Raw genomic sequence first — 71,733 nt, 5'->3', positions numbered from 1 at the left:
TGACCCTCCCCTGCTCACGCTCTCTCTCTCTCTCTCCTAGAAATAAATAAAAATATTAAAAAAAAAAAAGCTCAAGTCTCTCTTGGCCCTAATTACCCCCTCTAGTTCTACTAATATCTTGCCCCAAATAAGGGGCTGTTCTCTTTCTTCCTCATTAATAAAGGTGTGATGACAAATCACCCTGCATTCAGACAATTAAGGCCAAGGGACTAGCTTTGTAGAAGCACGGGGTGGGAAGGGTGTCTGCTGGCTCCCTCGAGGTGAGGTGGGGCCAGAGGCACCCAGGGAAGGCAGAGGAGAAAGAGCAGGGACTGGCCGACTGGGCAGGAGAATATATCCTCTGGCTCTCACAGAGCTGTGTTCCTTCAAGGCTGAGACCAAAGGGGTCTCAGCCTGGATTTGGGGGCTGAGAGTTTCCAAAGGATTGGCTTTGTTTGTACCGGCTATGGTGAGGTTCCAGAGGCTGCCTCCCATGCCAAGCGCACAGAATCAGGCCAGTGGAAAGTCCATAGAGAGAGAGAGATTGGTGAACATCCATCCTGGGTGTAAAGCTGAGGGGCCAGTTGTGGGGGGGAACTGGCCTTGGCTTCAGGCTCAAGAGAGGGCACTCTGGAAAATTTGCTGTTTGGTGTCCTCACTCATTATGGTCTCTTCAGACTTAAAGACTTTGGCTTTGTCTGGAACCGTGTCCGTGTCAACAAGTGACCTCAAATGTTCTACAACAAGTCATTGGAAGGTCAAAGTAGATGCAAATAAAACCAAGGCCCCCCAGGCTGCCTGGTGAGAGAGAACAGAAGTGGAGTACAGGGAACCACAGTACAGGAGTCCGTATGAGTGGGAGACTCTGTGGACACGTTCACTGTGAAGTCTTGGCACACTGAACACACCCCAATACCCAGTACCACCCCCTCACGATTCATTAAAAGTGTTTACTTGTTCCGGGCACGTGGGTTGGCTTAGTTCTTTAAGCACCCAACTTCCGCTCAGGTCATGATTGCCTGGTTTGTGAGTTTTAGCCCCATGTCGGGCTCTGTGCTGACAGCTCAGAGCCTGGAGCCTGCTTCAGATTCTGTGTCTCCCTTTCTCTGTTCCTCTTCCACTCGTGCTCTCTCAAAGATAAATAAACATAAATTTTTTTAATTAAAAGAAATAAAACTCATAGTGTTGATGGACACACAACTCTATGAATAGACTAAAACCACATGATTGTATCCTATAAATAGCTAGGTTATGTAGTATGTAAATTATATCCCAGTAAAGCTGTTATTTTTTTTAATGCCACACTTCACACTCAGTTTTTTTTTAATTTTAGAAAACACATCTGCTTTTGATTTTAAAAAAAAGACATGGTATTTATTTTTCATAGGTAATATGTTGGGAACTGTTATACATAATTCCATTAATGCATGTGTTTTTAACATTTTTCTGTTTTAGTTAATATAGAAAATGTTAATAGAATAACCCACCTGAACAAAAGTTCTCAGGGGATCTTTGACACATTTTAAGGATAAAAAGGCCTCTTTGCGACCAAACTTTGAGACCTGCTGATCTAAGAAGAAAGTTTACAAAAAAAGAAAGCCGTGGTTTCTCCCTAGTGGTGAGAATTTACATGATGATTCTCTTCTCCTTATATTGTCAGTTAATCCAGCAGGGGCCATCCACACACACCTGGTATGATCTGGCTGATAGGGGTCCCCCCACACCCCCAGACCACACTCTAGCGGCACCTTCTCACGTGGTTGTGTTAGTTTAGTCAGCAAAAGCCATCCTGAATACAAACATTTGCTTTCGTCTCTACCATTGCTTTAATTTCTCTTTCAGTCCAGTTCTGGGCATGATTTCTCAGAATCCTTTTAAGATAAATCGTGACATCAGCAACACGCAGTGCCCTACAAACCAACAGAGTGTGGAGACCTACGGGGTGCGGGGCAAACAGGCAGCCGACTTGCCGTCTGGGGCGCAGGGGTACCTCTCCACGGTGGGACCCCAAGCGTTCGGCCCCCAGGGGGACCCAGCAGCCCGGTGGCACCTGGACCGGTCATCCGTACAGTGCGTTTCTTTATTGTGGTTTATGCTTAGAAGATGCACTGGGCCAACACCAAAGAATCAAGCCAGCTAGGGTCACAGGGCTTGAAAAGTAAAAGCTGTCCCCTGAGCTTCCGAGGGAAGTTCACCTGCCTAACTGGGGTTTCCTCCCGAGCGCGCCTGGTGTGCACTGTGCACAACTCCCGGCCTGACCTCAGAACCCTTCCCGACTTGGATCACAGGACACGGTTCTTCAGACTTTGGAAGAGTGGTCTCGTGGGCAGGCTAGGAGGCTACAGGGTTGCCCTCAGAACCTTCTAGGCCCCAAGACGCGATCTCCCCGCTCCTGCTGGAGTTGCAGCGCGCCCCCTGGCGGTACCGCGGCGCCACAGCTCCTTCCAGGGTCGTCGTCCGGCTTGGTCTCTGTCTGGCAGAGCCGTTTCCGAGGGAAGGCGGTGACTCAGAGCCCGGTTCCTAGGAAGTTCCTTTGTAACTGCTTCAGACACAGCCCAGCGCCCTCTCCCGCGCGGACCTGTTTGCTGGGCTGATTCGAGGCCCCAGAGGCGAGCTTTCGGCCCATCGGGACGCCCGCTGCTCTCCCGTCCCAGCCCCTGCAGGCGCCACCCCCGCGGGGACTGTTAGACTTTCCTCTCTCCCACGAACGCTCTTGGTCTTCTAAGTCTCTGCTCTTGCAAAACCTTTTCCAACTCTGCAGGGTCCTGTCCTGGCTCATCCGCCTCCCCGCTCGCCTCTCTGTCCCACCTTCTTGTGTCTCCGACCACAGGCGGCACTGTGGGCCCGGAGGTGGCGGCAGTGGAGGGTCCCCTGGAAGGCGCTGGTCTCTGCTTCAGCGAAGGGGGAAGCCCCGGGCGAGGAGGCTAGGCCGGCTGCACGCCACCCCAGGGCGGGGCCCGGCTAGGGGGTCGTGGGAAGCTTGTAAGAAGGCTGAGACTTGACCATGACCTGATGGAATGTTTGCTAATCCCCACTACTGCTGGATTTTGTCCCACGGGGGAGTTAAACAGCGAAGCAGAGGCACCGGGTGGGAGACTCTCAGCTGCTCCCCGTGGAGGGTCCCGGCTTGCCCTTGAGGGGCCGTGGGGACAGCCTTGTGGAAATCCTGGAGGTGGAATCAGTGGGACTTGCTTGGAGCAAACGGGAGGTGTGAGGGGTCAAGAGACCCTCTAGAGCTTGGTCCTGACTTCCTGAGATTAAGAGGAATGGGAAGGGAGCAGCTGTGTTTTTTTTTTAATGTTTTTTTTTTATGTATTTCTAGGAGAGAGAGACAGTGTGAGCAGGGGAGGGTCAGAGAGAGAGGGAGTCACAGACTGAAACAGGCTCCAGGCTCTGAGCTGGCAGTCAGCACAGAGCCCGACACGGGGCTCGAACCCACGAACCGCGAGATCATGACCTAAGCGAAAGTCGGACGCTTAACCGACTAAGCCACCCAGGCGCCCCGGGAGCAGCTGTATTTTTAAAAAGGGGGTGGGGTGGGGGATAAGACGTTGGCTGTGCTGTGTTGATTGTAAACAATTGCATCATTGAGTGAAAAATTAAGTACAGGATAGCAAATGCAACAGACTTCTATTCATATCAAATGATATATATATTCATACAATCACTGTTTGCAAATGCCTCTGATTGATTTTACCTGGTGGTGGAGCCAGGGGAATTCCAACCCCAGCACCGTCCAAAGCCAAGGCCCCAAACCAAGGTTGGTTTCAGGTCTGGAAGAGTAACTAGGTAACCATAGTTCCACTGCTATCTCTCCAGAGACCTCAAAGATATCCCATTTCTCAGATGGCCCGAATTGGCATCTCAAAGTGAGCTCTCTGTAAGCTTGCAGGCTAACAAGGATGTGCTTTCAAATTCATGCCTGAGTTTGCTGCACCCAACATGGAAGCACCCAAATACATAAGACAGTTAATAACTAACACGAAAGAACTAATCAATAATACTACAATTATAGTAGGTGACTTTAAGCCCCACTTTCATCCATGGACACAGCTTCTTTTTTTTTTTTTTTTTTTACAAATAGTTTATTGTCAAATTAGTTTCCACATAACACCCACTGCTCATCCCCACAAGTGCCCTCCTCCATGCCCATCCTCCCCTCCCCCCCACATCCATCAGTCCTCAGTTTTTGTCAGCATTCAAGAGTCTCTCATGGTTTGCCTCTCTCCCTTTCCCCCACCATTTCCGCCCTTCTTCTCCCCCTTGTTCCTCCGTCAAGTTCCTCCTAATCCTCCTATACGTGCAAACTTATGATATTTGTCCTTCTCTGCCTGACTTATTTCGCTCAGCATAACACCCTCAAGGTCCATCCATGTTGCCACACATGGCCAGATTTCATTCTTTCTCATTGCCATGTAGTATTCCATGGACACAGCTTCTAAGCAGAAAACCAACAAGGAAACAATGGGCTTGAATGCCACAGAGGACCAGATGGATCTAACAGATATATTCAGAAAATTCCATCCTAAAGCAGCAGAATGCACATTCTTCTCCAGTGCACATGGAATGTTCTCCAGACCAGATCACACATTAGACCACAAAACAGGCCTCAGCAAATTAAAAGGGTCGAAGCCATACCAATTATCTTTTCTAACCACAACACGACAAAACGAGAAGACGACCACAAGAAAAAATTGGAAACAACACAAATACACGGAGGTTAGAGAACACCTTACTAAAGAATGAATGGGTCAATGGGAGAATCAAAAAGAAATTTGAAAGTCCATGAAAACACTGCAGTCCAAAGCCTTTGGGATGCAGCCAAAGGCAGTTCAAAAAGGGAAGTTTACAGCAATACAGGCCTAGCTCAAGAAGCAAGAAAAATCTCAAACAAAAGAACAACAAATGAACCCCAAAAGCCAGGAGAAGAAAGGAAATAATAAAGATTAGAGTAGAAGTAAATGATATAAGAACTAAAAAAACTATAGAGCAGATCAATGAAACCGGGAGCTGGTTCTCTGAAACACATCAATGAAGAGGGCCGCCTGGTGGCTCAGGTCATGATCGCACGGTTCATGAGTTCAATCCCTGCATCAGGCTTGCTGATGTCAGCTCAGAGTCCATTTCAGATCCTCTGACCCCTCTCTCTCCGCCCCTCCCCCACTCGTGCTCGCTCCTCCTCTCTCTCTCTCTGTCTCAAAAATAAATAGACATTTTAAAAAATAGGGGCACCTGGGTAGCTCAGTCAAACACCCAGCTCTTCATTTAGGCTCAGGTCATGATCTCATGGTTTGTGGGTTTGAGCCCTACATTGTGACTCTGTCAGCACAGAGCCTGCCTAGGATTCTCTCTTTCTCTCTCCCTCTCTCTCTGCCCCTCCCCTGCTCACACTCTGCCCCTCCCTGTTCATACTCTTTCCCTCTCTCTCTCTCTCTCTCAATAAATAAATAAATAAACTTAAAAAAAAAGAATATTCAATAGGAAAAAGACAGTCTATTCAACAAATAGTGCTGGGAAAACTGGACAGCTACATGCAAAAGAATAAACCTGGAACACTTTCTTACACCATATACAAAAATAAATTCAAAATGGATTATAGACCTAAGTGTGAGACCTGAAACTGTAAAAATCCTAGAATAGCACAGAGGCAGTAATTTCTCTAGCATCGCTGATGGCAACATTTTTCTACGTGTGTCTTGTGAGGGAAGGGAAACGGAAGCAAAAATAAACTATTGGGACCACATCAAAATAAAAACTTCTGCAGAGCAAAGGAAACAATCAGCAAAACTGAACGACAACCTATTGAATGAGAGAAGCTGTTTTCAAATGACATATCTGACAAAAGATTGAATCCAAAATATATAAAGAACTTATACAAGTCAACACCAAAAAAACCCAAATTACCCAATTTAAAAGTGGGCAGAAAACATGAACAGACACGCCTCCAAAGAAGACATCCAGAGGTCTGACAGACACGTGAAAAGATCCTTATCATCACTCATCATCAGGGAAGTGCAATCAAAAGTATAATGAGATATCACCTCACACATGTCAAAATAGCTAAAATTAAAAAAAGAAACACTGGAAAGAAGTGTTGGTGAGGATGTGGAGAAAAAAGAAACTTCTTGCACTGTTGGTGGGAACGCAAACAGGTACAGCCATTCTGGAAAACAGCATGGAGATTCCTCAAAAAGTTAAAAATAGAACTACCCTGCAACCCAGCAATTGTACTGCTGGTTATTTACCCAAAGAACACTTGAACACTAATTCAGAGGGAGACATGGACTGTTGTGCCCGAATCACGAGTCCCCAGAGACCACCAAGGAGCCGACACCGATGCAAGTACATAAGGGTCTTTATTACAAGCTCGAGCAGGGGCTCACCCATCTCCCGGCGCAGCGGCAGCAGGGTGAAGCCCCCAACAATAGCGAGCAGGGTTTTTATGGGGTCAGGGACGGGGGTGTTACAGTGCACACGTTGTACGTATAGCATCATCACATAAGCACCAATCATAATTGTACAGTATCCATGGTAACAGTTTTCACCATTCAGTACCTGTGAGGTGTTCGTTACTTTTGGCAGGACCCGATCATGACCTTTGAGAATCCTTTGAAAATGACCAATTATGAGGTGAGTTCAAAGGGCCCACATGGGGTTTTAGGCAAGCGGTGGGTGATAAGCTAGTTTGTACAAAGTAACTATCTATAATCCTCAGTCCCTGACTCAGACCACAGGAATGTTTTTAACTTCTTTTGATTGGCTGAGCTGAGGGTGGTCCAAGGGTGGCTTCAGCCTTGAGCAATCTGAGGCTTTTCCTGGAACTGAGGCTACGTGCAGCCCGAGGTTGTTCTTAATGGAGGCCTTAATCTCAAAATGACGTTACTTGCGCTCCCCAGACCCCTGTGTTTATAGCAGCAGTATTTACAATAGCCAAGATGTGGAAGCAGCCCAAGTGTCCATCAACTGACGAATGGTTAAGGAAGATGTGGTGTATATGCAATGGAATGTCATTCATCTGTTAAAAAGAATAAAAACTTGCCATTTGCAGCAACATGGTTGGAGCTAGAGGATATAATGCTGAGTGAAATAAGTCAGAGAAAGACAAATACCATATGATTTCACTCCTATGTGGAATTTAAGAAGCAAAACAAAGGAGCAAAGGGAAAAAGAGAGAAAGCAAGAAACAGACTCATTATCTACAAAGAACTGATGGTTATCAGAAGGGAGGTGGGTGGGGTCTTGGGCAAAATAGCTGGTGGGGGTTAAGGAGAGCACTTGTGATGAGCGCCGGGTGATTAAAAGAAGACCTTAGGGGCGCCTGGGTGGCTCAGTCGGTTAAGCATCCAACTTGAGTTCAGGCCATGATCTCACGGTTTGTGAGTTTGAGCCCTGCGTTGGGCTCTGTGCTGACAGCTCAGAGCCTGGAGCCTGCTTCAGATTCGGTGTCTCCCTCTCTGTCTGCCCCTCTCTGGCTCATGCTCAGTCTCTCAAAAAATTTTTAAAAATTAAAATAAATAAATTTAAAATAAAAACTTTTTAAAAATCCAGGCCTGAATTCTCTAAGCCTCAGTACACCCAGGTCCACCACCAGCTGCCAGATGTTTTCCAAGAAGAAACAGAAAATCTGGGTTTGAATTATCTTCACATCTGCAGAGTTTAGTGCCAAACACAGAGAAACCTGAACCATCGCCACCTGTAAACTGGTGTCTAATTGGCCAGCAGGGGGCAGACATGTCCCAGCCAGTGGGACAGCACCAGGGGTGGCTCCTGGGTTTAGCTCTTAAAGTGCCAGGTTGCACAATAGAAGCATCAAAGCATCACATCTTCATGGAGGGAACGACTGGCTCAAGTTGTTCTCTGTGGCCTTGGCCATTTTCTTGACTGTTGTCTTTACTGAACAATAGTTACCACCATTTATAGAGGACTGATTATGTACCAAGCTCTGGCCTCAGTATTTCTATCTGAGTTAGAGACAGTTGCTGTACCCATTGGTAGAGGAAGAGAGATTCAGAGAGGGGTATAACTTCTCCAAGGTCACAGCCTATCCCTGGTGAAATTGGAATCCTAAGGCATGGCTGTCAGTGCTCTTGAACCTTTCACTATTATTAATCTGGTTATTAATCTGGTTACAAATACTTTCGTCTGATTTGTGAACACTTAATCCGGTTTTAGCACTGACTGGTGCAGGCAGCCACAGGCCTTGGGCTCATTCAGTCCCACCCTCCACCTTCCCAATTGCCTGGAAAGGACTAGATATGTCTTGGGGGTTACGTGATGGAATACACGTGGAGTGCAGAGGACACCTGCTTTGCATCCAGGCTCCAGATGAATAATGCACTCCCAACCCCCAGCCAACGTCTACACCCTCATCCCCGCACCTCTGAATATGTTAGTTTACATTCATAAAGGACTTTGCAGATGTGACTAAGGATTTGAGATGGGAGAGGATTATCCTGGATCACCCAGGGCCCCATATAATGACAAGGGTCCTCCTGACAGTGAATCAGAGAGGGAAAAAGATGTCTCATTGCTGCTCTGGAAATAGAGAGAAGGGCCATGAGTTGAAGCATGTAAGTGTCCCTTCGAAGCAGGAAAAGGCAAGGAACCTGGTTACTCCTAGAGCTTCCAGACCAACCCACAGTGGACTTCTCACCGCCAGAACCGTAGGAGAATAAGCTTTCAGCCCTAAGTGTGTGGTGTTTGTTACAGCAGCAGTAGGAAACCCGCACACCATCTTCTGGGCTCTTAACAAACCTGCTAAGCTCCTTCCCAACATGGAGCCACACATATGCTATTCCTGCAGCCTGAGCCGCCCCTCTTCCCTCCCCACCTGCACATGGCGAGTCTCCTCAGTGTTCTGGCCTCGGCTGAAATGTCCCTTCCTCAGGGAAGGCTTCCCTGATACAGCATGTCCCCATGCCCCCAGTAGTGCTCTTAGGGCTCCCCTTCACTTCAGCATCCCTGCCCCCACGGACCCCTCTGATAACCTCCTGGTCCCCAAGGTCCCAAGTTCCATACACCTGTCCCCAGCTTGTCTCTGTCCTGTCCTGTATTTGTTTGAGATCCTTCTCCTCTGCCTGATGGGAGGCTCTGTGCTGTTGGCACCAGCTCTACCATGTGTCAAAGGATGTTGACAGAGTGAATGAGTGGCTGATGGAGGGGTGAGGAAGGCCAGCTGGGTGCCAGGCCACAGCGGTCACCTGGAAGCTCTTCTCCTAACACAACATCCTTTATTCCCCTTCCTCTTCTGGCCCATCACTCATTCAACAAACATGACTCAACACCTCGCGTGTAGTGCCAGGCTGTGACTTCAGGAAGCTCCGAGTCCCGTAGGGAAGACAAGGTCATCGAACAGACTCTTGGAGAAGTGAGTGACGGCGCTGAAGTGCGCTGAGGTCGATCTGGAGAAGCCTCGACCCAGCAGGTGTCCTTGGAAGGGACGGCCCAAACCCAGTCTTTCTCTACTTTGAGTCACGTTATTTGTGGTACAGAATTGCGGCCAACCATGCACACGTGCCCCTGAGCCAAGCACAGGGCAGACGGACACGCCCATCTGGTCTCAAGGGTTTCTGCTGCCATTTCTTTGAAAAGACAGCTTTGCACAAGGGCTAAGCTGCTCTGTGACCAGTCTGCCTGGGACTCATTCCCTGTGCAACTTCAGACCAGGCAGTTAATCTTTATTGTCTGTTCCCTCTCTGTAAACAGAAATGACATTTATAATCCCTACTGGGGCCATGTATCATAGATGTGGTGGTGACAAGGCAATGGGATCATTTCATGAGGCTCAGATCCTGGGCCTTCAACCCAGAATAAATATTAACGCGGTTTTCTTTCCCCAGCTTTTTTTTTTTTTCCTTGATTATTTGCTAGAATGTGGTAGCAAGTGCCAAAACTGTAAGGGAAAGCATCACCAAAAATACTTCTACACATCCCTTTTTCTCCAAAGCAGAGAAAACAACTGTTTGTCATAGCAGATGTGAGATGGAGCAGCAGAGCCTCAGAATTGCACTGATACACCACCACAGACAGACGGTTCTAAAGGATGGAGGACCAGGGAGGTGACTCCCTCTGTCATGCTGGCAGGATGATTCTAGGCGGGCTCACTTATCTCTGAGTCAGCAGTGAGAGGGGGGCCTGGGTGGCTCCATCAGTTAAGCTTCTGACTCTTGATTTCATCTCAGGTCATGATTTCACGGTTTGTGGGTTCGAGCCCTGGGTCAGGCTCTATGCTCAGAGCCTGCTTGGGATTCTTCCTCTCTTTCTCTCTCTGCCTCTCCTTCCCTCTCTCACTCTCATTGTCAAAAACAAATAACTTAAAAAAAAAAAAAAGGAAGGGGGAGAAGCCAAGATCTGGGAAGAATAGGGGTCTTTGGGCATCAAATGGGTTGGCGTCTGGATGGAGGTCCGCCCTGGGGACAGGAGTTTGGGAAGGCAGCTACATGGAGACTCAAAGTGGGGAACCGGACTGGGTCATATGAGTGGGGTACAGCGTGGGTCCAGAGAGGAGCCCCCAAAGAGACAACAGTTCATTCGTCCATCCAGCCAAGGACGATTCAGCACCAGCTATATGCGGAGCACTGAGCCTACAGTAATGAAGGCAGATAATCAGGGTGGAGCCCTAAGGCAGGGAAGGCCCTGCACAGAAAACAGGCTGTAACCATCCAACCTCGTCAGCCAGAGAGGATGGAGGAAGGCCGGCCACTCTGGACTCCACACCAGGTGGCTGAACGTGCCTCCGAGGACTTCATCCTGGGCAGGGACAGCACCGAGTCCCTGAGCCAAGACAGCACCCTGTCCTTCTGTTAGGGGGTTCATTCTTATTCTAAAACACTCACTGAAAAATTCCCCTTCTCCAGGGCACCTGGGTAGCTCAGTTAAGCATCCGACTTCGGCTCAGGTCATGATCTTGCAGTTCATAAGTTCCAGCCCCATGTCGAGCTCTGTGCTGATAGCTGGGAGCCTGGAGTCTGCTTCAGATTCTGTGTGTGTGTGTCTCTCTCTCTTTCTGCCCCCTCTCCTCGTTCACATGTGCTCCCCCTCTCTCTCAAATACAAATAAACAAAAAAATTCCCCATCCTCAAACTCTGGAATAGATTTGAGAGCTTGGAGGTGGAGGGGAGATGCTGTGTGTCTTCCCTTCCTCGGAGCCCCTGTGGAGGCGACAACGTGGTGGACCCCCCCCCCCACCACCGCAGACGGCCGGCTCCTACAGGGTGCCTGCCCTCCCCATAACCACATTCGACGCTTCCATGGAGTTCTTCAACGGGTCTCGTGGTCAATCCCCTTCTCCATGGACCCGACGCTCTTGGAAGGTATGTACCAGGCGGTGAAAACCTGCAGGAATCATGTTCCCTCTCTGGGCCTCAGTTTCCCCTCACGTGAAAGGAGGGCGAGGAACTTAAGAGTCTTTCTAACATTCTGCAGAATTCCATTGTGTCAAAGAGCTTTAATTCTGGGATGGCAACAAAGGAGCCTGAGGGTTTGGAGGACGAGTGGGGACTATAAAACACTGACCATGATTCTAAGGGCCCCTCAGCTGGGCCGGATTTAACACTCTGGGTGCATCTGCAGCCGCCTGCGGCCTGGCGGGTCCAATGGTACTTTGGGGCTCCGGTTGGTTCCGCCTGCATAGCCCGTGGCGTGGCAGTTCTCAGAAGCGCGGCACAGGGTGCAGGCGAGGGGGAGGGACGGGGATGGCATGCTCCCGCCGGGACATAGCACACAGCGGTGGTCTGGGTAGGACGAAGTGTAAATGCTCTCCCTCGGGGCAGCCTTGGGTGCGAGCCACGTCCGCTTCAGCTGTTCATAGAGCCCATAGTTTGTAGGGGGAGCTGCAAGAGAAATCGGGGTCTAGCGTGGACTGGCCAGGGCACAGTGCAGCGGGGGGCCCGGGGGGCTTCCCAGACCGAGGCTGAGGGGGTTCCGGAGGGAAGAAGGGCTTGCGGGAGGCCAACCCCCTGTGTCCTGGGGAGGGACCAGGCTCTGGTACATGGGCCTTGGAAAGGTCAGCCTGTGACTGGTTAAGGAACTGCCCCACCCCAGCAGAGGAGCGAGCAGCGCAGGCTGTGAAGACTGATGTCAAGGGCAAACTCTTGCCAAAGTCGCAGACCGGCATGCAGCCCACCATCTGACCTAGGCCCCTTTGCATCGAAGGGTGGGATTACCAAACACAGGGTGCAAAGAAAAAGGGTAGCTTGAAATGTAAATCAGATCAAGGCCCTCTCTTGCAAAAATCACTTCAAAGTCCATTTCCTCTGGAAGGACCCAACCCACACTCCTCATTGTGGCCTCTGAGCCCTTATGTGGTCTTCCTGTACTCCTGCTTTGGAGATTTTTCACTTGCTATTCCCTCCCCTGGAATGCACGCCCTCCCAATTCCTGTATGGCTCCCTCCTTCTCCACTCAGCTCTCTCTCCCTCAACATTCCGCCCAAAGGAAATTCACAAATACCTGCCTCATTTTCTGTTCCTTACCCATGAGTTTTCTTCAGGTCACATATCCCTGTGCTAAATTACCTAATTTCCTAGACCTTAAGTTATCTTATGCATGCATGGTGTCTTATCTGAGACCCATTGGAATGCTGACTCCCCAAGGGCAGGAATTTCTCTGCTGTTTGTCACTCCTGTGTCCTCAGGTGCTGCCACGGGGCAGGGCCCCTGGGAAGTAACAGTCACGTTTAGCACAGTTGCCTGCTCTCAATGTGCAGCGATGCTGTTCCTGACACGTGTGCTCAGGTAAACATGCTGCCGTGGTGTGCACAGGTGAGGGCTCCATCACTCAGCCAAAGTCACCTCTGTGTCAAGGGGCAAGGGCAGGCAGTAGCCCAGGGTGGGGGGAGGAATGGGATTCCCCCTCTCTCAGGTCATTCTGATGCCCTCCATGCAGGTCTTTCAGCCGGCAACCGGCACACCTCAACCCTACGCGGCTGTGGACCCCTCACAGCCCACCCAGGGGGAAATCCTGAATTATACAAATACCAAGAAGGGGGAAGTCCGCTTTCTCCGGGAGCCACAGCAACTTGTGTCCACTCCAGGTGCGACGTGGGGGCAGGCCAGGGTTGTAATTATGCCGGCTGTAATGGTCGTCGTATGTGCTAATCAGATGGCGGTGTGAGGGCTCCTGGTGGTGTGTGATCAGGTGTTTGTACGGGAGGCCCTGGAGGGACAGACACAGTGGGTGAGTCACTGGTCAGAGCAAGGCATCCACGTGGCAGTGGATGGAGGCAGAGACTGCTGCCACCGAGGCACATGGTGCTGACAGTGAGGAGACCTCCACGGGCTGGCCGTGAGGGTTTGCAGCCTGAGCCCTCAGGGCCACCAAATGGGAGACGCAGTTGTCAGGCCCGCCTGGACCCAGCTCACCTTCACACACACATTCCGTCTTGGCTGCAGTCCGTTCTCCGTCTGAGGGCCCCCAACCCATGCCAAGTCAATTCATCCCTCGAATGGGCGGTGGGGTCACATTAAAATGAAAGTCAGGACATCCAGCTGCATGGGAAGAGTCAGAACCATCTCAGGGCTGCCCTTGTCATCTGAAATTCCACCCTCTGATTTGTCTCAAGTCTCATACATCCAAGTGCCAATTTCCATGGCAAAAGAAAGACATTGACTACAGAGCCTGACACATGCACTTTGGTATTTCCATCCGTTACTATGGGAAGAGTCAGAGGATGCCCCATAAATTGCCTTCTCCTGCAAAGGCTTTATGGCTCCCTCAGCTGGAAACTTGGGGAGTGATTTCTTTGGTGGGGGTTATTTACAAGAGTAAGAAAGCCATGTGCTCCTTATTGTGGGATGTATGCCTGCCTCCGTCCTTTTCCTAAGAAAATCCTCTTGGTCCCGCAAGGGAATTTTGGAGGACTGGGCTGATTTACAGGGGATGATAATGTGGATTTCCATGCCTGTTCTCTTGTCTGGACCAGACAGGGAGGTCTGTGTCTGCTATGGTCTGGAAAATACCAACTGCAAGTAATATTTCAAGTGGTGGTTCCATAAATAAGTCAGATCACAATACCGAAGGGAGATGAGGGGACAGGCACAGACATTAAGCAAGGGTTCCCAAGATCTGTGTCACTGGGTGCCCAGAGTACATTTCCAGTGCCAGGGAAGGCAAACTGGAGGGGTTCCCATGAGCCAAGGGAAGGGCTGGGCAGGCATCATGGCAGGGAAAGGAGAAAAGCTCCTCTTGGTTTGGGGTGCGGCCGGGCTGTCTGGATTACACGCCTAGGATTTTTGATTTGATCAGGTATGGTCAGGTGACAGAGACAACGGCCTTTGAAAGAAGCGATTCTGAAAGGCACATCACACCACATGGGGCCACATAGGGAAACGCCCACGGCCACAGAAGGAGAAGAGAAAGAGCGTGGCCCAGGTTGTCCATGTGGTTTCCAAGTATCCAAGGGAACGAACAGGTGAGGCAGGATAGGCAAGTTTGAGTTGAGGATTATAGAGTGAATGATTTCAGTAGGCTCTGGGCTGTAGGGGTGCCTGCTGTTGGTGGTGCCTGGCCCTGGCGTGATTTGGGGCAAAGGGATACTAGCTTGGCATAGAGTGTTAGATAGAGGTGTTTGGGGTACGGGCTCTGGGCTTGGTTGCTCTGTATCCTGAAGGCTTGTTTACAGGCAGGCTGTGTACTATCTCTAAGAATTAACTAGCCCTGGGAGGGCAGTCTCTCCAGGATCAGCAAAGGCCCCTAAGATGTCACACCATCTAAAAAAAAAAAAAACAAACATAGGAGGCGCCTGGGTGGCTCAGTTCGTTAAGTAACATCCCACTCTTGGTTTGGGCTCAGGTCATGATCTCACGATATGTGAGTTCCAGCCCCGCATCAAGCTCTGCACTGACAATGCAGATTGTCTGCTCGGGATTCTCTCTCTCTTCCTCTCTGCCCTTCCCATACTCGCTCTCTCTCTCTCAAAAATAAATAAACTTTTAAAAAATAATAAAATAAAATACAGAACGTAGAAAATTTGGTGAATATATCTGTCTAGGGGCAAAGCTCAGGAAGGGGGTCTTCCCTGGGGGAGGCTAACCCCATCTATCCAAAGTCAATTTGAAGGGCAGATCATCATTTGATTGAAGGGAGAGGTGTGAAGTGGGGGGATGGGAGATGGCTGTCCCAAGAGGAGGTGCAGAATGAAATCCACGGAACAGCTGATGGATTGAAGCAGCTGCTCGAAAGCAGGGCGATGTCCAGGGTCCCTGGCACACAGATATTTGAACAGAGTCCTTAGAAACGAATATCTGATTACTTGGTTCTATTTTGTGTATATGTGGGCAGGGGGCTTCTTAATTTTAAACAGATTGTGTGTGTGTGTGTGTGTGTGTGTGTGGTTATCTCCTCATCAGGGTTTGTAATGAGTCCAAAAGTCTTTAAGAGAGGACACCTAATGTATATTGAGAACTAGGCTAAGTACCTCCTATATATGGATGAGTGGGGACCAGGAGCCCCAGATCATGGGTTCTTATTTTAACTTCCTTATATTAACATGCATTTGTGCCTTCAGTGCACACTAATGGGAAAGATTAGCAGCTCCAGACCATCATCTGGGTCTGTGGATGGCAGTGCGCTCCAGGAAAGTCAGTGCAGTACAAAGATGCCAAGATGCAGTCCAGGGATGCCAACACAGCCCAGCAATGCCAACACAGTGCTGAAAATTTGGTGCTGTTTATACTGAGATGGACCCCAAAATGCAGAAGACAAAGAGTTAACTCCAGCAGATAATGAAAAGGGATATGAGGATACTTCTTGCTTGATTTACAGATCAACCACCTGCCTTGTCCCTTTACCAACCAGCTACACACTTTTGGATAAACCGTTGATTGATTGCAGCTGGGGCACCTTTTTATCTGAAAAGGAGGGTGCTGAGCTGAACAATCTCTCAGATCCCTTCCAGCTCTGAAATGCTCCCCTTCTGACAATGTCCACCCCTCACTCTGTGCCCCCACCCTGAGCTTAGGCAGGTAAGGGTTAGTTGGGTCATGGTGGGGGACGCATCCTGAGGATGCAGTGGCCAGCTTCCTGCCCTGGAGGCCTGCGACACAAAACGACTAAGCACACAAGCTCTCAATGAGTGGGAGAGACCAGAATGGCCCTTGATTTTATACAAAAGAACGGGAAGTTGGGGCATAGATATTCAAAACACGGCCTTTCAAGCATCATCGCTACTTGTTCTTGTTTTTGGAGGACCTCACCTGATTCCTCACTATGTTCACCTAAATCAGTATTTATCTTTTGCCTACCTCCTGTTGGGAAATTGTGGAGGAATGGGAAAATGATATAGGAACGCGCTGGGGTACAGGGCAGGGGGAAACGCTGCCAGCTTGAGAGTTGGCAGGTTGTAAATAAAGGTGAATGCCCTCTGTGGCCCCCAGGTGGGGGAAGGTGCCCACGAGACTGCTCCCGTGTCTCCCAGAGGGAACTTAGCCTCGAAGGAGGTGGTGTCTCCTGAGCCCAGGCCTGAGTGTGGGGCCCCCACTCCCCACCCCACCCCCCATCCTTACCTCCACTCTCCTCTTGCCGTACCACCTGGAGACCTGGTCGGGTCTGTGGCCTGGGAAGGGGACATACTCCTTTCTGTAAATGGACTGAGGTGTTTCCTCAGTGGCTTTGGTGAACTGAAAAAGACAAAACATTCAGGATCATTTCTGTGATGCACCTTCTCACGCTTCTGCAGCGGCCCCTCCCCTCCTGGGCTACGGGAGAGCAGAGGAATGGTAAACACGGAGCCCAGGGCGGCAGCCCAAGCAGTGCAGGCTTCGTTTCGCCCCCTCCCTCCCAGAGCTTGGAAAGGAGCATGCTTGGGCACGTCTGCCACCATGCACCGGTCCACCACCCAGGACCCACAGCTCAGGAAAGCTGTTCCTTGGGTCCCCTGACCACCTGTCATGGTCCGCACCTGTTCCCCGTGTCCTCTCTCCCCCTCCTTCCTCTCTTCTTTGTTTTCCTCACTCTTCCCAGTTCCACTCTTTTCCCCTTATTATCTTACGTTTCCTGGTTCATTTCTTAAAAAATTTATTGTGGTAAAATATACATAACAAAATGTACCATTTCAACCATTTTTACATATACGGTTCAGGAGCATTAAGTACATCGAAATGGTCGTACAGCCATTACCACCATCCGTCTCCAGAACATCTTCATCTTCTCAAATGGAAACTCTGAACACATTAAACAGCTCTCTCCCCCCAGCCTCTGGCGATCCCCCCCCCCCCCATTCTACTTTTAGTCTCTATGAATTTGACTCCTCTAGGGAGCCCATACAAGCGGAAGCCTACAGTCTCTGTCCTTTGGGGCCTGGATTATTTCACTTAGCATAGTGTCTTCGAGGTTCATCAACATTGGATAGCACGTGTGAGAATTGTCTTCCTTTTCAAGGCTGAATACTATTCCATTGTATGTATATCCTACCTCTTGCTTATCCTTCCTACCTTTAGGTTGCTCTGAATAATGCTGCTTTGCACATAGATGTACGAACTTCTCTCTTCGAGATCCTGCTTTGAGCTCTTATGGTTCTAAACCCAGAACTGGAGCTGACGGGCCATATGCTTGTTCTATGTGTACTGTTTTTAGCAACTGCCATACTGTCTCCCATAGCAGCTGCACTGTTTTACCTTCCCACTAGCAATGTACAAGGGTTCTGGTTTCACTACATCTGTACCAACATTTATTATTTTCTTTTTCTTTCTTTCTTTTTTTTATATTAGCCATCCTAATGGGTGTGGAGTGGCATCTCATGGTTTTGATTTGCTTTTCCCAAACGACCAGCGATGTTGAGTATCTTTTCATGTGCTTATTGGCCATTTGCATAACTCGGAGGAATATCTATTCCAGTTTTTTCCCATTTTTAATTGTTCGTTTGCTTTTTTGTTGTTGAATTTTAAGAATTCTTTATATATTTTGGATATTAATCCTTTATCATATGTAAGATTTGCAAACATATTTTCCTGTTGCATAGCTTACGTTTTCACTCTGTTGATAGTGTTCTTTGATGCATAAAAGACTTCAGTTTTGATGAAATCCAATTTATCTATTTTTTTTCTTTTGCTGCTTATGATTTTGGTGTCCTATCCAAGAAATCACTGCTAAATCCAATGTCGTGAAGTTTTTCTCCTATGTTTTCTTCTAAGGGTTTTATCATTTTAAGTCTTACATCTAGGCTTTTGATCCATTTTGAATTGATTTCTGTATGTGGTGTAAGGGAAGGGTCCAACTACATTCTCTTTCATGTGGATATGCAGTTTTCCCAACACCATTTGTTTAAAGGCCTGTTTTTTCTCCATTGAATAATCTTTGTTGAAATCATTTGACCAGATATGTGAGGGCTTATTTCTGAGCTCTTTATTTTCTTCCATTGGTTTATATGTCTGCCTTTATGCCAATATCTCAATATTTGGTTACTGTAGCTTTATAGTAATTTTTGAAATCAGAGAAAGTGAGTCCTCCAACTTTGGACTTCTTTTCAAGATTGTTTTGGCTATTTAGTCTCTTGAGATCCCATGTGAATTTTAGGGTGGATTTTTAATTTTCTGCAAAAAAACATCATAAGGATTGCATTGCCTCTGTAGCCAGTTCGGGGTAGTATTGACATCTTAATGATATTAAATCTTCCAGTCCATGGACATAGGCCATCTATTGGCCTAGACTTTTATTTCTTTCAGCCATGTTTTATACTTTTCATTGTGGTTAAGTTTATTCCCAATTATTTTATTCTTTTTGATTCTATTATCCATAGAATTTTTTAAAATCCCCCTTTCAGATAGTTCTTTGTCAGTGTAAGAAATGCAACTGATTTTTGCAATTTGATTTTTTATCCTGCTACTTTGATGAGTTCATTTATTAGTTTTGAAAGGTTTTTCTGGGACTTTTTATTTGTTTGTTTTCTCTATGTGTGGTCTCTAAGGTCCTGTCATCGGCAAACAGATAATTTTACTTCTTCTTTTCCAATTTCTATGCTTTTTATTTGTTTTTCTTGCATAATTGCTCGGCTAGAACTTTTTTTTTTTCCCCAACAGATGTGATTTTTATTTATTTATTTATTTATTTATTTTTACAAATAGTTTATTGTCAAATTAGTTTCCACATAACACCCAGTGCTCCTCCCCACAAGTGCCCTCCTCCATGCCCATCCCCCCCTCCCCCCCACCTCCATCAGTCCTCAGTTTTTGTCAGCATTCAAGAGTCTCTCATGGTTTGCCTCTCTCCCTTTCCCCCACCATTTCCCCCCTTCTTCTCCCCCTTGTTCCTCTGTCAAGTTCCTCCTAATCCTCTTATACGTGCAAACATATGGTATTTGTCCTTCTCTGCCTGACTTATTTTGCTCAGCATAACACCCTCAAGGTCCATCCATGTTGCTACACATGGCCAGACTTCATTGTTTCTCATTTCTGGCTAGAACTTTTAATATTGTGTTGAATAGAACTGGCAAAGCTGGCATCCTTGTCTTATTCCTGATCTTAGAGGAAATTCCTTTTAGGTCATTTACCATTGAGTATGTGCTAGCTGCGGGCTTTTCATTTATGGCCTTTGTTATGTTACGTTAGTAAAATACTAAGTAGAGTCACTAGCAAAGCCATCTAGTCACAGAATTTTATGGAGAGATTTTTAAAAAATGTTTATTTCATTTTTGAGAGAGAGAGGGAGTGAGAGAGAATCCCAAGCAGGCTCCTCACTGACAGCACAGAGCCTGATGTGGGGCTCAATCCCACAAACCATGAGATCATGACTTGAGCTGAAATCAAGAGTCAGATGCTTAACCAACTGAGCTACCCAGGCACCCCGGGAGATAATTTTATTCCTGATTCAATTTGCTCAATAGTTATAGAACTATTCAAATTTTATATTTCTTCATGACCCTTTCTTCAATATATACTCTCCTTATTTGGTTCTTGTAACAGTTTTTGACTTAAAGTCTATTTTTTATGATGCTGGTAGAGCCAACCCACTCTCTTTTCATTGTTATTTGGATCGATATCTTTTTCACTTCCAACCTATGCATGCCCTTGGATCTAATTTTAGTATATGTGCTGCCAAAGCAAGCATATCATGTCCTTAGATCTAAAGACAGTCTCATATGTGTCATATAGTTGAATCCTGAGTTTGGGTTTCCCCCCTCCCCCATTTTGCCAGCCTATGTCTTTTGGTTGAAAGTTTAATCTATTTACATTTAAAGTAATGACTATCAGGGGAGGACTTATTTAGCCATTTTGTTATTTGTTTTGTTACAGGGTTTTTGGTCCCTCATTTCTTCCATTACTACTTTCATTTGTGTTCAGTTGATTTTTTGTAGTGACACATTTTTATTTGTGTATATTCTGGAGATATTTTCTTTGTAGTTGTCATAGGGATTGCATGTAACATTCTAAAGTTATAACAATCTTTTTAATAATCTATTTTAAATTGGCACCAACTTGACTTAGCTCATACGTAAAAACTCTGCTCCTGTATAGCCCTGCCATCTCCCATTTTATGTTACTGATGTCATAAACTGCATTTTGATATATTTTGTACCCATTAACATGGGTTTGTAATTATTTTTATGCATTTGGTTTTTAAATCTTATAAAAAAACAGTGGAGTTACAAACCAAAGTTACAATAATGGTGGTTTTATATCTGTACCAGAGGTCTTTATTTCATATGACTTTGAGTTACTGTCTAGCATTGCTCCGTTTCTTACAGGTCAGGCCTCCTGGTAATGAACTCCTTCAGCTTCGGTTTATCTGGGGATGTTTTAGTTTCTCCTTCATTTCTGAAGGACAGTTTTGTTAGCTATAGTATTCTCAGTTGATGAGTTTTGTGGGTTGTTGTTGGTTTTTTTTTTTTTTTTTTCTTAGCACTTTAAATATATTACCCCATCCCTTCTGGACTACAAGGTTTCTGCTGAGAAATCTACTGGTAATCTCTTAAAGGCAGCTTTGTACAGTAATGAGTTCTTTTAATATTGCTGCTTTTAAAATTTTGTCTTTGACTTTCAACAGGTTGAGTATAATATGTCTTTGTGTGTGTCTCTTTGGATGTATCCTACTGGGAGTTCACTGAGCTTCTTGGTTCAAATTGAGAAAGTTTTCAGGGTGCCTGGGTGGCTCAGTCGGTTAAGTGTCCAGCTTTGGCTCAGGTCATGATCTCACAGTTCATGGGTTCAAGCCCCGCATCAGTCTCTGTACTGACAGCCAGCTCAGAACCTGGAGCCTGATTGATTCTGTATCTCCTTCTCTCTCTGACCCTCCCCTGCTCACACTGCCTCTTTCTCTCTCTCAGAAATAAATAAAAACATTTTAAAAAATTAAAAAAAAACAAATTGAGGAAGTTTTCAGCCATTATTTCTTCAAATACTCTCTCTGCTCTTTTCTCTTTTTCCTCCCAGAATGCGTATACTGGTCTGCATAATGGTGTTCTATAAGTCCTTAGATTCTGTTCACATTTCTTTATTCCTTTTTTTTTGGGGGGGGGGTCTCCTCAGACTCGAGAATTTCAAATGATCTCTCTTCAAGTTCTCTGAACACCTCTAGTGAGTAATTTCAATGTAATTGTTGAATTATGAAATTTTTCATAATTTCTGCTGGATTTATTTTGATAACCTCTATTTTTATTAATATTCTTATTTTGTTCATGTATCATTTTCCTGATTTCCTTTAGTTTCTTTGTTCATGTCTTCTGTAAGCTCTTTAGCCATATTTAAGACTGTTGTTTTAAGTTGTTGTTTAGTCCTTCTTATGTCTGTGTTTCTCCAGGGAAGTTTCCACCACTTTGTTTTATTCCCTTGAGTGGGCCATGTTTGACAATTTATTTGTATGCCCTGTAATTCTTTGTTTGAACATGGACATTTGTAAAAACTGCCCCTCTCATAGTCCTTGCAAACTGGCTCCCTTTAAGGGAAGATCTCCACTAACAAGGCATGTCTCAAGGATTGTAATCAGCCTGATGTGAAACAAGGCTTAGGTTCTCAGGCGTTTTCTGAGCATGCATCATCTTGCCCAGGCCTCTGTGTGTGTGTGTGTGTGTGTGTGTGTGTGTGCGTGCATGTGTGTTTATTTAGTCTGTATTCACAGCTACTTTAAAATGCCTTAATTTCCCAAAGAGTGTCTCCCCTGCTTCTTCTCAAGGCACTTTATGTTCTGTTGTATTCCTCTACCTGTAATCTCAGGCCTCAGACCTTCACGGGTCTGTAGTCCCTTGGCAGCTTTTGCTCACTATAACCGGTCTGCTTTCAACAGCCTTTCTTGGCCTGAAACATGAACTATAACACTTTCCCCTTCTGAGCTCTGACTTAAGCAAAACAGAGACCAACTCTTTAGGCAGCCTCCAGACAGATTAAAATGTTGCTCCACTCAATAGCCAAATTATGGAAAGAGCCCAAATGTCCATCAACTGATGAATGGGTAAAGAAGATGTAGTGTATATATACAATGGAATACTACTTGGAAATGAGAAAGAATGAAATCCTGCCGTTTGCAGCAACGTGGATTGAACTGGAGGGTATTATGTCAAGTGACATAAGTCAGTGAGAATTTGAGAAACTTGACAGAAAACCATGGGGGAAGGAAAGGGAAAAAATAGTTTCAAAGAGAGAGGGAAGAAAACCATAAGAGACTCTTAAGTACAGAGAACAAACTGAGGGTGATGGGAGGTTCAGGGGACAGGGGGAAATGGGTGATGGGGATTGAGGAGGGCACTTGTTGAGATGAGCACTGGGTGTTGTTGGTAAGTGATGAATTATGGGAATCTACTCCTGAAGCCAAGAGCACATTGTACACACTGTGTATTAGCCAATTTGACAATAAATTACATTTTAAAAAATAAAAAGTCTGATGGACAAAAAAATAAATAAATAAAAAATAAAAATTTTAGCCCTCTTTTCTTCTATGCAAAAAGAAAAAATGTGCCTTCATTTTCTCTGGGTTCAAGGGGGGGTACTGGCGGCTGAGCCACTGCTCCCCTTATACTGCACTATACTGTTCTAAGGAGAGAATGGGGGGGGGGGTGAGTAACTAAAAATACCTTAAAATTTCCTACCATTTTGAATGTGACTTTTTCTAAATTGGGCATTTGTTTGGTCTCTATAGACCTTTCATTGTTTTTCCAGAGCTTTTGTATAATTATTTTAGATAGGCTATAGTTGTTTCTTACGTGTTCCCATGCGAGAATAAGGAGCTGGAGCTGCTGGCCTACCATGTTTCTGATTCCACTCCAAGTCTGCTCTCTTTAAGCAATCTCTTCTAGATATAGGACCAGCCCATCGTATTCCTCGGCACTACCTTGCCCGCAAGAGCCTGAAGGAATTGTTCAGCCAGTCCTCCTTACCCTTGGAACTTCTCTTACACACACGTTTACTCTACAAATAAGGCCAAGCACAATCAGAGCTAACAATGGCCATAGGCCACATCTAGCCAGAAGGCTGGCGAATTTCAATGTTCTCCCTGAAAACAGCCTTTACTGATTCTCAGAAGTCACCACCAACCTTTTCCACACTTACACCAAAGCCTCCAATTGTATATCACTCTTTTCCTTGCTCATTTCCCAAGAAAATTGGAGGATGTTTACATGTCTCTGCAGAAATGTAAGTGGCTCAGTCTTGATTGCCACTAATTTCAAGTAGGCCAATTCAGGCAAAGTATTTTTGTGATGGCCTGCAAGTATACGGGACCCCCAAGAGCCCATTTGTTCTGTTTTGAGAATAAAAACTGAAACACACAGGCCAGGCAAGGTTGCGGAACAGGTGCCGAAAAGCAGCAGCTCATCCCTGGATGTCAATGCAGAAGAGTGGCAAAGCTGTCCTGGCAAGAGCCACACTCTGGGAAGGGCCAGGCCAGGGAGAGCAGGTGTTTTCAGATCAAGGTGCAGAGGAATTAGGGACAAAGAGCACCAGATGCCTAGAAACACTCCACTGAAAATAATGCTGTGAGGCACAACCATCTTGATACCTCTGCTATCGTGTTTTCAAGATGTAACAGGGACCTTGTTGATTGCTTGAATGTAACTCCCCTATGAAAAGCACAGAGACCCTAATGCCCCATTCTTAAGACTGTCTATGGCCCCTAATTTGGAAACAGTAACGACTTCACTCCTTCCGCTGCCTGCCAGTCCATCCCCTAAACCCTCTGCCCACTTTCTCCCTTTCCTTACCTTTCTCCTCTCTTCCACCCAGTTTCCAGTGAGCACTCGGGTTGAATACTTGGTCTCAACCTTCCAGCCTGGGGTAGAGAATGTCTGTGGACTTACTGCAGTCAGAAAATTCATGGTAAGTGCTTGACCCTGAGTCTTTTGACTTGACACAGTTTCAGGCTTTGGGGGTGGGTAGATGTTATGAAGTTGCTGAGTTTAGGGTGTCTTTCTTTCTTATCTTCCCAGCCTCTCTTCTGAGTGGATACAGATGACACCCTGCCAACTTCACAAAATAGATGGGGCTGAGAGTCTCCTTTCCACCTCCAGGGAGAGGTGATGTGATCTTGGATTCCCTACTGTTGACTGTCTCCATGGTGATAGACTGTGTATAAATACTCTCCTTAAGGGAGAAGTTGATTCTTCAGGAGCAAAGCTGACCTCATAAAAGGAAATCAAACCAGCAGTAACCGCCACAAATGCAGGAGCCAGAAGGACTTGGTTTTCATGTTGCGACCCCATGAGAGACATCATGTTTGGGGCATTCTTACAAGCGTGAGTTGAGATGATCGCACTGTATTACTACTTAGTGAGTACTGATGTGTGAGGCCCATGCTGAGATATCTGCATGTCTTCACCCATTTGATCCTCACAGCAGCCCTATGTTGCAGGTGCCAGCATTATATCCATTTTATAGATGAGAACAGTGAAGCGAAGAGAGACTAAGTACCTGTTGAAAGTCCCACATTTGGGAAAGCTGGGATTTAAATCCAGTCTGATTCAGGCCTAGACCCTTGGGCCCCACTCAGTGCCTGTCTGCCCCTTTGCTAAGGAGTTTCCATGGAGAATCCTACCTTTGTGCTCAAAGATAGGTTCATTCAGTTAGTCCTCATTCATCCCACAATCATCTCATTGAGTACATGCTATATCTTGGGCACTGAGCTGTGGCTATAATACATCAGTGACTAGACCAGGATTCCATCCCCACAGAACTCAGTCCAATGGGAGAAAGACCATTATTTTGTTTCTTCACTAAGCAAAGAAGCCTGGAAACCACCTAAATATCTATCAACAGAGAGGTGATTCAATAAACTGCAGTACATCCATATAATGAATATTCTCTAGCTGTTAAAAAAAAAAAGGCTGACATAGAAAGATGCATGTAGGGCTGCCTCAGTCAGTTAAGCATCCAATTTCAGCTTAGATCATGATCTCATGGTTCGTGGGTTCGAGCCCTGCATCGGGCTCTGTGCAGACAGCTCAGAGTCTGGAGCCTACTTCTGATTCTGTGTCTCATTCTCTCTCTCTGCCCCTCCATGCCTCAAGCTCTGTCTCTTTCTGTCTCAAAAATAAATGAACATTTAAAAAAAAAGGAAGATGCATGTAATAGGGTTGATTAAAGAAGCAGAACCCCATAGTCTCATTTGCCACAAATGAAGACATTCAATCTCAAGTAGGCAATTCAGAGAAAGTGTTTTCCAATGGCGTTTAAACAAAAATAGAGGAACTCCGGGAAACTACTTGTTCCATCCTGAAACTAACCATGTGGGGAAAGCACATGAAGATGAACCACACAGCATAGAAACCTCTTTTGGGCAGGTGGGGCAGTCTGGGTAGGCCAGAGCCAGGGAGAGGGGATGCCCTTCCAACCCAAGTGTGAGAGAGTCGTGTGTTCTGTTTAATTCCATTTGTAAAGGTTTTAACTGTAAAATATAACAAAAACATGAGCAAGCACGTTAAAAATAAATGTACAGGTAAATGAATTGTGGTAAAGCAAAACCCCACAAAATCATGGAGGTCAAGAAGTAGAACATTGCCAGCACCCCAGAAGTGCCACACATGCCCCCTCCTTCTACAACCTGACTTCTGTAGCTGTCTCTTCTTTGCTCTTTTTCTTTTTTTGTTTTTAATATGCTGAGCATATAATGTGCTGAGCACCAAAGGGTGCATTCCTAAACATGAATGCTTAGCCTTGCCCGTTTGTGGACTTGGTATGAATGCAACTGTAGAGCATGTGTTCATTTGAATCTGGTTTCCTTTCCTCAATATAGTTAATGTTTTTAAGATTCATTCCTGTTGCATGTAGCTGTGGTCACCGTGACTATTTTGGATCTAGTGCGTGTCTCCTGGTGTCCAGATACAGCCATTTCTCTTGGGCAGTACTTCTCAAATTTCTAGTTTCTTAAAAATTACTGAGGACCCAAAAAGGGCATTTTAAAATGTGCATTGAGGGGCACCTGGGTGGTTCAGTAGGATAAGTGTTTGACTCTTGATTTTGGCTCCAGTCGTGATCCCAGGGTCGGGGGTTTGAGCCCTATGTCGGGCTCTGCTCTGAGCATGGAGTCTGCTTAAGATTCTCTCTCTCTCTTCCTCTGCCTCTCTCCCACCCACACTCTCTCTTTCTCTCTCTAAAATAAAAACATGATGGGACGCCTGGGTGGCTCAGTCAGTTAAGCATCTGGCTTCGGCTCAGGTCATGATCTTGTGGTTTGTGGGTTCTAGCCCTGCGTCGGGCTCTGTGCTGACAGCTCAGAGCCTGGAACCTGTTTCGGATTCTGTGTCTCCCTCTCTCTCTCTGACCCTCCCATGTTCATGTGCTCCCTCTCTCAGGAATAAATAAAACATCAAAAAATCTTAAATAAAAAATATTTAAAAATAAATAGAATACAATACAATAAAATAAAATGTGAATTGTATTGGTGGTCTGGAGCCAAATCATAGCAGTGCATGAGAGCCACTGTGTCCATCTCTTCCCAATACTACATTCTGTAATATCACATTGGTAGCTCAACATCAATCATGATGGGAATATTTGTACCACAGGATAGGCAAACCCAATGGATTAATATAAATATATTGATTATTATTGATTGATTTTTTAAAAATTCCATCTGTTATGACATATTGTTCTGTGTAAAGGAGAAAATCTAATCTCACATAGATATGTACTTAGAAGAGAGATAGACTTTGCAATAAATTGTGGATATTCTTTGATACTACAGGAAAACTCTGAGTGGTAGTTTCTTACAGCATAGAATCTGAAACTATTCCGGCAACTCTTTGAGCTCTGTTACATTAAAATCTACTCCCTGATCTTGTGCTTTGACTAGAGACCTTCCAGTTTTTTGTGATTTTATTATATCACGGTGGTCATTTGAATACCTGAGCTGTCCAGATCTTTCAAATGTTGGCCTATTATACAATATCTTAAAAATATGTAATAACTTAAATGTCTCTAGTGAGCTCATCAGAAGAGCATTTAAGCATTAAGCATAAAAGAGCATTTAAGCATTAAGCATAAAACTCACAGTGATGGATACAAATTTTCCAAAATTCTAGTTGTAACTTGAAAGCTCAAAACTTTGTCATCAGCAACAGCTATAGTTTACTGGTTTCCTTGAAGTGTCAGACTTACTTTGTTCTTTCTTTTGTATTTATTTATTTATTTTGAGTGAGAAAGAGAGAGCACAAGCAGGGGAGGGACAGAGAGAGAGGGAGAGAGAGAATCCCAAGACATGGGGCTCGAACTCACAAATCGTGACATCATGACCTGAGCTGAAATCAAAAGTTGGACATTCAACCAACTGAGCCACCCAGGCGCCCCTACTTCGTTCACTTTTAAGAAAACATTTGTCAAGTGTTCCAATTTGAATAATTGTCTACCCATCATGCTTTCAAGTAAAAATGGTATTTAATTTTTAAAAAGACCACCTAATTCTGCTCACAATTTCAGCAATTGCACACAGCTCTCTCTTTCAAGAGAAAAAACTCTTGGGTGCACACATTCTTGGGTGTTCAACAACAGAGTCTGAATCACACCTACATTCTATTTCATCACATGGCATGTTATAAAGATATCTGCTTAAGGACGTTCTTCATCAAGGACATCCTTAAGGGAGACTAGCATTGTTATTGTTATTAGCTACCTTACTGCAAGTGTATGGTGATGAAGAACATGACCACTATCACCACTGATGCCTTGATTCATGCATTGGGCACCAGCTGCCTTACCCACCACTGCTTCTACAGCATGAGTGCCAATGTCAACATTGTGGAAAGGAGCGAATAACATCTTAGTAACATAATAGTTTTGACCTTGCAGGTCTCCTGAAGGAAACTTGAGGATCTCCAGGGATCTTGCTTTGGAAACCTCTGTTCTAAGATCTATAGATACACCTAGCAGTGGAATTGCTAGGTCATAGGGTATATGTGTCTTCAACTTTGCTAGATAGTGCTACACTACTTTCCAAAATGTCAATTTATATTCTCCCATCAGTGTGTTTGAGTGTTTGTTTCCATCACTCCACACCTCTAGAACCTCAACACCCTGAACAGAAACTCTGTACCCATTAAGCAATAACGGCCCATTCCTACTTCATCCAGACCCTGGTAATCCCTGTTCTACTTCTTTTCTCTAAAATCTGCCTGTTCCAGGTACCTCATATTAAGTGAAACCATAGAGGGGGTTTGTTTTTGTTTTTGTTTTTTTGGTTTGTTGGTTTGGTTTGGTTCAGTGTGGTTTGGCCTTGCTTATTTCACTTAGCCTAATGTTTTCAAGGTTCATCTATGTTATGGCTTGTGTCAGAATTTCACGCTGAATGTCCTTTTTCAGAATGAATAATGGTTGAATAATAACATTCTATTATATGTGTAGACCACACATTGTGTATCCGTTCACCTATTTGATGGACATTTGGATTGTTTCCACCTTTTGGCTCTTGTGAATAATGCTGATGTGACCACTGGTGTACAGGTATCTGCTTGAGGTTTTTCCCTTTCAACCTTTTGAAACACCTAGGGGTGGAATTGGCAACACAAAACTGTTTTCCGCAGTGCTCACACCATTTTAATCCACACAGGCCATGCATAGATGTTCTGAATTTCTCTACATCTTTGCCAACCCCTGTTATTATTATTTTTTTTAGTTTTGTGGGTACCATTTATTTATTTATTTATTTACTTACTTACTTATGTATGTATGTGTTTATTTATTTATGTACTTACTTATGTATTTATTTTTAGTTTGTTTATTTAAATTCAAGTTAATTAACATACAGGGTAGTATTAGTTTCAGAAGTAGAACCCAGTGATTCATCACTTATATATGACACCTAGTGTTAATCCCAACAAGTGCCCTCCTTAATCATTAGAAAAATATCTATTCCAGTCCTTTGCCCATTTTTTAGTTGGGTTGTTTATTATGAGAGTGATTTTTTTTTTTTTTTTGCTTTTTTGTGTGTGTGATTGACTTGGAGGAATTCTTTCCATATTTTTTATATTAATTCTTTATCAGATACATGATTTACAAATATTTTCTCATATTCAGTTTGCTGTCTTTTCCCTCTTGATATTGTCTGTTCTTATGTATTTTACACTTTATGCTACTTAAATGGATTATTTTAATTTCATTTTCTGCTTCTTCCTTGCATATTAAAATGTTGATTTTTTTATAAATGATAACTTTATATCCATCAACCTTGTTAACTCTTATTAATTCTACTATTTTTTGGTAGATTCTTTGAGAATCCACGTGTAGGATCATAGCATCTGCAAATAATAATTATTATTTTATTTCCTCCCTTTCAATCCTTTTTGGTTTATTCTTGTCTTTTTGCATTGGCTAGGGCCACTAGAATGATGTGAAGTAAAAATGTTAGGGAACAACTCTTTTCCTGTTTCTGATACCAAGGGAGGAAAGTTCTGTATTTCACCTTTAAGTATGAGTTTGCTATAGGTATTTTTGTGGATGTCATTTATTAGGTTAAAGAAATTTTCTTCTATTCTAAATAGCTGACAGGTTTTTTCCATAAATAAGTGTTTAATTTTTTTCATCTATGAAGATAATCACAGTTTCTTCCATTGAATGTATTAATGTGACAAATTATATTGAGTTTTTAATATGAACAAATTCTCCAAAGTTAAACTGATCCTGCATTTCTAGAATAAACCCAAGTTGGTCATGATATATTATCCTTTGTATATATTGATGGATTTAGTTTGCTAAATATTTTTTTAGAAATATTTGTATCATGGACACATGGGTGGCTCAGTCAGGTTAAGCGTCCAACCCTTGATTTCAGCTCAGGTCACAGTATCCCAGTTCATGAGATGGAGCCCCGCATTGGGTTCTGAGCTGATAGCACAGAGCCTGCTTGGGATTCTCTCTCTGTCCCTCCCTCCCTCACACTTTCTCTCTCTCTGTCTCTGTCTCTCTTCTACTCTCAAAAATAAATAAACATTTAAAAAATATTTACATCCTCAAGTAAGATTCTCACAGCCTGTCATGTTCATTTCCACTCTCCTTATAGAATTTTATTACTAAATAAGCCTCACAGAGTGTACCGGGTTTTTATATTCTCTAAGTCAGTTTATGTAGGACTAAAATCATTTTCCCCTTAATGTTAAGTAAGTTAAGTAAACTAGGAGATTTACAATATTTTTGTTTGTTTTGATTTGGTATCTTTTATTATAAAATGAACCATATTTTCTCTTTTTTGTGGATGTCAGTTAGGTAAATTGTATTTTTCTGGGAATTCACACATTGCACCTAAATTTTCAAACTTTTGGCATATGTTGCTCATAATTTCCTCTTATTATCCTTTTAATATCTCTAGGATCTGTACTGGAGTCCCTTTTTATTCCAAATATTTACTATTTGTGCTCCCCCTTGCCTTATTGATCTCATCAGATGCTTATCAATTTTCTCAGTGTTTTCAAAGAGCCCAAACATGGCAGTATTGATCATCTCTACCATGTAATTATTTTATATTTTAGAAATTTTGCCCCAATGGTATAAAAAATACATAAAGATAAAAAATTTATTGAAAACTATAAAATATTTTCTTAAAGATATTTTTAAGTAATCTCTACATACAACATGGGGCTTGAACCCACAACATTGTGATCAAGAGTCGCCCACTCCACTGACAAGCCAGCCAGGCACCCCTATAAAATACTTTTGATGCTAATCTTTCAACCACTTTAGGAAATTCTTAGCCACCATATGTTCAAATATTGCTTCTGCCTCCTTTCTTTCTCCTTGCTTTCTGGAACACTAACTACATATTTGCTATACCTTCTCACTGAACCTTCAGTGTCTGTTGTTCCCTCCTCTGTGTTTTCTTTTTTCTTTTTTCTTTATTTTATTTTACTTTTTTACAAATAGTTTATTGTCAAGTTGGCTTCCATATAACACCCAGTGCTCATCCCCACAAGTGCCCTCCTCCATGCCCATCTCCCCCCTCCCACCGCACACCCATGAGTCCTCAGTTTGTTCTCAGCATTCAAGAGTCTCTCATGGTTTGCCTCTCTCCCTTTCCCCCACCAGTTCCCCCCTTCTTCTCCCCCACGGTCCTCAGTTAAGTTCCTCCTAATCCTCCTATACGTGCAAACATATGGTATTTGTCCTTCTCTGTCCGACTTATTTCGCTCAGCATAACACCCTCCCTCCTCTGTGTTTTCTATCCTTTTATCTCTCTGTGCCTGATTCTGAATAGTTTCTTCTGACCTGTATTCCAGCTCACACATCATCTCTCAACTGTGCAGTTAAACCACCCACCGGATTTTTAGTTTGATATGTTGCATTTCTCAGTTCTAAAATTTCTGTTCGAGGGCAGCCTCCTACACTGTTGGTGGGAATGTAAACTGATACAGCCCCTCTGGAAAACAGTGTGGAGGTTCCTCAGGAAACTAACAATAGAACTCTCCTATGACCCAGCAATAGCACTGCTAGGAATTTACCCAAGGGATACAGAAATGCTGAGCCATAGGAGCACGTGTACCCCAATGTTCACAGCAGCACTCTCCACAATAGCCAAAACGTGGAAAGAGCCTAAGTGTCCATCAACGGACGAATGGCTCAAGAAGATGTGGTTTATCTATACCATGGAATACTACATGGCAATGAGAAACAGTGAAATCTGGCCATGTGTAGCAATGTGGATAGAACGTGAGGGTGTTATGCTGAGCGAAATAAGTCAGGCGGAGAAGGACAAATATCACATGTTTGCACGTATAGGAGGATTAGGAGGAACTTAACTGAGGACCATGGGGGAGAAAAAGGGGGGAAATAGTGGGGGTGAGGGAGGGAGGCAAACCATGAGAGACTCTTGAATGCTGAGAACAAACTGAGGACTAATGGGTGTGGGGGGGGTGGGGGTGATGGGCATGGAGGAGGGCACTTGTGGGGATGAGCACTGGGTGTTATATGGAAACCAATTTGACAATAAACTATTTGTTAAAAATAAAAAAATAAAAAAAAGAAACTTCTCCCAACTTCCCTTCCAGAATTCAACTAGGACTTACTTGTTGGAAATGCTTACTCAGTGCCTTCTTTCTCCATGAGCCAAATGCTTGGCATTAATCCTCATTATGCTTGTTTCACTTCTCTCCATAAATCCCCCTTATCTTCTCTAACATTCTGTAGCATTTTAACTTGAGACCACTGGCTTTCTTCAAACTTCTTTCTCTTCCAGCTTTACACTGATGGCAGAGGAGGGCACTTGTGGGGATGAGCACTGGGTGTTATATGGAAACCAATTTGACAATAAACTATTTGTAAAAAATAAAATAAAATAAAATAAAATAAAATAAAATTTCTGTTCGATTCATATATATGTCACATTTTATAGTTCCAATTTTTAAAATTTTTCTACCTTTTGAATTTTTAAATTAGCACTTTTTGCCTTCCAAATTTTCAAATCTGTAGATTTATTGATTATGTTTTAAATTTATAGATTATATTTATAGACTACATATAGATTTACCTGTTATATTTATATAGATTATATTTATAAATATATTTATACAGATTTTATCTCCTTGGACATAGTAAGCAGAACTATTTTACGGTGTGTGACTTTTTTTTAAATTTTATTTGATTTTTAAAAATTTTTAAAGTTTATTTATTTTGTGAGGGAGAGAGAGAGAAAGGAGTGTGAGTAGGGGAGGGGCAGAGAGAGAGGGAGAGAGGGAATCCAAAGCAGGCTCTGTGTTGTCAGTGAAGAGCCTGATGGGGGGCTCGAATATATGAACTGTGAAATAATGACCTGAGCTGAAGATGGGCACTTAACCAACTGAGCCACCCAGACACCCTGACTGACACTTAGCTTAAACTGTTGTTGCTGTGTCTTCTTTTTGCAAACTCATCTCTTCTCATGTACCTAGTACCTGAAAAATTATTTGCAAAAATAATGTAGGTCTAGGATGACTCATCCTCCTGCAGAGATGATTCCCATTTGCTTTTCCAGTCTTCTGTGGACATTAGAGATTGGGGAAGTTTAAGGGCAAACATTTTGGTCATTGCATGATCCCAATACTGTGTGCTCAGCACGATGTTAGAGGAACTACAGCATACTCTGCAAGCTCACAGGAGAAGGATCCAACTCTGCTTGGCTTTCCAGAGAAGGTGCCACCTAAGGAGAAACCTGTGAAATAGATAATGGATTTGACTTCTCCCCTCCTCGTCCAGCATGGCCTAGAAACCCTTCTTAAAAGACAGCCAATCTGCTTTGGGTTATTTCAAAGACAATGGAATGGTGGTGGGTGGTAGATTTGGACCTCAGACACATTTGGCATCAACATGAAGATTGCCCAAGTCAACCTGGGTTTCCTAATCTATAAATTAGGAGGAAATATCATGCGCATTATGAGATTAGGAGAATTCAGTGATATGTCACCTATAAAGCACCTCATAAGATGCTTGTCACATATAAGGGATAAATAAATAGTCAATCCCTTCCGTTTGTGCCTAAACCAAGTTTATATTGGTGACAAAATCCATTCCTTTCCCTACGTTAGAGAAGCATAATTTGGAAAATTGGGAAATTGAGGGCTTTTTCTTATGACTAGAAATGCTTTGAAACTGAACCCCAGGCACTGACTTATCTGATTCAACTTTGTGCAGCAATTTGCAAGACAGCCAGCTGCAGTGCTGGAGCAGAGATGTTCTAGCTGGGGAACACAAGAAGCCATGGCAACCATGGGAACGAGGGCCGATCTGCTGGCTTGGACATCCTTTTCTTTCTTAGACAAGATGGAAAGATATTGGAGGCAACAGACCAGTGATATTGCAGCCTTCCTCGGCCCCTCAGCTGATTCTCATAGAGGTTCATTTGAGTTAAGGAACTTTCCTTTTAAAATACAGGCATGCTATGCCAACTTAGTCACACCCTACTGATTGTCAAGCCAATCTTTTTTGTTGTTGTTGTCTTTGGGAAGGGTGGTTACGATCCAACTATTTCCCTCCCAGTTGAGATCTGCTGAGAAAAAGGGAATGGGACAGGCATTTTGGTAGCATCCACTGACACATAAAATGTTCCCAGTCAATACTTCTCCTTCTTGGACCTATCATAGAACTACACAGGCAAAAGGGGGTATGTGCAGACACATTCAGTACAGATTTATTTGTGAAAAACTGGAAAGAGACCAAACGTTGGGAATTTCCACCTGTCTGGAACGGCCAAGAACTTTTATATAATATAGCCACACCAGGGAATATTATTATGCAGCAGCTAAAAACAGTAAGGTGAATTTGTGTTGTTTACTATGATTGATTTCTATGGTATATCATTGCTTGAAAAACACTCAAGTGTCACAAGATTTACAAAATAATATCTTTTATGTACTAATATATGACAAAACCATCCCACAAAATAATGCTTCATGTTTTCCATGAGTACATATCTGGGTATATAAAAGCATAAAAAGAGGCTTTAAAGAGTTGGAAGACACTCCCCCAATCAAAAAAGGTGACAGTGGATACATCCAGATAAAATGAGACAGATTTAATGGAAGGTGGTCGAAAAGGACTTTAGCTTTCTCTCCTGTATTTGAAGGTTTTATTTAAAAAGATAATATCTTTGTCTATCACTTACATAATTTAAAATTAAATTTTTAAAGGTAGAATGGAAATGTTATGATTGAGGGCGTGGTAAGATACAATATTGTCCAAAAAAATTATCTGCTGCCCATCTCTGGGAAAGATGATGCTCCTCTGTGCTGTCAGTGTCAGACTCCTTCTGGCCAATGAAAGAGGAATGGAAGCTTGAGGAGTCAGTGTACAATTTGCTGTGTTCTTTTCTCCGCTGCCACGAGACTGGAGACATTTCAGAGAGAGGCTGCCCCGTCAGCCTGGATCCTGGAGTAGACAGATGTGGAGCAGAGCCCCAGCTGGACCCGTGAAGGCTGTGTAATGTATAATGTGAGCAAGAAATAGACCTTTGCTATCATAAGCCACTAAGACTCTGGGGACCATTGGTCATTGTGGCAGAACCTAACCTAGACTAGCCTAGGGAAGCCCAGGGATAACAGAGAGCAGGAGAGTGCAGGCAGAGAGGGAGACAAGGTTTGGGGTCAGAAAGGCATGGAGGTCCTGGGTGGGGGTGAGAAGGACTCCAAGGAGAATACTGAAAGGGAAGTAGTGCGAAGAGCAGCAGATGTTAATTTTGTCCATTTTTTAACTTTGCCTTAGGACCTTGTCCTCAATTACCTCCTGACAATTGAGATGCGACATGCTGCCCTTTCTCAGATGGCCCTTGCCCTGGGCTAACTGGCAGATCTTTTCAAGGACATCCTGTCAGTTTACTGAGAAAATACCTGCAGAGCATCTGGATTTAATGGTATACATAGGTGTCCACCTCCCCTGAGCTGGTACTAGCTGGGCACCTCAGCTGGAAAAGCCTACAGTGACCAATTCCAAAACCATTCGGACTTCAAGAAAGCTACAGTTGAAAAATCAAAGGAAACCAGGAGGCAAAAACACCTACCTTCTTCAACCTGACTCAGATCAAACAGGAGCTGACACCTTGGTGGATGGCAAATGACTCAAATAAAGTCATGTGGCTCAGTCATGCCTTTTAATTCTGAATGAGGGGAAAGGAAAGAGCTAACGGGCCATGGGTCACGGCAGAAAGGGGATGTTGTCAGTTGGATCAGGGTTACAATGCACAGCACCTAGCCAGCCACGTGGCCTTGAACCTTACCAGAAAGAGACAGGAAGCAAAGTGTTATTAATGGCTCCGAGCCTCAGTGTTCTCATCTGTAAAATGGGCTTAAGAATATCTGCTTTTGGGGCTCCTGGGTGGCTCAGTTGGCTCATTTGGCTAAGCATCTGACTCTTGGTTTTGGCTCAGGTCATGAAATCATGATTCATGGGTTTGAGCCCCATGTTGTCAGCATGGAGCCTGCTTGGGATTCTCTCTCTCCCTCTCTCTCTGCCCCTCCTCAGCTCACTCACTGAAAAACTAAAATAAAATATAACTTAAAAAAAAAAAAAAAGAATATCAGCCTTGTAGAATTCATGTGAGAAACACATGAGTGTGTTGGGGGGACCACAGCTGGTGTATTAAGCTAAGAATATGCAGATTATGACCTGCTGAGTGAGACGGTATGAGCCTCCCCCAGGGGGGTTGACAGGCAGCTCCCTCAGCTTCCTAGCTCTGGGGATGTGGAAACCTGGGTTGTTGTTTTTTTATTGAAGGCGCAGTTTCAACATGCTCACACAAAGGTAATAAAGTCTCGAGATTTATTGCTTACAGATCCCAGAAATGGGGTTGGGGTGTACAATGAGGCAAGGGAAGGGCAGTCCTCCGTCTCAGGGCTCGAGTGAGCAGGAGAGAGAGAAGGGTAGTAAGCACCTGTTACTGATAAGGTGGCTGGGGCAGAGGTCATTAACCTCCTATGGACTCAACCCTAAGTGGTTATTTTAAAAGGTACCCCAGGAAAAGTAAAGTGGGAACTTACAGCAGGAATCCTAAGCTCCAGGTTCTTATCTGAATGTCCAGCAGGACTGTTGTGCTGGGAAATGCCTGGGCAGCAACTCGAAGCTGCTGTTTTCTTATCACAGTGAAGTGGAAATTCAAACCCAGAGGTTCTTCCATCCCCTGAAATGTAACTGGCTCATCTCCACTCACACACTCTGTGCCACCCCACAGTAGGAGAGCTAACCACCCAACTCTCCAGATGATCAGCTCAGTCCCTTTACTTACATCCAGAGGCAGAGTAAAACAATGAAGGCCACAATCCAGGAGAGGAGAATACCCAGACTCAGCTCAGAGATCTATTCTAGAAGGGACCATGCTTCTCAGATCCCAGGGCTCTCCAACAGCTGAGGGGCCAACCAGACAAGGTGCTTTCAGTGAGTGGTTCTTATTTCTCCAACAAAGACACCTGCTGGTCTTCTGCTGTGAATGGATTGAGAAGCCACCAGATGGGGTTCTTCTCTGACCCATGTTTCAGCATGAGCATTCAACTGAAAGTCAGTTAAGGGCATGCACGGGGGCTTCTGTGCAGTAGGTTGGGATCCTGGCTTATACAAGCTGTTAGCCAACCTGAAGACCAGGTAGAGCCAGCCTGGGAACCTGGGCCATCCCTTTCATTGGAATGTTCATTCCTCAGGGACAGATGGTCAACTTGCTGAGTGGTCCATGACATCTTTGCCACTGCCAAGTACTCTGATTCAGAGTTCATTTAGCTTCTGTAATAGAGTTAGCCTTGATGTCCACCCAGTAGAGCAAGTGTTGATGACTACCATAGAAGAGTGAGTGTTGATGTGAGGAAAATACTCTCTCCCTCCTCATGCTCAGTCCAAGCACTGGGCAGAGTGTTTCACTCCAAGGCCAGTATGGGACTTAGGCCTGGCGAGTCAGAGCATTCCATTTCCTTAGTTGTGGCAACTGGACACACCATTCAAAAGGCCTACAGAGTCAATGAGTTACAATGTGGTTTCTTCTGGGATGGCTGAGAATGAGGCAAGTCTATAAGAATGGACTTGACTCTAGAGAATGTAGATGTGGAGCTGCTCAGGGCCACCATATGCAGAGGTGAAGGTGAAGTAAATTCAGAGGAGCATGGAATGGAGGAAAGAAGAGAAGGCAGCTGTTGGCATCACCTGAGTTCCTGGATCAAACCGTACCTGTTTTATCCTTAGAAGTCATAGCTACATCAACCAACACATTCTTTCTCTGATTTAGGCCAGTTTTAGTCAGTGCTGTGTCTTTAAACAGAAATATTTTTGCTAATACATCTTCAGCCCTTTGGCTCCTTTGACTCTAGAAGCTCCAAAACTCCCTAGCCAGGTGGTTCTTGGCTGTCTTCATCAGCCACTAAGTGCCAACCATGATGGAAAGCCTATCCATTCTGTACTAACTCTTCCAGCCCGGACAGTCAAAACTCTGAGCTCAGAGGCAGAGGAACAGCAGGGAAAAATGCTGCTGTGTACCCAGAGGGGAGAGTGACAACCATTTCTCCACTTCCACCCAGCAGTCTAGAACATCAGAGCCCCATCCTCTGAGCTAGGCTGAAAAAAGCCCATGGGATTGCACATGATGCCCCTGTTTCATTCCAAGGCTACCCAAGTGCTACCCACAGCCTACCTCAGCCTGAATTCTCCCTCAAGGAAGCCACAAGTAACCCTCACATGATCATTCACTCTCTCAAATGGCCACTGCAGGTCATCAGCTCAAATTTTCCCAACCATGAACATGAACAGAGCCCTCCAAACCTGTCTCTCCTACTGTTCTCCCTTCATATATCAGAAACCTGCATTCTGTAGTTCTAGAACCTGAAGCAAGAAAGACATGACAACCTCGATACTCTCCCCTGCCCCACTCAGCATCACCTACATCACAACAAAGAGTTCCATCGGGGAACCAGATGGTGGTGGAATGCACACTCCCGTAGCTCTAACAGGAAGGAAAAATGATCACAACTCGTTGAGAAAATGGAGGATGGCATTTAGAATCCTCACGGAGCAGGGGAATTGCAAGTAGCCCATATCAAGGGTGCTAAGCACTCCGTGGAAGCCGTCGTCCATGTGGTGCCACGTCACCGGGACCCCCAGGTCCTCCAAGCGCTTCTTGAGCAACAGCGAATTGTCCCGGAGAAGGTCATACTCACAGCTCACAATGCAAGCCTCAGGAAGCCGGGACATGACTTCATCTTCTGCGAGCAGGGGTGAGTTCATCAAATCCAGAACGATATTTGTCTCCAGATAGGCAGCCTCATTTACTGGCTCAGGGGTCATTGCCTGGTAGCTTCTCTTCTTAAACCTTTCCGGGATGTTTTCTGCACCCAACCACTTTCTGTACTTTTCCCAGATTTCAGCAGGCAAATGGGCACCTTTCATGACGGTGCTTTTCCAGGAGGGGTTGATGTCCAGGTAAAGATGCCAACAGTAGAAGGCAAAATTCCGACTGAGCAGTGGGATATTCCTGTTCTGCTGATAGGAAGGAGATTGAAAATCCAGAGCTTGGAAATTGGCGTAGATCAGGATCTGAGCACGGATCTTGGGGAGATCTGGACAGCCCAAAAGTTTTTGACAAACTACTATGGCCATTCCTCCTCCCACACTGTCACCACAGACCACAACTCGATCTGGATCCACCCCATACACATTCAGAGACTTCAAGAAGTGGATGGTGGCTGAGATACAGTCTCTCATCCCCACTGGGAATTTATGCTGGGGCGGGCTGCGGTATCTAAGAAAAGAATCAAGGAACACAGTTTACACTCATCACCTTAGCAGAGCCTCTGTGTCTAGCATCCCTTAGACCAAATTTCATCCATTAGCTTCTCTTTCTGAAGCCCGAAAAAATGAACTTAATGGTATGAGGCTTACACAAGGTGATAGGCATGAAGGAAGCCAACAGTGCCTGGCACACAGGCTCTGTGAGTAGTGGCTGCTGTTCCTTCTGTCTCAATGCCCTTTTGGGGGACAGCCTGTGACCGCAAAAGCCCTGTCATCCACGTATGGGTTAAGGACTTAGCAATCACCAACACGAACCCCATCTGGGGGTCCTTCCCTGGTTCACAACTGTCCCCTTTTCTTATGATTCTTATATGAACAACTCCAGATTTGCCTGGGTTTCCTTTCTAATTAATGCCGACATGTTCGCAGGTTTTGTGGGAGGCTCTTGCAGACATAAATACCACCAGGGGCCAGCAGTAAACGTGTGGGTCTCCTCCAGGCCACCCATGTCCTGGAGGACATGGACCATTGCTGCTCTGCAGATGCGCCATGCAAATACTGCCACGGAGGTACAGCAGCGTGGCATGCTAGACCTCCCGATTTTTCAAGAGATTCCAGAAACCTGGGTGTTGTGAGAAATACTGCCACTTTAAATCCTGGTCTCAAATTTTAAAAAAGAAAGAAAGAAAGAAAAATATCCTGTGGGATCAATGAACTTTTGCCAATCATTCCCATCTTGATGCCTCCTCTTTTAAGCTACCCTGAGTTCATGCCAGGACAGCAATGTTTCTACTCTAAAACTTCATCTACCTTGTATTCATCAAATAATTTCCTTGCAGAGATTTGCTGGCATATTATACTGACCAGAGTTGTAAGGCATATCATGGCTGACACTTGGATCAAGACTTCTGGTCCACTACACATATGGTTTGGGAGCTGGAAATTGTGAAGTGAGTGACTTCTCTGGGTTCCTCTCTATCATCCAGGATCAATTTCTGTATCTTTCACTCTAACTCAACCACCTGTGCCACAAGGAAGCTGGAAATGTATTCCCACTAATACACTGGCAATTAACATTGCTCTATGGAATGTGCACTTATTAAATATTTTTAAGAGCAGGATCGGGGGAGGGGCAGAGAGAGAGGGAAACACAGAATCCGAAACAGGCTCCAGGCTCTGAGCTGCCAGCACAGAGCCCGATGCGGGGCTCAAACCCACTAATTGTGAGATCATGACTTGAGCTGAAGTTGGACGTTTAACTGACTGAGCCACCCAGGTGCCCTTGGAACATGCATTTAAACAAAACTGCAAGAAAGATTAATCGGGAGGAACCATCCTGCCCCCGTGGAACAAGGCGGCAGGTGTCAGGGGCGTGGGGATGGGGCCACACGACCACAGTGACCGCCTCTCTTATGCTTCCACTTTGCGTGAGGTGGAGGCCCAGGGAGGAGGTGGAGGCCCAGGTCTCTCCTGCCCCGTGTCCACCAAGCCCTCATCGAGATTCCAGACTGGGAGCTGGGCGCTCCAAGATCAGTTAGAAAAGACAGTGTCTTTTTAATTTATCTCGCTTCCTTCGGCAGATCTCACCGGGGTGGACCTCCCCCTAGGGAGCCCTCGGGAACGCTGTGGCAATGTGTCAGGTTGTCTGGTCACCGTGCAGGGCACCGCGGCATTTCGCGGAAGGAGGTGCTGAGTGTCTGGAATATGCTACTGTGCCATTCAACAGGGCTCATGTTGGCCAAGCCCTGCACTTGATCTACCCAGCAAAGACACACAGCTTCTGGATATAACCATGCACAGAACACCCGAGGGCCACCCACAGGAAGGAGTGCTGTTCTCTGCCTCTCCCTGTCCCTCCTCTTTCCTCTCCTCACCGCTGCTCACAGCCCACCCCCGGCTCCAGTGCCCCAGAGCCCTTGCACCCCCTGCCTGCTCCAGGTCCCGCCTCTCCAACCCCCTTATCCAGCACCACCCCGTCTTCCCTTTACTCACCCAACTGATAGGACCACGGAGCCACTCTTCTTGGACAGATGGCAGCATATGACATGATGGGTTTCTAGAAAATAAAAGGTATTTAACATTCACTAGGAAGATTAGTGGCTTCCTGTGCCAGCCATCATCATGAGCTGCCCCTTCTCTGACAACCACCACGGACAGAGAGCTGGGGTTGATCCTAACAAGGTTTTGCAAATTGTCTTTCCAGCTGTGGAACAGTCCTTCCTCCCCACTTTCTAGAATTTCCCCTCTGATATCCTGTCTGAAGAACTTCCTCTAAGATTCTCCTAACTCTCATCGATTCTGCAACTCATTCAAAATATCTGAGATGCTGTTTGGCCACAGAGCCTGAGCCGAAGTAGTCTGGGGCAAGTGCCTTTGCCTCCCTGAGGCTTGACTGCCTCATCTGTAAAATGGGCACAATAATAAAAACAGGGCTGTTAGGGAGGGGAGGTTGATGAGATAATGCACATAAAGGGCTTCCATGGTGCCTGCCATGTAAATATTAATTATTAATAATATTTATTAATATCTACTGACGTTACTGCCATTCATTATGCAGGCCAAACCCAAACCATCAAATCCCTTATTCTCAAAGGCTACTGCAGAATGCCTCTGACATTCTACAGTTTAGAAGGCAGGGCCAAAACCAAATAAAAGGAGTTTTTCCCTCAAATTCATGGGGCACCAGTGTGTGGGGGTGGGAGTTAAGATAATAAAATGGTCGATTTTGAGCGTTTTCTGTCATTAATTTTCCTCAAATTTTTGGTTCTCCTGTCTGTACCAGAATTTGTCTCAGACAATAGCTGGTATGAAACATAGGGACATATTTTTAGCTATTTCCACTTTTTAAAAAATCCTTATTTCCAACTAAACAGAGGTGGTAGTTGTAGAACACTCTGAATGTATTAAACACCACTGAATCATACACTTTAGAGTGGTAAATTTTGGGGCACCTGGGTGGCTAGGTCAGTTAAGCGTCCAACTTCACCTCAGGTCATGATCTTATGGTTTGTGAATTCAAGCCCTGCATGGGGTGAGCTCATCAAGCCCCACTTCGAACCCTGTGCTTAGGATTCCCTCTCTCTCTCCTTTCTCTGCCCCTCTCTCACTTGGGACCTCTTTCTATTAAAAAAATTTTTTTAATTAAAAAAAAAGTAATTGAGGCGCTTGGGTGGCTCAGTCGGTTAAGCATCCAACTTCTGCTCAGGTCATGATCTCGCAGTTTGTGAGTTCAAGCCCCATATCAGGCTCTGTGCTGACAGCTCAAAGCCTGGAGCCTGCTTCAAGTTCTGTTTCTCCCTCTCTCTGCCCCTCCCTCACCCACACTCTGTCTTTCTCTCAAAAATAAACATTAATAAAAAATAAAGTGGTGAATTTTATGTTGCATGAATTTCATGTATATATACATATTCATAGATACACACATATACACATATGTATATATGCATATATATACATATATATATATGCATATATAGGTCTCCTTAGTTCCAGAAAGAGATTAGCACATTCCATATCTTTGCCCCCTGAATGATCTGGGACCCGCTCACTGTCCAGGTGTGCCCTGGTCCTACGGCAGCTTGTGGGCTGGGGTGCTGCCCCTTACTGGAAGGTGAGTGCCCACCCAGTTCTCTCTGGGGCTGTCAGGCTATAGGTGGGGTCTGAGGGAAGGGCTCTTACTCAGGGTCCCTATGACCCCCCCGCCGCCGTGGTAGAACACGATGCCAGGCCTGGGGACGCAGGACGGCACTTTGGGCTGGTACAGCTTCACAGGGATTGTCCCGTAGTAGAGGTCTGTGACTACGACATCTGGGTCCTCCTTCAATGGCCACAGATCATGCATGAAACGGACAAACTGGGGCATAGAACAGATTCTCATTTTCTCAAAAATCATCCCCTGTTGGTGAGAGAGGAGGAAATGAGGCCGGGAGGATTTCAGTCTGTGCTGCGCTCGAGTCCAGCCGCGCCCACGCGCCCACATGCACCTGTGACACTAGTAGGTTCACCCCGCCTTGGCCCACACTGCCCCTCTCATCCTCTCTCCCCAGGCGACTGACACACAGCCCCACAGACCGGGCTTCTGGCCACCCCATAAGTGTCCGTCTCACCCAGAACACCCCCAACCGTGGCCTGGATGTGACCGTCCCTCCCGGGGGGAAGACACTCCTGGACCAGCCCAGCCAACGTGGCCATCCCAAGCATTAGCTGCTAGTTTCAAGACGTGATAACTACACCACGGTTACGTTTTTTAAAAGGTGAGGGGGTTCCAGTCTTCTGGAGATAATGACGGAAACTTTGTGGATAAAATAATACGATGTCTGAGGTCCTTCCTAAGAAATGAGAAGGGGTAAAAGGTGGGGACCTGGGGAAACAAGACTGGGAACGGTCAGTAGTCAGTACTGAGTGGGGGCGGGTATTGGGGGCATCTTCATAGTCTTCTGTCTCCTTTGGTGTATGTCTGAAAGTTTGCATTGTAACAAAATAAATCGTATACAAAGTGATATAAATATATATAAATAAAATACATTTATATAAATAAAAAATACAAAACAAATTTATATAAGTAAAAGTAAACATGTGGTCTCTCCCCCGAGCAATCTCTTTCTAGTGGTTCTTAACCCTTTCTGCACCAATACCATTTCGGCTTTCGGTGATGCCTGTGGACCTCATCACAGAATGTTTTTGACACATAAAACAAAATATGCGGGATTACAAAGGAAGGCTTTTTTTTTTCCAATCATAGTTATCAAAATAATAAAGTACATGTGTGATGTAATAATGCATGTGCTTCCTTATGAGCACACTCAACAGCGAGAGCAGCTGGCTTCACACCATCGTAACCTCGAAGAAATGAGGCATCCACACCGTTTGTCACCATATCTGCAGTGGCTATACTACGCCCTGAAAACATGTGGGATTCCTCTTGGTGACAAAATCCCAGGTTCTGCTGTCACCACTGTGCTTTGTCTCCTTCATTCCTCATGGAAGAGAACCCTGCATTTCCTTTAGAGGTGAGTGAAAATGGAGCAGTTTTTAGCCCACCCACATTCACGGATCCTTTGTCTTCTGTCACCCTTGGGGATTCAGAGAACCCCAGATGAAGAAACCCCGTCCCACTTTGCCTGAAGCACTCTCCACTCTGTAAATCGATTGGTTTGTAGTGGTTTTGCTTGTTTCTTCTCTCTGTCTCCCCACAACCACCGCTGTGAGACTATAAGCTCCCTGAAGGCAGACTCTATCTGGGACTTTATCTCTCCTGCCCATCACCGATCCCAGAGCCAGAACTGATGGATGACACATAGTAGTTACATGACATATCTTTGTAAAAAACAAAAACAACAACAAAAAAAACCCCAAGTCAACAAATAGTAATAAGCCTAATATGTATTGAGGGTTTCCTTTATACCAAGAATTGTAACCTGAACTTGGGACCGCTTAACCCAGTATAGCCCACGACATGTCGTGAGGTCTGGACTACCAGTTCCCCCTCTTTGGCTGATGAGGAAACTGAGTCGCCATATTTGGGAGCCCAGACTACAGACTGTGAGAGTCAAGGCCAGGAAAACCAGAGGACAAATCATCAGACCTTGTAAAAGCTGGATGTAGGAAGCCTTCAGCCAGTGGGTTCTTCTCCAGGAAGGGGTCTTCATGAGAATAGGTGCTTGCAATTCACTTTCATCAGGTAAGAGATTTGAGAAAGCCTTGCAGGGAAGTTAAGATGGTGGAGCTGTAGGAAGGCCCTAGGCTTGCCCCATCCCTTGAGCACAGCTAGATAATGTCAAATCATCCTGAACATCCAGGAAAATTGATCTGAGGACTCACAGAAAAAGAGGCTCCATCGTGGAAGGTAGTAGGTGCAGAGATGTGATTTGGGAGAGAAAAGAACTGCAGGTGCTGCGGAGTGGAGGGAGCCCTGATCATGGAGAGGGGAGACAAAGACTGAGAGAGAGAGAGAGAGAGAGCACAGGGCCCAGGAGACTACACAAGAAAAATGCTTGCCTAAAACCATTGTCAGGGAAGACAAGACGGGCTGATCATCACAAGTCGTTACAAGCAGCAGAGCCCAAGAAGGCAAAGAAGTCGGAGGCATCACCTGGTGGGCTCAGTGGTGCTTCAGGGAAGGGGGGTTCGAGGCCCAGGAGCGGACAGTGGGGTCTGGGGATCCCCTGAGTCACACTGGGAGAGAGAGTTCCTCTGCTTGGAGCGCATTTGGGAGAGGTGGCGGGGCCTCTCAGGGGACGAAAAGGCCCCAGGAGCCCATGTACTACTCTGCTCACGAGCAGAGGAACAGAGACAGAGGGCAGCAAACCTTGGCGTCTACTTTTCGCTGCGCTTTACCTTAAACTCCGAGCCCTGCGCCGTCATGCGACTGTCCTTCTGGGACAAACAGGCACCTGCCACAGCACAGTGAGACCCCACCCCGGAGGAGCAGCGTGGCTCCGTGCCACACTGGGTCTCTAAATTTGGAATTTTGAAACCCAGCCATGTGCCTGAGAGTACTGTGCCACCTGGCAGCAGAAAGCCCAGACACAGACAGAGGGAGGCAGGGGAATCTGAGGACACCTGGGACACACAAGGGAGATCATTCACTCTTCTGCGAGGGCTTCCTGAACAGCACCAGGGGAGAACTCCTTGCTCCAGGCAGAGAGCCGGCTGATGCCACTTCCCACCCCTGACCACACAGCTGGACTTCAGTGGGCAGCACAGCGCCACCCAGTGGAAGCTGGAGCCGCTTACATCCAGCCCAGCCCCCCTGCACCTTACAGGTGCTTCTGAACTAGGGCAAGGCTCCCTGAGAGCTAGCGCAGCAGGCCCCTCCCCCAGAAGCCCAGCACACACACCAGGTCTACTGATCATAGAGTGCAGCTCTAGGGGAGATAGAATCTAGCTTCCTTTAACAAGCAGACTAAAACACACCTAGTTAAAGCTCACCCCACTTCAGACAAGGTCCAAACACCACACTGCGGGCAAGGAGAAGCTCTGCAGAGGATTGACCGGAGGGAAGGAGCGGCCAAAACACAGCAGCAGAGTGCACACAGCACATACGAGAGACACTTCCTGAAGCACCAGGCATGAACAGTATATGAGGTCTTAATACAGCCACTGCTCTTGAGGCACCTGGCTGGCTCCATCACTTAAGCATCTGACTCTTGATTTCAGCTCAGGTCATGATCTCAAGCTTCGTGGGATCGAGCTCTATGTCAGGCTCTATGCTGACAGCACAGAACCTGCTTGGGATTCTCCCTTTCTCTTCCTCTCCCTCTCTCTCCCGCTCGTTCTCTCTCTCTCTCTCTCTTTCAAAATAAATAAATGAACATTACAGCCATAACTCTCAGGAGCAGGAAACAGAACGGGCTTTCCTAACACAGAGAAGACAGAGACCTAAACAAAATCCTCCCAAAAGAAAGAACAAAAAGAGGTCACGGCCAAGGATCTCATCGAAACAGATATGAGAAATATGCCTGGACCAGAATTTAGAACAACAATCATGAGGACACTAGCTGGGCTTGAGAAAACCAGAGAAGTCACCAGGCGGTCCCTTCCGCTATGTAAGAGACTTAAACTTGTTTTCTGTATTCAATTTGTCAGCCCTCTGGAAAGGCACAACCAATCCCCATTGGCAACTTTGACACAGTTCTCACCATGATCCATTTGTATCTATTTTATTAAACTCACACACAAGTAACAACGAGCAGAATCTGATTATATGACATAAATAGTTTTCCGTCTCTCAAAAGTAACAAGTATATATATACAGACACACAGTGTGTGTGTATCTAAAGTCACATCCTGTAGTTTTGCTCACTTGTACTAATTTACTAATAGGTGTGTGTGTCTCTACTTTTTTGCTGGCTGGTTCTAGCTAGGTAGGTGGTAATGGGGGCTCAAAATTCGGAGTATTCATTCCTGTCTTCACAGCTTCATGATGTGGAGACAGTAAGACAGGAGGCAGGACTGGTGGAACTGGAGCAGACCTTTCTTTCCTAATAACTGAGGAAGTAAACCTTTTTTCATTTTCTGGCTCTAAGTCTGGTCCATCTTGAGCAACACTAGGAAGAGATTGAGAACCTCTTAGCTAATAGGTTACCTAATAAGGATCATTCAGATATGAAGATAAAATGCAGCCAGCCTCTACTGCTGCACTAATGCAATCAGAATCTTCTGGTGTGTTTTCCCAACCCCTCCTTAAGCCCTCAGGTGGAGGGGGAAAATAAAACACACAACTCACCCATGTCACCAATAGCAGGAAAAGGCAATGTAGGATCCGCAGTTTCACCGGGTGGCCAATGGCTGCAGGGATGTCCGCAGTGAAGAAATGGCTACAGATTACCCACAGGCCAACCCCCAGGAAGGCACAGGTCGCCGCAAGAAGGACCGGGAGCAGAACTGCCATAATGCTGGTTTTCAACACAGAAGAGGCCAAGAAAGGAGGCTGTGCTCAGTGCAGGCCACGGTTAGGAGCCAGCATTTATACATCACAACCTGCCCTCCCCACCTCCCCATCTCCACAACATTGGTCCAGCCCAGGTGAGTCACAGACTCAGGTGAGGACATAGTTTTAGGACAGGGCCCCTGCAGAGGAGAAAGTGGTTCATGCATCCTGACTCAGTTGGAAATGAGGGCTCCAAGGTTCCAGCTTACACCCTGGAGCACTGCTACCTAAAAGGGCCTTGGAGGGGTACCTGGGTGGCTTCCTTGGTTACGCGCCCAACTCTTGGTTTTGGCTCAGGTCAAACACACACACACACACACACACACACACACACACTTAAAAAAATGGCCTTGGAGAAGTCATCATGGATGTCACCAACACCATTCCCTCCACCTGTGTTCTGGTGGCACTCACCCCCCAATTACACCCTGGCCATACTCGCGATTCCTTCGTCTTCCAAGAAGGCTCCAGGGCATTTGCACTTGCTATTCTTTGTGCAACAATGTTCCCCAAGATAATGATTGAACTCAACTCCTCCCCTACTGCAGGTCTCTGTTCAAATGTCACCTTCTGAGTGACATTGTGCCTGGACGCCTTATTTAAAGGTATAACTCCCCACCAGCATTCCTATGCCCATTCCACTCCCCACTTCTTCATGGCCTTTATATCATGGCCTGAAATATCATATACTTCACTTGCTTGTTTATTGTCTGTGGAATGGCGCCTCTGTGGGGACAAGAATTTTTGCTTTGTTCCCTGCTTTATCCTCAAAGGCTATGTCAGGGTGTGGCACTTAGTAGGTGCTCAGCAAATGTCTACTGAATGAAAGGATGAATTAACAAGATTTGTCCTTTTTAGGTTAGGTCAGAGATCGATGTCACGTTTAAAATCTTCCCGAATGACAAAGTCCCACATCCGCAGTAATAGCGATGGTGTCTGCCCTCTCTTCCACCTTCTCACCATGGTATCAGGGCACAGGGAGATCCTACCCAACCAGGAGACACCTGGCAATGTCTAGAGACATCTTTGGTTGTCACAACAAAATGGGAGGGGCGGTGGCCGATACTGATATCTCAGGGGTAGGTTCCCGAGATGTTGCTTAACATCTGGCAATGCACAGACGAGGAGTTACCTGGTCCAACAGGCCAGGAGTGCCCAGGATGAAATACCTTGAGAGAAAGTGGGTGATGGGCACTGAGGAGGGCACTTGTTGGGATGAGCACTGAGTGTTGTGTGGAAACCAATTTGACAATCAATTATATTTTAAAAAATCAACATGTGCAGTTTAAAAATGATAAATTCTAAGTATAATTTTATTTAAGCTAATATTTTCATTGATTTCCTTTGAAAATAATGCAGTGGAGTATTAGCAAGTTGTATTTAGAATTTCACATGCACCCTCAGTAGCATATAAAAAAATAAATGTGTGAGAAAGTCTGAAAACAACAACAACAACAGAAACCCTGAGCTAGTAAGACTTGGATTTGAATCTTGGCTCTGCCCAGGACAGCATTCTCATCGTGAGCCAATTACAATACAATACACTCGCTAAGCCTCAGTTTCCAAGACTGTAAGATGGGGATAATAAAAGTACCTCCATGAGCTTTCAGTGTGCATTTTTTTTAATCCAATGAGGTAGAACATTGTTTCATATTTTATCAGGTTTTTTGAAGGTTTTTCCTTTATGGATTCATGTGAGTTTATTTTGTGTCTTCATGCCCTTTATCTAAATTTTTCTATTTTTCTTTATCTTTTTGCATTGACTTGAAAAGTATTTGTAGTAATAACAGTGTTGACAAAGAGGACCATAGTTATTGTGGTGAGTACTTAGTAATGTATAGAATTCCTGAGTCACTGTGTTGTGCATCTGAATCTGATATCATGCTGTATGGAGTGTATTCATCAATAAAAAATATTTTTAGGATTTTTTTCTAGTTATTTGCTTTTTAATTTTGTTAATGACGTTTTTCTGCATTGATGTTTGTAATTTTTATGCAATGAAATCTCTCATCTATTCCCGTCATGCTTAAAAAGATCCTTTTTATAGTACGTGAAGCTAAATGGCAATGATTTTGAAAATGAAGGATTTCTTTGTCAAAATATAAATATCTGGAGGTGCATGAGTGGTTCAGTCAGTTAAGGGTCCAACACATGATTTCAGCTCAGGTCATGATCTCATGATTCATGGGATCGAGCCCCACATCAGGCTCTGTGCTGACATTGGAGATTTTATCTCTCCTTCTCTCTCTACCCTTCTCTTGCTCACCATGCACTCTCTCATTCTCAAAATAAATAGGTAAACTCAAAAATGTATATTTATGTTTATAAATATCTGAATTTCACCCAAGAAACGGCAAATACACATAGATTGATTACTATGAGATAGATTGGAATCTGTTACCACTGAGGTTTATAAACACTTAACCCAGAAAATATGCAAAATCACAGGGCGAATGAGGGAATACATACATATAAGCACTGAACCATTTTTTGTTTCCTGGATATATTACTTAGGGTAAGTAATGCTAGCTGCTATAACAAATGACCTCTGTATCTCAGATTTTGGTGGAATAAAGACTAATTTTCCCCTCCCAACACAGATATTGGTGTGTTTAAACAACAACCACACCCCTTGGTGATTACAGGATCCATGTTTCTTTCCATCTGATGTTCTGTCATCTTCTAGGACCAACGTCGATTTCCTGTGCCTTTCCAGGAGCTTGAGGAAGAATATGCTCTCAGAGGAACCCATGAGAAGAATTTAAGGGCCAGGCCTGGAAATACATCCCATTGGTTGGGACGCATTCACAAGGCTTCACCTAAATGCATGGGATCCTGGGGAAGACACACCTTCCATCTACCTAAGGATGAAAATGAAATGGAGTTCGATGAACTCATAGGATCCTTCTGCCATGCAGCCTTTTGCCCAAGAAGCAAGAGGAGATTTAATACAGAGAATTTGAAAACCCTCGGCAGGGTGGAGGGAGCAAGCGGAGAGAGAGGGCAGGCTGTCAGTAAACAGGACCCCAGGTGTCACAGGAAGCCACCGCTGTTGACTGATCTTGGGAACAGGGTTGGCTGACTCGCCCGTGGACACCTGGAGGCACATGCAAAACATGGAGGCTTCCATCTGCTGGTGCTCACGTGCCCATGCTCAGCTGCCGCGCAGGAAGAATGGCTTCTGCTTCTAGCTGCCTTCCAGAGCTTACAGCACGGATTTTCCTGAGACAAACCGGAGCCTTGTGGGCAAAGAGCCAAGGAGATTCCATCCCCTGCATTTAACCCCCAGACACAGTAAGGAGGGTGCTGAGTGCCAGCATCTGGCACATGAAATAGTTTGATCATGACGCGAGGGCCCTTGAAGCCCAACCACAGACTGTCAAGGAGTCCCCGGCCCAAGGTCAGGTCAAGTACTCCTGCTACGTGTCTTTGTGGTGTCTGTGCTGCTGTGCACTCAGTAGGGAATTTCTAGCAGTCGTTTCCTGGGTGTATCTTGCTGCAATGTTATTTGGCACGGAGTCATACATTTACTGTAGAAGTCGCCTATGTCAGTGTGCTGGATTGCCCTAAACAAGGGACCCCAGGCTGGGGGTGGGCATGGGGGATGGGGGGCTTTAGCAAAAGAAGTTTATAGTCTCCCAGTTCTGGAGGCGGGAGGTCCAAGTGTCGCCAGGGCTGCTATCATCTGAACGCTGTGCGGGAAAGGTCTGCTCTAGGCCCCTCTCCCAGGCTCCTGGACGGCTGTCATCGCCCTGGACCTTCACGTGGTCTTCCCTCTACACGTGTCTCTGTGTCCAGAGTTTCCCTTTTTATAAGGACACCAGTCATACTGGATTGGGGTCCACTCCGAGGACCTCATGTTGATTATCTCTGCAAAGGCCATCTCTCTTAAGTAAGATCACACCCTGAGGTTCTGGGAGTTAGACTCAACATATGAATTTAGGGGGTGCCTGGCTGCTTCAGTCGGGTAGAGCATGTGACTCTTGATCACAGGGTCGTGAGTTTGAGCCCCATGGTGGGTGTAAGGATTACTTAAAAAATAAAAATTTAAAAATTTAAAAACTCACAGCATATGAATTTAGAGGGACATAATTCAACCCACAACAGCACTCTGATCAGTATCAAATGGTATTCTTTTTTAAAATTATTTCTTTATTTTGAAAGAGAAACAGAGAGAGTGTGAGATAGCTAGTGCGAGTGGAGGGGGGAGCAGAGAGAGAGAGGAAGAGAGCTTCCCAAGCAGACTCTGTGCTGTCAGGACACAGCCTGACGTGACCCTCTGTCTCACAGACTGCAAGATCATGACCTGAGCAGAAATGGAGAGTCAGACACTCTACCAACTGAGCCATCCAGGCGCCCCCGATGAATCATATTCTTTTACGATACAATGTTTCCTGCCTTGAATTCTACTTGCCCAAAAGGCAGAAGCTAAGAAGTATTTGAGTGTACTTTCCCCTGGAGAAAGCAATCTTTAGAAAAATAACACTCTACATTCCCTCTACTTCTACACTCACTCTTCCCCTTGGAGGAGAAGTGGCTTTTGGGAATGGAGACCTTAAGAGAAGGAATCGGTTGCTTGCTGTGGCGTCTGTGTGCCCGCAGAGGAGGGGCACCCTGTTCTCTGCAGCCAGGTGCCTCCAGAGAGAGGTGTGTGTATGCCCAGTGCTGCCTGGCACCCTGTGCCTAATACCAGGCGGCACACTTGCCCCCACACCTAAGCCACATGCTCTGGTAAGCAGCTTTATCAGAAAGGAAGGTAACATACCAGTCAGGGGATAGCAGGAAACGGACGGCTTACTCGCGCTACAGACTGAATATTTGTGTCCCCCTGTAATTCATATGTTGACTCTAACCCCCAGTGTGATGATATTTGGAGGTGGGCCCTTTGGGAGGTGATGAGGTCATGAGGGTGGGGCCCGCACGACTGGGATTAGTGCCCTTGTAAGAGACCTCAGAGAGTTCCCTGGCCCCTTCTGCCATGTGAGGATACAGAGAAAAGAGAGCTGTCTGTGGACCAGGAAGTGGGTTCTCACACATGGAATCTGACAGCACCTTGATCTTGGACTTCCCAGGCTTCTATTGTGTTTAAGCCACCCAGTTTATAGCGATTTTGTTACAGCAGCCTGAATGGACTAAGACTTCCATATTAGGATAACTTGCAAAGACCCCACAGGCTAGCACAGCCCGAAACAGCAGGGCTCCATTCTCCCTCCCGGAGGGGAGGGAATCAGCGGACCCAGGGCTGCATGGAGAGGGCTTCCGTGAGCTGAGCTGAGGCACACAGCTTGCACACGGCAACCCCAGGCGGACAGAGCTGACCCACGGCCACTCTTCTTCCTCCTAGGCTCTCATGCTGATGTGCTCCTCTGCCCAAGCCTTTTGGGAAAGCAGGGGGCAAAGGATGCTCTCGATGGTGTCCACACAGGTCAGGTTCCCAGGGTGCAGAGCAGGTGGAGGAAGGTGGGAGCCTACCTGGGGGACAAAGGGAAAATGTCCAGCATAGGGGTATTTTCACCTCCAGCTCCTTGACTGCCCTTCTGTTTTCAGCTAGTGTCGAGCTCATGGAGGAAGGAAGGGAGCCCACTGCCACCAAAATAAATTACTACCCGTTTAGGGGCTTAAAACGATACCAATTTATTCTCGTACAGCCGTCGAGGCAGAAGTTCTAAAATCAAGGTATCAGCTGGGCTGCATTCCTCCTAGAGGCTCACACCTATTTCCTCCCTCTCCCAACTTCTAAGGTGCATGCATTCCTGAGCCAAAGAATCCCAAGATCCCTTCCTGACCTCACTCTGTCCTCTGCTTCTGTGTTCCCACCTCCTTCTATGGTGCTGCCTCCCCCCGCCCCCCCGCCGCGATGTGGACCTGCACGATTACATGGAACCCACGTGGATCATCCAGGATGATTTCCCCACCTCAAATTCCTTAATTTGATTCCATGTTCAAGCTCCCTATTGCCATGTAAATTAACATATTTGCTAGTTCTGGGGATTACGATATGAACATCTCGGGGGTGGGAGGGGGTTATTCAGCCCGCCAGAGGGATGGGAGCAGTGAACCAATCCCCTTCAACACCCTTGGCTTTGAGAAATAGGCACATGAGATTTGCTTTTGCAAATGCAATCAGTGTGTCCGTAGGAACTTTTTGCTATACCAGTTACTGTCATCAATATAACTCCCATTTGAAACTCTACTTTTCAGTGCATCATCTAAAGATGTAGTAGAATTCTCTCCTTTCCCAAGGTAAGAATCACCCACCTGGTGTTTTCCAGAAGCAGGGAGTTGGGGCAGGCAAATGAGTGAAGGTGGTCAAAAGGCACAAACTTCCATTTACAAGATAAGTAAGTCCAAGGGATGTTATGTGCCATGTGGACTCTAGTTAATAAGACTGTATATTGAAAGTTGCTAAGAGAGTAATTGCTAGATTCTTATCACAAGAAAAACATGTAACTATGTGTGGTGATGATATTAACTAAACATTTTTTTAAGATTTTATTTTTAAGCCATCTCTACATACAACGTGGGACTTGAACTCACAACCCCAAGATCAAGAGTTGAGCTCTCCACCAACTGAGCCAGCCAGGTGCCTCTAACTAAATTTTTTGCGGTGATCATTTCGCAATATATGTGCATACAAATATCGAATCATTATGTCGCATACCTAAAACCAATACAATGTTGTGAGTCAATTATGCCTCAATAAAAAATAATAATCACCTGCCTGGAGGGTGGCGCTGTTGGCTCCTTTGGGAAGCATGCTGTTCTCGTATCTTCCTTCCATTTATCTTCCATCTTCTGATTGTGTGTCCACTTCTGTGCATCTTTTACTTTGACATCATTGCACAAGCACTTGCTGTAAGCTGTCACAAATCCTCTGTGAAAAGGATCATCAGGAATCTTTAAGTTTCTTTTTTTTATCTTCCAAGTGACTGAAGGAAGACAGAAGGTATGAAAAATTACTAATCTTTAGTACAGTTTCTGCCTTCGGATGCTGCTCCCTACATGGATACCAAGGACGCCTTTGCGTTTCCACCACCTTTCACATCACAGAAGGGCTCTTAATCCCTTAGGAAAATCCACATGTGCTTTGAGGGGTGGAGGGGAAGGAAGTGCGGGTGGAGGAGCTGAGGGGCTAGGGGTGTGGTGCACATTTTAAGGGGAAAATGAGCTAAAAGTTGTTTCCTGAAAACATATTCTTGGGCTTGGAGGAAAAGAGGCTGAAACTCCCGTATGGAAGTCCCTGGAGCCCAACTGAGACCCTAGCCAAGGGGGGTTTTGAAGGACAGTGTTGGTAGCAGGTGGACATGAGGGTCTGCGGGGCCAGGAGGGCTGGGTACACAGAGAGGCCGTGAAAGCTGCATCAGGCTCCCTGACCCTTTGGGTGTCTCTCTCAGATGCAGACAAAGCAAAAGGGCAACACTCAAGCATGATGGTGCAGACAGCCAGGTGGAAGGGTTCCACAGAGGGCACATGAGTTTAAAGTTGGACAAGACTCCAGCAGTGCCCACTTCTCCATGTGGCACCAATATGATGCCAGATTTGTAAAAACTTGTCTCTGTGTAATTGTCCTTCTTTGCAGCATCAGAACGTACCTTCATTCATTCATTCATTCATAAATGTTTAGGGTGCTCACTCTCCAAACAGTTATCTGGGGAGGGCCTTCTGGTCAGAGTAGTAGTACTTCTGAGGAACCCCTTGGGAAAGAAAGGAGGGGACCTACCTTATGTTTCAGGAGCCCCCCCTGTCTCAAGAACAGGTTAAACAAGCTTTGACCTAAAGGCTAGGTCAACTTTCCAAAATCTAAAGTAACTAATCCTGGCTGAATCTTCACAATAGCTTTGTTAATCCATGTTAAATTAATGATGGCTTAATGTTGGCTATGATGGCAGACAAGTAGAGTAACCCTGCAGAAACTCAGGAACCCTTTGGAATGTTCCACTCCTTCCTGATCACTCACTGCTGAGGCTGATCCTGGAATCTTTCTGTGCTTCAAACTCCTTCTTGGAATAGTTTTTAGTACTTCTTTTGTAAAAACAATGTTCTTAAACAACTGCAAAATAGACATAGGCTTACCAAGAAAAATTAATTATATTAAAATAAAGATATAGATATTTGTTTTCAGTTTCTGATATAGAAATATAAGTGCTTTTAAAAAATTAAATAACACAATCTAGTAGCAGTTCTAGAAACACCACATTTTAAAATAATGATGAGCATAAAGGATGTTTTGTAATATTTGCCACAACTGAAATACATGAAAATATTTGTGATCCTATTGGTGATAAAACACATGTACAAGCAATATTACTGTGACCTGTGGTTCACATTTCTGCCAGAAAAAAATCTTTAGGGATGCCTGGGTGGCTCAGTCGGAAGAGCATCCAAGTCTTGATTTTAGCTTATGTCATGATCTCATAGTTCATGAGATTGAGCCCCTTGTCAGGCTCTGTGCCAACAGTGCAGAGCCTCCTTGGGATTCTCTCCTCTTTCCTTTTCTTTCTGTCCCTCCTGTGTGTTCTCTCTCTTGAAAATAAATATTTTTTAAAATTCTAAATTTCAATTAGAGGTTCATGAAAATAACAGTATGATTCTTTCCCCATTCAAGTTCATGGCTACTTGACTGCTAGCCACTGAGCCCAGTTTGAATGTACAGTAGTTTCGTTGAAAATATTTGAACAGCAAAATTAACTTTTGGTGTTTCCCAAAGATGAGAGACTATGTAGGTTTCAGACACACAGCAGAAGGAAGTGTCCCCAAGAGGTACTAGAAAATGACACCTGCCCTCCGTTCCCCAAGGGAAATACAGTCCCCCTCCCTTCTGTAGCCACAGCTGGCTGGTAGCTTGACAGGTCTGGATCCTAATAACTGATTCAGGATTTGAAAGGCCATTAAGTGGGTGAAGAGCTAAGAGGGTCGAGAAGTAGGAGGACCCTGGGCTTTCCTCTTCCCCAAACACTGCTGTATTGAGGTCAGATCACTTGGAACACCATGAAATCAGTCTGGGAGCGGCAGAAGGATCTCGACGGTTGGAGGAAGACAGTGTGGCAGGTGCGAGGCACTGGAAGTGAATTGACGGTAGAGGAGAATGGTGCCGCGGAGGGGAGGGATCCCTTTCTGTGGGGAGAGAAGAGAAAGAGAAAGAGAGAGGGACTGAAAGAGTGTGGTATCGGGTTCACAGAAAACCTCTCTGGACCAGGGACTGGAGAGTGAGAGGTACTGGGGGTCATGTTTTTGCAAACAGCCTGTGTAGCTCAAACTCTGAGGTTTTGGAAGCGCGTGGCTTTGTCCTGGGCAGAGCTGTGGTGCACACTCCTGGGGAGAAGGGGGGCGCTGTCCCGGGGTGCATAGCATGGTGCAGGGGTCCCTCGGTGGCCCTGGGAGAGAGCATTCCCCTTCCTGGAGTACTTTTGCACGAGGGTGTATTGTCTCTGCAAGTACCAAAGACCCTGCAACAACAGGCCAGCGAACAGCCTTTCGTCAGGAGGAGAGGAAAGTAAGGTGAGCAGATGAGCTGGTTGCTGCTTTCCATGGTGCTGCACCATAGACTCCGTGCACCACACAGGCGTGGGACTGCTTTTCTGGGACAGAGGACATCAGACACTGTGTGAAGACGCTCTATTCTGGAGAAGTGGGGTGGATCCACGCGGTGCCGGGTCCTGTAAGATTTCAAGGTTTGAGTGCAAGCCCCATGACAAAAACATAAAAACAAAACCCCAAAATTGCAGGAGACCTGTGATGCAGGGCGCACAGACTGGGCTCTCTATTCTGTGAGGGCTGCCTGAGGGGCAGGGAGTGTGAGATTCCCGGTCCAGGGAGGAGAGATTGGAGAAGGGTGGCGCCATTTCCCCCTTAAAAGCAACACCCTGGGACTTCAGAGAGCCGCCCTGCTGTCCCTGTGGAGGCCGCGGGACCTGCTTACAGCAAACCCGGCCCCTGTGCCTGGTACCTGGTAACTTCCGGGGGCGGGACTGACTCCGAGCCAACACTGCAGTCCTCTGCCCAGCATGGCCGGTACTCTGCAGGCAACACGTGGACTCATACAGTCTCCAAAGTGCAACCTGGAGCTCCGGTGGAAATAGAACCAGGCTTACTTTTTATTTTTTTTTTCCCTCATCTCTTTTGTTTTCTTTGGAATCAGGCTTATAGTTTTAGGTTTGTTTGTTAGCTTTCTCATGTCCCTTTCTCTGTCTTTTTTTTTTTTTTTTCCTTTTTTCTTTTCCTTTTTAGATCAGCCTTCTTTTTCCTTACCTTTTCTTTGGAATCAGGCTTATAGTTTTTTGATTGTTCAGGGTTTTTTTTTTTTTTTCAATCCTTTCCTTTTCTCTCTCTCTCTCTTTGATTAGGCTTTTTTCCCTTTCACATTTTTCCAGGATTATCTTAACAAACAAATCAAAACACATCTAGTTAAAGGCCCCAACACGCCCCAATGCAAGCAAAGAGGAGCTCTGCAGAGAACTGACCAGTGGGAAAGAAAAGCCAACACACAACAGCGGCGTGCACACAGCTTACACCTGAAACACGTCCTGAAGTACCAAGCCCAGAACAGTGTGTGACCCCTTTTGAATATAATAGTACTCTCAGATACAGGAAACATTAAAAGCTTTCAAACTACTCAGAAGACAGAAGCATAGCGAAAATGACAAGACAGAGAGGAATTCTCCCCAAAAGAAAGGTCAAGAAGAAATCACAGCTAGGGACTTGATCAAAACAGATACAAGTGATATATCTGAACAAGAATTTAAAACGATAGTCACAAGACCACTAGCTGGGCTTGAAGAAAGCATAGAAAAAAAACACCAAGAAACCTTGCTGAAGAGATCAAAGACATAAAAACTAGGCAGGATGACTTAAAAATGCTAAAACTGAAATACAAAACTGACTGCATATAGTCACAAAAGAATTGAAGAAGCAGAGGAGAGAATAGGTGATTTGGAAGTTAAAATTATGGAAAATAATGAACCTGAAAAGAAGAGGGAAAGAAAACTATTAGATCATGAAGGTAAACTTAGGGAACTCGGAAATTCCACTGAATGAATCAATATCCATTTCATAGGATTCCCAGAAGAAGAGTGGCAAAAAGGGAAGAAGGTTTATGTTAAAAATTATAGGGGAGAGCTTCCCAAATCTGGGGAAAGAAACAGGCATTCAAGTCTGGGAGGCACAGAGAACTCCCTTCAAATCAACAAAAGCAGGTCAACACCATGACATATCATAGTGAAACTAGCAAAAGACTCAGAGAGAGTTATGAAAGCAGCTAGGGACAAAGGTCCTTAACCTACAAGAGAAGACTCATAAAGTTAGCAGCAGACCCATCCACTAAAACTTGGAGGGCCAGAAGAGAGTGGCAGGAAATATTCAAAGTACTGAATGGGAAAAATATGCAGCTAACAATTCTTTTTCTAGCAAGCTGTCATTCAGAATAGAAGGAGAGATGAAAAGTTTCCCAGACAAACAAAAGCTAAATGCCTTTGTGACCACTAAACCAGCCCTGGAAGAAATTTTAAGGTGGTGCATGCACTTGTGAGCAGGAGAGAGGCACAGAGAGAGGGAAACAAAGGATCTGAGGTTGGCTCCACAAGTATAGCAGAGAGCCTGATGCAGGGCCCAAACCTACAAACTGTGAGATCAAGACCTGAGGCAGATGCTTAACTGGCGGATCCACCCAGGTGCCCCTAAATACTAGTTCTTTGAAAGAATAAACAAAATTGGTAAATCCCTAGCCAGACTTATCAAAAGGAAAAGGACCCAAAGAGATAAAATCACAAATCAGAGAGTAGAGATCACAACTAACACCATAGAAATACAATTATAAAAGAATACTGTGAAAAAATTATATGCCAGCAAACATGGCAATCTGGAAGAAATGGACAAATCCCTAGAAATTCACAAACTACCAAAACTGAAACACGAAGAAATAGAAAATTTGAACAGACCTATAACCAGCAAAGAAATTATGTCAGTAATCAAAAATTTCTCAACAAACAAGAGTCCTGGTCCAGATGGCTTCTCAGGGGAATTCTAGCAGACATTTAAGGAAGAGTTAATACCTATTCTTTTCAAAGCATTCCAAAAAATAGAAATGGAAGGAAAACTTCCAAACTCGATCTACAAAGCCACCATTACCTTGATTCCAAACCCCCAGACAAAGACCCCACAATAAAAGAAAAACCCTCAACAAAGCAGGGATAGATGGAACATACCTCAACATCATAAAGGCCATATATGAAAGACCCACAGGAAATATCATTCTCACTGGCGGGAAAACTGAGAGCCTTTCTCCTAAGGTCAGGAACAAGACAAGAATGTCCACTCTCACCATTACTATTTAACATAGTACTGGAAGTCTTAGCATCAGCAATCAGACAACAAAAAGAAATAAAGTGCATATAAATCAGCAAGGTAGAAGTTGAACTTTCACTATTAGCAGATGACATGATATTCTATGTAGAAAATCTGAAAGATTTCACCAAATAAAATTGCTAGAACTAACACATGAATTCAGCAAAGTCATAGGGTATAAAACCAATGTGCAGAAATTGGTTGAGTTTCTATACACTAATAATGAAGCATCGGAAAAAAAATCAAGGAATCAATCTCATTTGCAATTGCACCAAAAATAAGGTACCTGGGAATAAACCTAACTAAAGAGGTAAAATATCTGTACACTGAAAACTATAGAACACTTATGAAAGAGATTGAAGAGGACACAAAGAAATGCAAAAGCATTCCATGCTCATGGAGTGGAAGAACAAACATTCTTAAAATGTATATACTACCCAAAGCAATCTACACATCTAATACAATCCCTATCAAAATGCCAAGAGCATTTTTCACAGAGTTAGAACCAATAATCTTAAACTTTTTATGGAACTACAAAAGATCCTGAATAGCCAAAGCAATCCTGAAAAAGAAAAACAAAACTGGAGGCATCATGATTATGAATTTCAAGCTGTATTACAAAGCTGTAATTATCAAGACAATATGGTACTGGCACAAAACAGATAGATAGATGAATGGAACAGAATAGAGAACCCAGAAATGGATCCACAAAGCTATGGCCAACTAATCTTCAAGAAAGCAGGAAAGAATATCCAATGGAAAAAAGTCTCTTCAACAAATGGTGTTGGGAAAACTGATCTGCAACATGTGGAAGAATGAAGCCAGACGACTTGCTTATACTGTACACAAAAATAAATTAAAAACTGATGAAAGAATTAAATGTGAGACAGGAAACCACCAAAATCCTAGAAGAGAACAAAGGCAGCAACCTTTGTGACATCAGTCATAGCAACTTCTTACTAGACATGTCTCTGGAGGCAAAGGAAACAAAAGCAAACATGAACTATTGAGACTTCATCAAGGTAAAAAAAAAAAAAACAAACCCTTCTGTACAGCAAAGGAAATAATCAATAAAACTAAAAGAGAGAAGATATCAACAAATAACATATCTAAGGATTAGTTCCAAAATCTATAACTCAACACCTCCCCCCCAAAAAAAACCCAGTTAAGAAATGGGCAGAAGACACGAATAGACATTTTTCCAAAGAAGACATCCAGAAGCTAACACACACATGAAAAAATGCTCAACATCACTCATCATCAGGGAAATACAAATCGAAACCACCATAAGATACCACCTCACACTGGTCAGAATGGCTAAAATTAACAACATAAGAAACAAGAGGTGTTGGTGAGGATATGGAGAAAGGGGAACCCTCCTGCACTGTTGGTGGGAATGCACTCTGGTGCACATACTCTGGAGAACAGTATGGAGGTTCCTCAAAAAAACTAAAAATAGAACTACCCTACAATCCAGGAATTGCACTATTAGGTATTTACCCAAAGGATACAAAAATACAGATTTGAATGCAATCTTATGTTTATGGCAGCATTATCAACAATAGCAAAACTATGGAGAGAACCCAAATGTCCATCAACTGATGAATGGATAAAGAAGATATAATATATATATATATACACACACACACACACAATGGAATATGACTCAGCCATCAGAAAGAATAAAATCTTACCATTTGCAATAACATGGATGGGGAGCTAGAGTGTATTATGCTAAGTGAGATAAGTCAATCAGAGAAAGGTACATACCATATGATTTCACTCATGTGGAATTATAAAAATGAAACAGATAAACATATGGGAAGGGGGAAAGGAGAGAAGGAAACAAACCACAAGAGACTCTTAATGATAGAGAACAAACTGAGGGTTGATGGAGGGAGGTGGGTGAGGGATGGCCTAGATGGGTATAAAGGAGGGCACTTGTGATGAGCACTGGGTGTTGAATGTAAGTGATGAGTCACTGAAGTCTACTCTTGAAACCGAAGAAGAAGAAGAAGAAGAAGAAGAAGAAGAAGAAGAAGAAGAAGGAGGAGGAGGAGGAGGAGGAGGAGGAGGAGGAGGAGGAGGAGGAGGAGGAGGAGGAGGAGGAGGAGGAGGAGGAGGAGAAGGAGAAGGAGGAGAAGGAGAAAGAAAGAGAGAGAGAGAGAGAGAAAGAAAGAAAGAAAGAAAGAAAGAAAGAAAGAAAGAAAGAAAGAAAGAAAGACTTCTAACTTTAAAGAAAGGCAATAAAACAAAGTCATATTGGAAAACACAATTACTGGGTTCTCTGTTGCTATTTCATACTGTGGAGTAAGTGTATACATCCAGAACAGATGAGACCTTTTCAACAGGCCGCTTCTCTCGCATAGAATGGATATCAAAAAGTGTGGGAAGCAATACAGAGCACCCCAAACTCTCATACACCGCTGGTAACTTGGCACAGTTATTTTGGAAAGCTGTTTGGAAGCGTCTAATAATTCTGAACACATGTGTACCCTCTGATCCAGCAATTCTAGTCTGAGGTATGGAGCCAACAGAAGTTGAGCACATGTGCCAAAAGGTATGGACAGAAATGTTTATGGCAGCACAAGCCAGACGCCCATCAAGAGTGAAAGGTCCTTTGTTTACATAATGAGGAGCTATAGCACAAGGACATAATACAATGTAGATAAATCTCACCAATGTTGAGCAACAGGGGCCAGATATTAATGTGTACAGTTAGGATTCCATTTTATAAATATCAATAGCAGGCAAAATGAGTCCAGTCTTTAACATGGTGGCAGAAAGAGGGTAGGAAAGGGGCTTCCGGGACGCTGACATGCTGTCTTTTGACCTGGGAAGTGGTTACTTGGGTGTGGTTGGTGCAAAAATGCTTCGGGCAGTACACTTAGGATTTATGCGCTTTTCTCTAGATTTATTCTCCTCCAGTAGCATTTTTTTTCTTTTTAAAGACCAAGTTGAAAAAAGCCAGATGTACAAGGCTATATAGTGTATGATTCATTTATATGAAATAACCAGAGTGAGAAAGTTCATAGGAAGAGAAAGAAAATTAGCAGTTGCCAGGGGCTGGAGGGAGGACAGAATTGAAATGATAGCTTAAGGTACAGGGTGTCTTTTTGGGGGTGATGAAAGTGTTCTGGAATGAAACAGTGGTGAATGTTACCCAACGTTGTGAATGCATGGAGTGCCACCAAATTGCACAATATAAAGTGGTAATTTTTAAAATGCTTCTTGACTTATTTATTAGAGAGAGATTGGCAGGGCACAGAGAGAAAGGGAGAGAGAAGCCCAAGCAGGCCCCATGCTGTCAGTGCAGAGCCTGACTCGGGGCTCAGTTTCACAAACCATGAGATCATGACCTGAGCTAAAATCAAGAGTCAAATGCTTAACTGACCCAGCCACCCAGGCGCCCCAAAGGGTGACCTTTTATGTTATGTGTATTTTACCACAACAAAAAAGACTGAATTTAAGGATGTCTTTTTAACTTTAGTTCATTAATATACAATCCAATATTGGTTTCAGAGGTAGAGTTCAGTGATTCATCGTTTACATGCAACCCCCGTGCTCATCATAACAAGTGCCCTCCTTAATACCCACCACTCACTAGCCCACCCCCCGACCTTCCTCCATCAACCCTCAGTTTGTTCTCTGTCTTAAAAAAAGAAAAAAGAAGATGGATCTGATAAAAGTATGTTATTTCCTCCTTTTAGTGATAAGAAAACCAAGGCCAGGAGCAGATAAATGACTTGCTCAAAGTTGACCAGTGAATCTTCAGGTCAACTGTCTGACTTCAGTGCCTTTCTCTTTCCTGTAGGGTAATGCAGCTCAAACTATTATGATCACCTGGGAATCTGGTTGAAAATGCAGATTCTGATTCAGGAGATATGCAAGGGGCGGGAGATTTTGTATTTCCAACAAGCTCACAGGCAATGGTGGTGTTGCTGGCCCAGGGACCACTGTTTGAGAATCAGGGCTCTAACCCAGCTGTTAGCAGTAACAATTTCTCCTTTATCTTTGGGATTGTTGTCCACAGAGGCTTAGAGGAGGTGGGACCCATTGGCATTATCTGCCATCACCAGCAACTGTCTGTCTGTGCACCTTCCAATCAGAGCAGGAGAAAAGTTCCTGCCATCATAGATGGAGAGCTTCTATTCTTGGCTTTGGTGAAGGGGAGAAACATTCACAGATTTCTTATGAGACTGGCGTCAACATTCATAATCTCCTCAGCACAAGGGAATGAAGCCACTTCGTGCCACAGTACTGATGGCTCCATGAAAGCCACCTTCAATGTGGCACCAAGCCACTGGCACCCCTTTGTCCCCCATCCTCTTCTTATATGTTAGAATGTCATCTCTAAGGACATCGTGCTCAGCGCTCACAAAACAAGTTCTTGGGGAGAGGTGGATGATGTCATCACCAGCAACAAGAGGTGAATGTTTTACCTTAAGGATCTCTGTGCTCACCAAATGGGCTTCCTCCCTAAAAAGTCCAGGCTCCTTGAAGGTAGCTTCTTACCTTGAATCTCTCAAGGTATGTCTTTGGAGTCTGGACACTTCCCTAATCCTGTCCTCATGTCCCCTTGTCCAAAATGAAGGCCATTCAAAATACCATCTCTTGCTGGCGAGGATGTGGAGAAATGGGCACCCTGCTACACTGCTGGTGGGAATGTAAGCTGGTGCAACCCCTCTGGAAAACACTAGAACTCCTCTATGACCCAGCAGTAGCCCTGTTAGGAATTTACCCAAGGGATACAGGGGTGCTGATACATAGGTGCACATGGACCCCAATGTTCATAGCAGCACTCTCCACAATAGCCAACACATGGAAAGAGCCTAAGTGTCCATCAACTGATGAATGGATCAAGAAGATGTGGTTTATCTGTATGATGGAATACTACAGGGCAATGAGAAAGAATGAACTCTGGCCATGTGTAGCAACGTGGATGGACCTTGAGGGTGTTATGCTGAGCAAAATAAGTCAGGCAGAGAAGGACAGATACCATAGGTTTGCACGTATAGGTGGGTTAGGAGGAACTTAACAGAGGATGAAGTGGAAGAAGAAGGGGATAAATAGTTGGGGAGAGGGAAGGAGGCAAACCATGAGAGACTCTTGAATGCTGAGAACAGACTGAGGGCTCGGGGGGAGTGGGGGAGAGGAGAGGGGGAGAGATGGGCATGGAGGAGGGCACTTGTTGGGATGAGCACTGGGTGTAATATGTAAACCAACTTGACAATAAATGATAAAAAAACAAAAAACAAAAAAATTTTTAAAAACCCAAAATACCATCTCTCCCAGACAGGAACTGTCTGGGGAGGAATCAAAGACCAATGATCAACATCACCATCTCTCTTCTTACTAACACTTTCAGCCACCAGGAGCCATATTTATCCTGCATTGGAAGAGGGAAAACTCATATCCCTGTTGACCTCCATCAGTGGGCCGGCCATGCACTGTACCAGGGACTTCGATGATTTGCTCTGTCCTCACAGCATCATATATCGTGAGCACTACTTGTTGAGAAACATAAAGAGGACTTATTAGGGAGCCAGCATTGGGATGTCTCATGCTGGTGACCCAGCTTGAAGATGAAAGATTTGGAGGGAAGACCTGAATTCACTTCCTCCCCTAGTCACTTGGGTTGGATCTTTCTCTAGCCAAAAGTAAAAGAGTCTGAGTTTGCTCTTTGTCCTAGACTATTTGTTTTCAACGATCTTTGCCCAAACTTTGTACTTTATGACTTTCTTAAGAAAAACTCATGTTATTTTCATATTATGTGTAGAACCTACCCAACATATTTATTAGTTTATTTTCTTTCTTCCTTTTTCTTTTTCTTTCTCTCTCACTCTTTCTTTCCTTTCCTTCCTTCTTGTTTCCTTCCTTCCCTTCCGTTCTCTTCCCTTCCTTTCCCCTCCTTCCTCTCTCCCTCTCTTTATCACCCTTTCCCTCTCTCTCTCTCTCTCTCCAAAGCCCACAGGTCTCAAGGCCCAGGATGAGGTTTGCTAGTCTGGTGAGCTTCCCAGTGTCTGAAAGGTTTTGCAGACAGTGACCACCAGCTGGGCCTCCCGACACTCCAGACCATAGGTGGCCTACATGGCGCCAGGCAGTGGGTCTTATTCTGCCAGTGGAGCTGCTGGTGGCAAAGCTCCATGCCTCCCTGGAGCAGAAAGCAGATAAAGAACCTGTAGCTCAGCCCCCTGTTGTCTGTAGTCACTCTCACTGGTAACTCTATGCAGTCTTAGTTTCTAAGACTTGGGCTGAGGATTCGAGCCAAGAGTTACCTGTTGATCTTGTAAACCATGGACTGTGAAACGGTAGGCTTTCCCTTTCTCTTCCTCTTCCTCCATCTTCCTCCCAAACATTGAGCTCTGGGATCAGTCTTAGAACACCTTCTCTTCTCTTCTTCAACAATCTGCACTCCCAAGGCTGTAAGGACCACCATGGACATTCATACCTTTAACCCCTAACTCTCTCCAGAGTTTCAGACTCAAACATCCAATGCCCTCCTGACATGCACTTCTCAGTTCCATTTCATTCCTGTCTCATTGCTTCTGCTAGAATCCCCAGAGTTCTCCATGGTGCTGCACATTCCTGCAGCCCTCACATCCAAGCCATCCCTGAGCCGTTAGATCCTAGATCCCAAACACATCTATATCAATTCCTGTTCAATATTCCCAGTCATGGCTCCCTACTCCTTCCCTTCCTATCATGCTAGAATTTGTAATTGCATGTATTTGTTTGTCTGCTTATTTTCCGTCTCCACAAGAAATTACAGTTCCAGCAAGAACCTATGTCTTTTTCACTCCCTGTGGTATCCCCAGTATCTAATGCACAGAATAGATGCCCAATAAATAATCACTGAATGGATGAATGAATGATGATACATGACATGGGTAACATGGAAAGTGCATCCTCTTGCTGCTTTGTTTTTTATTGTAGGATAATATTGTCAAGCAGAAAATGCTGGTGGAAATGAAAGGGGGTGAAATGGAAAAGTCTGGACACAACACACATGAAATCTGTGGGAAGCTCATTTCTTTGAAACCATCTTGGACTCAAGTCTCTTTAGGTTCTGCAGCTTTTGTCTCCTTTATGTTGTCCCAGGCCCCAAAGAGCTTTTGACTGCTGGGGAGGTAGGGCTCCAAAACTAGAAACACTATTAATTCTATTTTCATGGATGAGGAAAGAGAAGCTGCATTTAATTAAGCAATTGGTCCACATTCAGAGGCCAACAGAACTGGGATTCAAATCCAATTCAATATGAATTCAATTACATCTAAATCCAATTCAATCCAAATCTGACTCCAAGGCCAAGTTCATCGCTTTCCAACAAACCACCACAGTCCTCGTATCACAAAGCTTATAGTAGCTTCTGAATGCCCTCCCTTCACTTCTCTCGACCTACTCACATTCTAATGATTTTCCATCATATGGTTTTTGAAAATACCTGAAAATGCATTCCTGAAGGACAGACTTGGCAAAAATTTTTACTTCTTGTAAAGACTGGAAAATGGGAACTTGGGGTAATGGGTGTTTTCTTTATCATTTCAGAATATTCAGTCTGCACCTAAAGAAAGGAGAGAGAGAGAGAGAAAAAAAGATATATAAAACTCATAAGAAGGGTGAGGCATAGATGGAAGTAACCTGGTCGATTTAGAAATGGACAAAACACATTGAGACTGTTAAATAGAGATCACAAATAAAGGAAGAGCTTGGAGATGCAGGAAGAATTCATATCATACATTCAAGATAGAAGATGTAACTGTATAATATATTAAAAATGAGTGGATGAACAGAATATTTGATGGAACAAACAAAAGTATCACTTATAAAAAGAAAGGAATAGAAAGATTAAAATCATAAGTCATGATCATTCTGTGTCTGGATAGACAGCCAGATCATCCTGTATTGGTCCCCCATTGGTAACACCAAACATGGCCCCATCATGGCTGTACATGTCCTCTCCCAAAGAATGCTGATAAAATCCACAGCTATTCAGCAAGCTAATGGGTGAGCTACTGCTGGGAGCAAGCTTAGCAGCTCCTATTTCTCCCCCATGACATATACATCTTGGCTCCAGGCTCCCTCCATCTGTTGGAACCCCTCTGGTCCCTTTTAACCACACCAGCAGAAAGGAAGGCACATGTAGCATACAGAGAGGATATATGAATATTGAACAACCCAGGGTAGAGTAGGTATAAAGTTCTACCTTCTGGCACCTTATTCTATGTGGGTTAACTTTCCCTTTGCTTCTTGCTGTGTTTTAAATGGATTTAAACCTTGTGACTAGACCATGTTAATTTGGTCTGTGAGCCTTTCTGTTCAATGACCTTCAGAATTCCATGCCTGGTAGTATTTGGGGCTACATTGCATCAGGGTAATTTTCCACACAGCACACCAGCTGACCTTGAACAAACTTGTGGGTTAGAAATTTGCCTATGACCTTTTGCTTTCTTTGTTATGCCTGTGTGCTGCCTCATAGTCACCTGGACTCTCTCCATCAAAATCTGCTCCTTACTCAGGTGATGAGACTTTCTTTCCTCTATACACTGTCTTATTTAACAGAATTTGTCTGTCTTGTGTATCATTCTGTCATCTTACTGCTATTATTTCTAATTTGAGGTTGCAGAATCAATCTTCAAAACATATTCTCCTTAGAAATTTAAACCTGTAGGGCACCAGGGTGGCTCAGTCGGTTGAGCGTCTGACTTGGTTTTGGCCCAGGTCATGATCTCAGGGTTTGTGAGTTCGAGCCCCACACCTGTGCTGACAACGTGGATCCTGCTTGGGATTCTCTCTCTCTCTCTCTCTCTACACCTCTCTACTTGTGCTCTTGCTCTCTCAAAATAAATACACTTTAAAAAAATGTAAACCTGTAGGGGCACCTCTGTGGCTCAGTCACTTCAACATCTGACTTCAGTTCAGGTCATGATCTCATGATTTGTGTTTGAGCCTTGCGTCGCTCTGTGCTGACAGCGTGGAGCCTGGAACCCATTTTAGATTCTGTGTCTCTGTCTCTCAAAAATAAACATTGTTTTAAAATTTTTTAAAGGAATTTAAACCTATAATTAGGCTTAAATTACAAATTAAATAAATTTTCAAATTTAGTTTGGAGTAGGCTGCCACCAAGTGGTAGGGAGCCCCAGGCACAGCTCTTCTATCCTTTTCATTTGTGAAGGAGTAAAAAGAGGGAGATGACAAGGTCCTAAGGGTATAGCACAGAAGCCCCTTGGCCAGTTAGTGATTAAGATGGTTGTGGGGAAAGCAATTGCAATTGAAAGCCAAAGGCAAGAACAGACTTAAACAGAAAAGAAAGTTGATCTTCCATAAACAGAAATGGAGATGAGTTCCACTAACTCTGTCTTGTCTCAGTTTGTCATTTTTGGTGATTATAAGCCATGCTTCAAGGGGCTCTGGAGCTGGTCAGGGTTCAAGGGAGTGGCTGAGTAGGCAGATCTCCTCTCTACACTTCAGGTAGACAACTCTGTTTTTCTCTGTGCTGTGTTACTACGTGCCCTCTCATAAGGGTGCTGTGTTCAATAGCACTGCTAGGAATTTACCCAAGGGATATAGAAATGTGGATGCATAGGAGCACATGTACCCCAGTGTTCATAGCGACACTCTCAACAATAGCCATACATGGAAAGAGCTTAAGTGTCCATCAACGGACGAATGGATCAAGAAGATGTGGTTTATCTATACCATGGAATACTACATGGCAATGAGAAAAAACGAAATCTGGCCATGTGTAGCAACATGGATGGACCTTGAGGGTGTTATGCTGAGCGAAATAAGTCAGGCAGAGAAGGACAAATATCATATGTTTGCACGTATAGGAGGATTAGGAGGAACTTAACGGAGGACGATGGGGAAGAAGGGGGGAAATGGTGGGGGAAAGGGGGAGAGGCAAACCATGAGAGACTCTTGAATGCTGACAAAAACTGAGGACTGATAGATGGGGGGGGGAGGGGGGATGGGCATGGAGGAGGGCACTTGTGGGGATGAGCCCTGGGTGTTATATGGAAACCAACTTGACAATATTTGTAAAAAAAAAAAAAATAAATAAGGGTGCTGTGTTCATTTTCATTTGATAAAAAGTTTCTATAACTATAAAAGGGGCTGTTGCTATATTTCAAATCCCTCTTTGAAGTTGTCATTCCATATATGACATTATTATAATTTTTAACATTCTGAACACTAGCTTATTCCTATTGACCCAACCTTAAGGAGGATGGTCTGCTGGACAGGGAGGAGGGGAAGACAAACATTTGGAGATGGAGAAGGTTCTCAGTGAAGGAGGGGACATAGAAGACCCCCAACAACATTAGAAAATTGCTAGAACAAGGAGCTAAGTAAGTGCTGGACCACAGGAGGTACTGCCCACCTTCATTTGAATAAACAGAGAGAGACTCTTGCAGGACTAAAAACCCTTGTCAAAGTTTTGGTTTCTTTATCATCATCATAAGGATCTTAGTAAACTTAAGGACAAGTCCAAGCTTTATGAAGATGTCATGATGATGATGATATTGGTAATGACTCTGATACTTATCTGAGCAGGTACAAGGTACAAGGTGGTAAGTGCTATCACTACCTCCATTTTGAAGATGACAAAACTGAGCCCCAGAGAGGTTAAATGACTGTCTTGGTCACAGAGAAAGTAATAATGGAGCCAAGATTGCAAAATCAGTTTGTCTCCAGAGTTTGAGCTGGCCTCCTGAACTGATCGGGGCTTGCCCAAGAGCACCACATGTAAACCACCTGTCTCCCTCACCATGCCTCCCTCCCGCAGCCCCACTCCTAGCCAATCAGTGCTCGTCCATCATCCCAGCCATCTGCCTGGTGCCTGAATAGGTGGAATAGTCTCTGACCAGAGTCAGGAAGGAAAGCCACGACCCAGAAAGATAGACATGGTGTTGAGGTCCCTTCCTTGTTGCTAGAGCCATGAGTCTATTCCTGTTCTCCATCATCATCCTCCCTGAATCTCTCTTCCAACTCCCGAGAATCTTTCATATTTGTGGTTTACCTGCATTCCAGATACTATCTCTGTTCTGCCTTCCAAGGGCTAAGTCCCTTTGGTTTCCTTTGGCAGACCTAGCTTCCAACTCCCAGTTTCTCTGTCCTTGGCCATTGCCTGCTTCCTTCCCTGTGGGGAGACAAGTGACAGAAGCTGACATCCTGTAGGTCTGCAGGTGCAAGTGAAAGGTGGTGGATGGGTGGGTGCATGTGGCTGACACGTAAACACATCAGGAAGAAGCTTCCACCTCTGGATTCATGAACTCTCTGTCCAGTGCCTGGTCCAGCTGGGTCCCTGATCTCTGCCTCTACTGGGTTTTCAAGACTTGTCCACTTCTCTGCTTAGTCACAAGTGCACATTTCCTACCCCTTGCTGACTCAGCTGGCTTCTCAGAACTGATCCCTGTCCAT

The 71,733-nt window shown here is 44.8% G+C and overlaps 2 protein-coding genes and 1 long non-coding RNA gene across 3 annotated transcripts; 1 reads left to right on the top strand and 2 right to left on the bottom strand.

The window, feature by feature from the left end:
- Window positions 1–11,405: 11,405 nt before the first annotated feature.
- CUNH1orf158 (chromosome unknown C1orf158 homolog) lies at window positions 11,406–24,423 on the bottom strand. Its single transcript, XM_039229060.1, is given in 5 exon segments — window positions 11,406–11,712; window positions 11,715–11,810; window positions 12,957–13,134; window positions 16,482–16,595; window positions 24,101–24,423. Coding segments are annotated over 5 exon segments (585 nt in total). The 5' UTR covers window positions 24,215–24,423; the 3' UTR covers window positions 11,406–11,629.
- A 76-nt stretch (window positions 24,424–24,499) lies between these two features.
- On the top strand, window positions 24,500–34,249 carry LOC120229835. Its single transcript, XR_005527850.1, has 2 exons — window positions 24,500–24,631; window positions 33,981–34,249. It is a non-coding gene; the product is annotated as an uncharacterized LOC120229835 (long non-coding RNA).
- Window positions 34,250–38,708: 4,459 nt separating this feature from the next.
- Window positions 38,709–47,934, bottom strand: AADACL3 (arylacetamide deacetylase like 3). The gene is made up of 4 exons (XM_039229099.1): window positions 47,770–47,934; window positions 43,221–43,437; window positions 41,535–41,598; window positions 38,709–39,552 (listed from the first exon to the last, which is right to left on the bottom strand). Exons 1-4 carry the CDS (start codon window positions 47,932–47,934, stop codon window positions 38,778–38,780), a joined length of 1,221 nt encoding a protein of 406 aa, XP_039085030.1. The 3' UTR covers window positions 38,709–38,777.
- Window positions 47,935–71,733: the final 23,799 nt, after the last annotated feature.

Source organism: Hyaena hyaena, unplaced genomic scaffold (assembly GCF_003009895.1).
Source record: "Hyaena hyaena isolate Hyena2069 unplaced genomic scaffold, ASM300989v1 scaffold_35, whole genome shotgun sequence".
Classification (NCBI taxonomy): Eukaryota; Metazoa; Chordata; class Mammalia; order Carnivora; family Hyaenidae; genus Hyaena; species Hyaena hyaena.
The sequence above is the reverse complement of the archived record's forward strand: the minus strand, read 5'-3'. Positions and strand labels throughout refer to the sequence as shown.

Excerpts from the sequence above, each read along its gene's own strand:
- AADACL3 (XM_039229099.1), bottom strand. The coding sequence starts at position 47,934 with ATGGCAGTTCTGCTCCCGGTCCTTCTTGCGGCGACCTGTGCCTTCCTG. Across the intron at positions 43,438-47,769 it reads TCCTGCTATTGGTGACATGG|GGGATGATTTTTGAGAAAAT; the intron begins GTGAGTTGTGTG and ends TCTCACCAACAG. Across the intron at positions 39,553-41,534 it reads TCCGTGGTCCTATCAGTTGG|ATACCGCAGCCCGCCCCAGC; the intron begins GTGAGTAAAGGG and ends TTCTTTTCTTAG.